At 36.3% G+C, this 72,089-nt stretch overlaps 3 protein-coding genes across 3 annotated transcripts; all 3 read right to left on the reverse strand.

The window, feature by feature from the left end:
* Nucleotides 1–4,328: 4,328 nt before the first annotated feature.
* LOC121419142 lies at nt 4,329–12,036 on the reverse strand. Its single transcript, XM_041613472.1, has 5 exons — nt 11,917–12,036; nt 8,303–8,577; nt 6,225–7,067; nt 5,387–5,540; nt 4,329–4,740 (listed from the first exon to the last, which is right to left on the reverse strand). Exons 2-5 carry the CDS (start codon nt 8,569–8,571, stop codon nt 4,624–4,626), a joined length of 1,383 nt encoding a protein of 460 aa, XP_041469406.1. The 5' UTR covers nt 8,572–8,577; nt 11,917–12,036; the 3' UTR covers nt 4,329–4,623.
* Nucleotides 12,037–20,488: 8,452 nt separating this feature from the next.
* On the reverse strand, nt 20,489–35,490 carry LOC121419143 (NADP-dependent oxidoreductase domain-containing protein 1-like). Its single transcript, XM_041613473.1, has 5 exons — nt 35,281–35,490; nt 31,451–31,650; nt 30,011–30,358; nt 29,612–29,798; nt 20,489–21,394 (listed from the first exon to the last, which is right to left on the reverse strand). Exons 1-5 carry the CDS (start codon nt 35,475–35,477, stop codon nt 21,214–21,216), a joined length of 1,113 nt encoding a protein of 370 aa, XP_041469407.1. The 5' UTR covers nt 35,478–35,490; the 3' UTR covers nt 20,489–21,213.
* A 9,015-nt stretch (nt 35,491–44,505) lies between these two features.
* On the reverse strand, nt 44,506–48,305 carry LOC121419144 (dual specificity protein phosphatase 10-like). Its single transcript, XM_041613474.1, is given in 4 exon segments — nt 44,506–45,548; nt 45,930–45,960; nt 45,962–46,341; nt 47,090–48,305. Coding segments are annotated over 4 exon segments (1,611 nt in total). The 5' UTR covers nt 47,955–48,305; the 3' UTR covers nt 44,506–45,213.
* Between the last annotated feature and the right edge of the window lie 23,784 nt (nt 48,306–72,089).

A 72,089-nucleotide genomic window follows, 5' to 3' on the forward strand; every position in this document is an offset into this window, starting at 1 on the left:
AGAATTTACGTTTTACCTCTGGGTGTCGAATCGATGCTCGACTAAGGGGCGCGCCGAATTGATGTTCAATCTAGGGGGCGTGGAATAAATGTTTTACCTCGTGGTGCCGAATTGATGTTTAATCAAGAGGGCGCCCAATTGATTCCCGACCTAGAACTGGCCATTGAATGGATGATCAACCTAGGGGAGCCAATGTGATGTTAAACATAGAGGGGGTGCCAAACAGCTGTTCAACATAGGGGCGCCAAATTCATTTTAAATCTAGGGGGCATCGAATTGATGCTCCACCTAGAAGGGCGAACCGAATGGATGATCATTCTAGGGGCGCCAAAGTGAAGTTCAACATGGGGGTGTGTCAGAAAGATGTTGAACCTCGGGGAACCAAAGTGATGTTCAATTTTGGAAGCGCCAAATTGATGTTTAGCCTAGAGGGGTTAAATTGATCCTAGACCTAGGACGTCGAATGGGGGGAGTGTCAAATAGACAACAGAGTAAAAGGGGAAGCAGAATTGATGTTAAACTTAAGAGGGAGGGAGAATCGAATTTTTGTTTGACCTATGGGCGCCGAATTGAAGTTCGACGTAGAGGCGCCGAGTTGTAGTTCGACGTAGAGGCGCCGAGTCGATGTTCGACACAGGGGGTGCCGAATGAACTTTCAACCTAGGGGTACCTAGGTGATGTTCAAGATGGGGATGGGGGGTGACAAACAGCTGTTCAAAATAGGGGGGCCAAATTGATGTTCAATCTAGGGGGAGCTGACTTGATGTTAAACCTAGAGGGGCGAAATTGATCCTTAACGTAGGTGGGGGCACCAAATTGATGTTTGACCTAGGGGTGTCGAAGGGGGGGGGGTGGAATAGACAATGGAGAATAGGGGGCGCAGAGTTGATGTTAAACCCTAGAGGGGTCGAAATTGATATTAAATCTAGGGGGAGGGCACACTGAATTGTTGTTAGACCTAGGGGCCTAATTCCTGTTCGACGTAGAGGCGACGAGTTGATGTTCGACATAGGGGGTGCCGAATGAACGTCCGACCTTGGGGCGTAAAATTATGGTCAACGTGGGGAGAGGGGCGCCAAATTGATGCTCGACCTAGAAGGGGGTAAATAATGGATGCTCTACCTAGGGGCTCCAAATTGATGTTCAACAGAGGGGGGGGGGTTGCCGAGTCGATGTTCGACATAGTGGAGAGGGGGATGCTGAATGGACGTTCAACCTAGGGGAGCCGAACTGATGTTTATTACAGGGGGAGGGTTAGAATGTACATTTACTTAGGGGTGTCGAATCAATGCTCGACTTAGGGAAGCCAAATTGATGTTCAATCTAGGGGCGTGGAATGTTTTACCTGGTGGTGCCGAATTGATGTTTAATCAAGAGGGCGCCCAATTGATGCCCGACCTAGAACGGGGCATTGAATGGATGATCAACCTAGGGGCGCCAATGTGATGTTCAATCTAGGGCGCCGATTTGATGTTAAACTAAGTTGGGCGAAATTGATACTTAACCTAGGAGGGGGCACCCAATTAATGTTTGACCTTGGTGCGCCGAATGGGGGGTTGGAATAGACAATTGAGAATAAGGAGCGCACAATTGATGTTAAACCTAGAGGGTTGGAGTTGATGCTAAACCTAGGGGGAAGGGTGCACCGATTCGATGTTGACCAAGAGGCGCCGAATTCATGTTTGATGGAGAGGTGCAGAGTCGATGTTCGACATAGGACGATGCTGAATGGATGTTCGACCTAGGGGAGCCAAAATGATGTTCAATCTAGGGGGCGTGTAATAAATGTTTTACCTATAGGTGGTGCCAAATTGATGTTCAATCAAGAGGGCGCCGAATTGGTGCCCGACCTAGAACGGGGCATTGAATGGATGATCAACCTAGGGGCGCCAATGTGATGTTCAACATAGAGGGGGGTGCCAAACAGATCGTCAACCTGGGGACGCCAAATTGATTTCAATCTAGGGGGCATCGAAATGATACTCGACCTAGAAGGGCGTGGTTCGAAATAGGCAGTGAACGATTATCAATTATCAATAATGGCAAAGAGGAGATCAGAGATTTTGTATGATTTTGAAGGTTTTGAAGCTCTCATTGTTACTGATTTGCCATACCTTCTCTAAAGGTAGCTGACAATTAATTGCAGTATTCCGTTGTTTATCTTATACTTTTTCACAACCAATAGCGATGTTAAATACTGCTGGGATCGGGGGCCGGAGAGAAATGTCTCTATTATGATTCATTCTAATTATGTAAGGCGCTAACTCTAATGTTATCCGCAAGACATTGCTGCATTGGGAAGACAATATCGGCATAAAATTTGTTCCATACACTTTGTAACCAGCTTGGACACCACCAACATATTTCATTATTTAAAGAAGCATGGTTAGTATATCAGGCAGGTATAAGTCTCTGTTAAATTTGAGTTGGTATAAAAAAGCAAGTTTTAAAATGTCATAACTATCTAATTTTACAACCGATTATGATGAAATATTCAGTGTTATGCTTGTTGGATTTTTCTCTTTTTATTCGAATAAACTTTGTTTGGGTGGACTTGTCCTTTAATAAGGCTGATCATTACGCACGTCGAGTGCAGGATATACTACATTGGAGCCCAGTGAATTCTTGGTGACTTTCACTGGTAGCTCTGGAATTCTGGAAACACCGAATTATTCCCGAAAGTACCCGAGGAACTACAAACGCACCTACACAATCACGGTTCATGCTTGGCAGCAGATCGTATTGCAATTCAAAGATTTTCAGATTGAAAGTGAACGGAGAATTTTCGGGGAGGGTATAACAGAGGCCGATGAGGTAGGAACCGTTTTGTCATCACCTATCACCATAATCACAGCACAGAATGTGATGTTTAAAAAGAATGACAAAGAAAATATGGAAAGGAAAGTTTGCAAATACCAAAGTGAATTTATGCAACCTCTCTTTTTTAACATCTAAACTAGATACTTATTCTTCCTCTTCCATTCAACATTCTCGACTCATTCTATCAACGAATTCCGCTGCAATTAGGTGAAGGCAGAAAGATTTTTTTTTAAATAGCTTGGAGTCGTAGGACATGCGTGCACCCAGCACATATATTTTTAAAAGGCGTATGCTAACTATTCTTATTGATAAAGTTTTCTAGAATAGGTACTCCGAATTATCGAATGTTCCTTCACAGACTCTGGGGCAACAAGGAACCAGAAGGTTCTCTTGAATCCTTCGCAAACACTATGACACTGGAATTCGTCAGTGACGGTTTTGTCGAAAAACGTGGCTTCTCTGTCTCTAATCGCACAATCAACTACCTCTGCCAGGAGCCGATATCCTACATGTAGATGCCGGGCACCACATCAATTTCGATAATTGGCCTAAGGTTTGTCCCTGGCGGCTCCCAGAGACATGCCTCTACACCATAAAGGTGCCGGATGACTATCGGATAGAGCTGACCTACCTGTCCATTGATTTTCTGAAGTCTGACTTCTGCAAGACGAACTCTCGTTCTTGATCTCGGTGACAGTATCGCGGTTCCAACGTTTTAAGTACTACTATAACCCTAAAAGGACCCCCCCCCCTCAACGTTTCGCGCGATTTTGACAAAACCTGGGGTTATTGATTGACAATATTGGCCTCATAAAGAAAAGCGGTGTTGTTATTCTAAAATTTTCAGATTTTATTATGCTGTTATGCATGCTTACTACCTTGCAGTTATAACTTTTTATCATTAAGATCTAGTCATTCTAGTATACAGATCTTGATCCCTTGATAAATTCGATCAGTAAAAAGAGAAAAAATAGAAGGAAAAAATAAGACGAGGGTGAAGAAAAAGACGACCCCAACTTCACCACCAATATCCAACATTCCACGAAGATTCATAATATATTGATGTTAATGTTGAATAAAATGGGTAATGTATTTGCATTCTACAAAACTACTAATCAATTAATTTTAGTTACTGGTTCTATTATTAAATACAAACGTAACACTTTCGAATTCACATCTCATTGTGCAATGATATTCACTTTCATTCCTTTAAAACTCATCGGGATTTTTCAAGGAAAATGATCAGTTGAAACTCCTCTAATATAATTGTAGTTCTTCAGAATCACGAATAGTTCGGTTTGTAAAGAAGTTTATTCTATCGCTTGAAATTTTGTTTCACGCTTTTCATTCAGCGCATCCGAGATTAGCTTACAACCCAAAATCACCCTTTAGTTATTTTGAATAAAAAGTAGCCATTCAAAACAAATTGCAATCTTATAGAGAATTGGGTCAATGATGATATTTAAAAAGGTATTTTATGTGACACTTATGTCATTTAATTTCCGTTGTCATTATTAAAGCCTCGTCGTAAAGTAGGCAGATGCAGACATTTAGGAAGATCACGGCTTATTTACATGATTTAAGACTGGCAATAATTGAGAAGTATATCTCATGAATATATACGCTTGTAACACTATAGTTTGGGGAAAATGGATTTTCATCTGGAGATTTTGTATGTAAAATAATGCTATGTAATTGGCTAACTTGACAATATGACACACTTCTGACCTATCACGATGTGTTGCTATAATACTAGTCTCAAATCGATCAATTTCTTGCTTGGTGTTTGACCATTCAGTCCTATTATGTTTTAATATCTTCTGGTTGGCTGACAAGCGACCTCTGCGTAATTTTCAAGAGTTTCTGCGAAGTCCGAAGTCTTTGTTGTAAATTTTGTTTCTCATCCAAAAGATCCCGTAACTGTATAACATAATCCATGAAAATTGGAAATAGAAAGCAAATTCATTCGTGTGACCTGCCTGATTTTATACATATATTCATGTTGCAACTTTATCAAAAGCATTTATTCGCATAGTATTTCACTTTAAGTCGGTAGTACTAGCAGCTCTCCGTTATCATTTAGGTTGAGCGTTACTCCCCAGATGAGAAGACCAGCTTTTTATAAGTTTTCAGGTTAAAATGACTTAGACATCTAGTTGGTTTTATAAAAACATTTTTTTATTTTTTCTTAAATTTTGTCAAGCCACAGAGAGCAGATCCCCACAAGACATGTAAACTAAATGAAATAAACTGTGTTCACGATGAATGAATGTGTTTTTTTAAAGTGGATCGATAAAGATGTGGTATATTATGTATACAAGCTTCTGAATGCAAAACATTTTTTTACTATTAATGGCATTTATTGTAAGACGTCACAAATTTGAAACTTGAAAAATGCATTAACTTTATCAATAGGTTTCACCGAGCCTTGATGTTTTTATACATTTTCTACTTTTATCAAATCCAAATTGACAGGGCAACCTAGATTGAGTTGAGGTAAACAAGGTAAACATATTCTGTCAGAAAAAAAAATCGTAAAATGTAGACAGAAAAAGAGAAGGCGTACCTGATCTTGGAGTTTAGCGGAGTTGGTTTCGGCAATGCCTAGTCTGCTCGTGAGGCGTTTATTCTGATCGTGGATTGTTCCACATTCAACCTTGAGCTCATGCAGGACTTCGTGATTCTTCTTTTGGTCATCGCTGAGATCGTAGAACGCTTTCCTGAGAAAAAAAATGAAATTACTGAAATATCGATGCCAGATCATAGACTACGTATACATTACAGCGCATGGATGCAATCTGCGGCGATTAAAATAATGCAGTCAAACCCATTATTCCCCCCATCCCCCCCCCAAAAAAAAAAAGAACTCCGATTTGAACCGATCATGAGCATGCATCTTTCCCCCTTTTTTAGAGTTGAATTTGAAGATTTCGGTTCAAAATTTGGACAGAAATCTTTTTGTAACGGCATTAAAATCCCAACACTTTCCTCATGTTTGTGATCGCATTGAGCTGAGACCCTATTGTGATATTTTGTGGTCATTTTAGTTTCATAAGTTATTAGTTTATCTATATTCATCAGCGTAATGAGCCAAAAATTTAAAGGGCCACACATGGCGTAAAGGGTGTAATTCTAAAAAGCTCCGAGCGACCTAAAGCAAGCGAGCAAATCTTTTAATCTTTTAATACAACAACTTGTTTTGTGATAGATTTTAACATAATTTTCAAAAAATGCTATCATATTTCATCCTGTCACCTTTCCTATTTTTTTCTCTCACTTTAGTCTTGGTCGTGGAACTCTTTTTTTTTTGGGGGGTCATGGGTTCCAAACGTGCTCCCCAATTAATATATATGCCAGTGATATTTTTCTAATGAGATGAAACTTACGTTCACTGCGATACTCACCAGTTCTGTTTGTGAGCTTGGAGTGCTTTGGACCAGCCTGCCGCAGGGTCGTTTTCATAGTTACCGACCATTACTTCTTCGTCATCACTGATAGAGTCGGCAGACATTGAAGACTCTTCAATTCCTCTTTTCGGCTCTGGTGAACACGAACATACCGACTGATCGACTTGGAGCGCTCCAGTAGAGCACATCTCTTCAACCTTATCCGCAAGCTCTTGTAGCCTGTCCACCAAGTTTCTATCTGTAGTCATTTCTGCTATTTGACTTTCAAGCTCTTCCACCCGCCAAGTCAATCTTTGATTGTCATCTTTCAGTTTGGCACATTCCAATTCCCTCTCCTTTCTCTTCCTCTGTAACCAAAGAAGAGTTCCAACAAGATTGTAATACTTTGTCAAAACATAGGCCTCTTCATTCTCTAACGATAAAGTGCCCGTGCAGAAGGTTTCCGTCGTCTTCACCAGGGCCCAGTTGCTCGCCTGGGCATCGCGAATTGTCTTTTGCATGGTGTTGTAACTCTTGGACAGTTTGTGGCTCAAGTGTTCCAAATCCTTAATGACCAACTGAGTGTCTCGCATCGCTCGGAGAATAAAGTCGAAGTGGTCATCCTTGCTGATGGCCTGTTCGTTTTCCAGGAGAGAACCAGCGCGATTATGATGACGAAGAGTACTGATGCGGGAATTGATGCAGTCGCAAATGGAGGACGTTGTGGATCGTCGAGGTGGCTCTGATGGCTTCAACGTTGCGGTTTGCATCGAAGCATCCACAACTGATTTTAGATTAGCCATCTTTGATGAGAGGCGATTTATCAGGTGCTTCATATCCTTGGGAAGACGTCGTTTCTCTCTGTGGAAACGTATAGATTTGGAAATTCAGAGCAATATGTGCATTCCAGGGAGATAATGTATTAGACAAGCACAGAGTAGACATGGAGCAAGACCATGAAGACATCCTCCCAAGATTTCTGAGATGATTGAAGACCTTCCCCTTTCCACCGTCATGGAATTATTACAACCATTATCGAAAGGAAAATCATGATGTTTTATATTTGATATTAGCCTTATAAAGATTTTGAAAACTTAAAAACACCAACATATTCAACCAAATCGATGGTCAGTAATAACCTTTTATGGATGAAATCATCATCCATCAATATTGATAATTTCATCAAAGCAGAAGCTTAAATAGTGGCGACGTATAAACATAAGCTGGATAACCTGATTATGGAGAAAAGAGCAAAAGAAATGTCCACTTAAAGGCATGTTCCAGGCTGGAGATATTTGTATCTCAATAGAGTAAAATTCCCGGAGCAAAATGCTGAAAATTTGATTCTGCTCTGTGAACTTTACTCTATTTATTTAGATATAAATATAATGACCATCCCTTTAAAAAGAATCAAATCAATACAGTGGTGTTTATAAGTTAGTGAAACCCAATAGGAAAATGCACTTCTATACATTCTGAATTTTGATTGTAGACACACAATATCCGTCGAGCCGAAAGAAATAATCTTTATTGAATGTAATCTTTTATCACCTGACTCGGGGGGGGGGGCACTTACATTCGCTAGGAAAATTACGTGTTTTGGGTCGAATATGCGGGGACGATAAGACAAAATTAAAATGTTTTATAAAGGATGTCCTTTTTGCCCCCAAACTTCGTGTTTAGAGTCCGATTTGCCCGAGGTGTAGAAGGTGGGGTCGTACTAAACCAAATAAGGTAAAGCCGACGACAGAAGGACCCGTAACAATAAAACATTCCTGTACTTGTTTAGGGGTTCATTTCAGGGAATATTTGCCAAGAGTATCGTTTTGTTTCCAATACTTGTTAAGGGTAGGGTTTCACACACCAATACTTAAGGGGTGCATTTTCAGAAAATGGAAATTTCGTGTTTAGGGTGCTTTTCGACCCCCATGGTCGCGCATGGTATGCACTCGTGAATGGAAGTGGCCCCCCGGGACCTGACTTCAGAATGAAATATCTAAAAAAAAAAAAAAAGGCAGATTTTGAATACTTGATTCATTTTCTGGTGGGGTTCACTAACTTTTTAGCACCACTGTTTATTGCTTGGCATATTATACCGAGGGAGCTTGAAATGAGGAATTAATCCGATCTCTGGACCAGGAACCCAATTTTTCGACTGACGAGGTGGCTTTTCATTTTGTATACAGACATCCTTCGTTTGGGCCAACTCGGTCAATATCCTGTCGATTCTCTCCACCGAAGCCCGGCGATAGAAATCCTGGTACTTGATGGGCAAGAGAGATCCGTCGCGACCGACGACAAAGCCTTTGTCATCGACGGCAACGGGGACGCCGTTGATGGATATGTGTCCGTTTCTGACCACCATGGTTATCTGTTTTAGGGTGAAAATAAAATATCAATTATACATGTAATAGGTGCGTGCGAGTGCTGATAGTGTGTGTGCTTGTGTATGTTTGATAGAAAGAGTGGGAATGTAAAGACTTAAGTTGTACGTACAGAAAATGGGGGGGGGGTGAATATAATATATTGTCACATTGGAACAAGCAAATAAACACAATACTCACATCAGCCATGCCTTTAAATCATATTCTTTATTTCTGAAGTATACTATGCTTTTATCTCTCTCCAAATAACACTGTTCTTCAAACAATTTCCACGCTGCAAAACCGTAACTGTCACTAAGACTCAAATAACAATATTCTTCCAACAATTTCCACACTGCATTACTGTCCTGTATTGACCTCATCATAACCTCTCTAAATCTACTCCTAATCCAATACCATTACATTTACTTAATATCCAAATACCTTTGACATTATTAAATACATCATTCCGAACCACTTCCTTATGTGCTAACAGGCGCGGATCCAGGAGGGGGCCGAGCCGGCCCCGCCCCCCCCCCTATTTTTGACAACCTGCAGAAAAAATCTTAATAGAAACTACGGAAAACAGAAAGAAAACTAAGAAAAAGGTATTATACCCATGATGTGTAATTTACAGCCTCGTAACAGCCGGCCCGACCCCGAAAGGAAAGAAGAAAAATGTGACGGGAAGAATTGGTAAATAGACTTAATATAAAATTTTCGCTCGCGCTTCGCGCTCGCATTGCCTGTGTAATGAATCTCATTCAAGAGGATTAGTGACACCTCATACATCCAGTTCTGAAATCAATTTGCACACAATAATTTAGCTCGCACATCAAGCTTTCGTTATTTCGTTTGATTTACACTGTTGTATTAAAATTTTCAGCTCGCGTTGTTTAGTTGGAAACTTATCCTTGTTCATGATTATAAAAACTGCTCATAATCTTCAGTTCTAAGGCCATAAAATATCAAAGAATTTTAGCTCGCGCTTCGCGCTCTTATTATATCTTAAGACCACATGAGATACCTTATCTTGTTTATAACAATAAAAACTAACATATACTTAAGACTTCAGTCTTTAGTTACCACCCCCTGAAAAACCAACCAAAAAAAAATTAGATTATAGCGCCCAAACGAGAAAAATGTTGATGAAAATATTTTTCGCCCCCCCCCCTATTGGCGAAAGCTGGATCCGCCCCTGGCTAAAGTATACGCACTCGCTCTACAATAATGAACAGAAAATACTATGCGCTGATAATTGTTCTCAAAATCCAATCACGCTCATTGTCTCAATTCCATACGTCACCAGTTTTTGATGAATAGTTCATACTCCAAGAAGAATCAATGCTTTAAAGTTTTAATCAACAAATTCAGAGTCCTGCTGTCGCCCACCTCGCTAAACAGCACTCCATCGGCGTCTAAGTCATGTACGTCGAAGTTAAGGATGGGAAGGGTAGTCTTGAGGACTCCATGATGATGTATTTAAAAAAAAACCTTTGACATATACTTCTTCACCATTGGATGAAGAAGTATATGTCATTTTTTTTAAAGACATCATCATGGAGTCCTCAAGACTAGGAAGGGGGTGCATCCTGTCCCAGACTAAGTGCCATCTAAAATTGAATAACGGCCAGTAAACACTCTACTATACATATGGTTCGTATCAAAAAAAACGGGACAGATTTGAAAAGTCTATAAAATTTTAGTTTCAAATTATTATTTCTATATTTTGGTGTTAATAGGTGCTCTAAGGTCTGGTCTTTCAAATGCTATTAAAAAAATTAGTTTTGTTCATGCTTGAGTGAACACGGGACGTTTTTGTTGGGGGTTTAAAAAGAGGCTTGCGCCAGAATTGCAGAATGTGAGTGATATGATGATCGGACTTCTTGCATATTAGCAGACTTCCTCTTAACCTTTTCATTATCTTTGCCATAATTTTCAAATAATGCAGTCAAAATTCAATTTCAGATCTATTTATTTGCTTGAATTATTCTGTTATTTCTTTTTAATATGCTCTCTGTTAGCTTTGAATATTCCTTCTTCAAGCTAAAATTATTTTTTTTCAACCGAATTATGGGAGAGCATGGATTTTTTTATTCAAATCCTTTCATTATGTGCTACAAAGATTATGGTGCCTTTTGAACAAAGCCACACAGATGGGTGGGCGCTCGGGTTGCTCCCCCCCCAATTAAAAAAATCATGACCCCAAAAAAGTGGACAGGAAATAAAAGGACAGATAGAAAGTAAAATATATTATTTTCTGAATACCATGTCAAAATCTATCACAAAATTTGATATTGCAATTAAAAAAGTGGGAATATTTGCGTGCTCACTTCGCTCGCTCACAACTTTTTAATGCATTTTACCCGATCTGCCATATCTAGCTCCTTCAAAATTGACTCAATACACCATTGTCATTGAAAGACATGAATCCCTTCCTGTGTTTCCTGTCAAGCAATTAAACTTGGTCAAGGAATTAATGACCCATTGAAAACTAGATTCATGTCTTTTAAAGGTACATAACATTATTTGTTTCACATAATAAAACGATTTTAATAATCACAAGTTTTCCCAATTAATCATTCAAATCTTCTTGCTTGGGTTGACAAAAAAAATCTTCTTTTCTCAGTTACTTATGAAGGAAAATTAAAAGGTAAGAGAAGATTAAATGAAAAACGAAATAATTCAATTAATTAAATAACTTTGTAAATGAAATTTGAGAGCATAATTCGAAAATTGTGGCACAGATAATGAAAAGGTCAAGAGGAAGTCTCCTGATTAGCAAGAAGTCTGATCATTGTATTACACATATTCTGCAATTCTGGCGCAAGCCTCTTTTTGAACCCCCAACAAAAATGTCCCGTGTTCGCTCAAGCATGAATAAAATTTATTTTTTTTAATTGCATTTCAAAGATAAGACCTTAGAGCATCTATTAACACCAAAATATAGACATCATTATTTGAAACAAAAATTTTATAGACTTTTCAAATCTGTCCCGTTTTTTTTGATACGCACTGTATATATGGTTCGGATTCTATGAATAGTTATTCATAAATAAAGCACTAAAGCATCTTAATAAATAATTACTAAATAATTCAAAATCTATGACATCCTTCCATCTTGAAATGCTTACATAAATTAGTGTTTTAAACTTCAAACAATAATAAGGATAAAATTCAAAGAATTCTATTAAAGGGTTTACTCAAATACTTTATAAATAGATCATACAAAGAATCATCCATTTCTATATTAAAGTATCCTTTATCATAAGTCAGTATTGTTTCTTTCACATATATTGTAATTTCTGTTACTTTCAAAACATACCAAAGCTCAAAAGTCAACTCACCTGTGGTGCTGAATTTAATATGTGTATACAGAATTGATGAAATACCCTGTCAAAACAGGTTCTTCTCCTGCTCTATAAAACTTTGAGAATTATAAGACTAAACCAGAAAATATTACATTAACTGAAATCTCCCGAGTATCCATACCCAGGCTTGGCATGTCCTTCTCTAACTGGCAGGGTGTGTCTGCCCCAAGTGTATCTTTCTACATGCTCACTACAAGGAGCATGTCCAAAGGTAATTTGCATATTTGCACCTGAAAATTCCTAAACACAAAACCTATCCTGGGCTGAATAAAATCAGGCATGCAGCTCAATTAACTATTGCATTAAAGTTTCTATAGACTAGACAACTTTACACTAAGAACTTAAACCTCTTTATCCAGCACTGATTAACATACATTTCAACTACCTCAGGCACAAGATAAACTTAATATAAGACCCTTTCACACTAGAAAGTTAATCTTCAAGTTTCACACTAATCCCATTTCACTATCATTCACCACCAATGGCACAAAAAGCACGTTACATTACATTCTTACATTCTCTATTTTACGTCTCTCTGATCTGTATCATTTTAAGATACGCACAAGTAAATGCAATTCTAAATCCACTGTGACACATATACTCCTTTAATTTCCACACAGGCGATTTGGGTTTTTCATCTCAAAAAGTTCAATGATAAGCAACCTTTCAATAGGTGAAACGAATTCAATTTCCTAAGTTTGGTCTAAAGGAACTGAACTTAATTATTTTGAAGTGGGGTATACAACAATCCCATCGATAATGTGAGTATCAAGGGTCTGCAATAAGGCGCCTTTAATTCATCTATAGTGTCAAAGTTGCACGCTGTTTCAGATGTCTCAGTTTGTGACGCTAATGACTGAGAAGCAATATCCATAAAACACGTAGGCATTGTATTGAAGTGAAAAGTGTGCTACATCAGGAGGCTATTTATAAAACATCTTTCAAAATCAACAGAAAAATGACATTAGATAAAAGCAGAATAATTATCGACAAGCATAGATACCCGAGAGCCGTCATCTGCTGTACATCTTGTAACATCAATGCTTCCTGACCCGGAAAGACCCATTTTGAATTCACTTGGGATTTCATTCAACTTTTCCATATCTGTTATCTGAAGCGTAGTCACATTAAAAAAATTATATCTTTTGCAACATTTCTCAATCTGTCTGTTGTGAAATCTTTGTGGGGATTGATCTTCACTCTGTTTTAGTTCTGATGAGACGACCGGCTCCTAAGATATGTGCATAACGATTGTTGTGTTTGCAAATGCTATCTTGATTTTGTGTCGTCAAGGCCTGTATTATTCGCGCATGCGCAAAACTTTATTCAACGCGCTTGGGTTCAACAAATAATTATGACGCAATAGTAACATTTTGTTTTCGAGAATGACGGCAAGGTTAAACGGTAATATAAGAAGAAATATGTCAATTTATAGAATCGGATGAGTTGCATTAGAACTGATGTATCTGCGCAGTTTCTTATGTCACGTTTTGGGTGAACAATCTATAAATGCTGCCCTTTTCCATGCTTTCTATGGATATGTGTGATTTCGCCCCAAAAGTCTGTATAGATTTTTCGTCAGTGTAATTTTTTTTGGCATTCAAAAAACAAAGAATACAAACAGATCAAAGACAAGATCAATCAAACTTGTACATGATAGAGAAAATAAGACCTGGATGAGAGTTGGAGAGGCTGCCTGGGTATGGAAAAAGGCTAACTTAATAGCAATAACCCACAGGTCTTCCCCCACAAACCTCACAACCCCATCCAGGTCATAACACTAATGGTGAAAATAAAAATAAAATGAAGATATTTAGAATCGGCAAAATACAATGGTCATACATGTGACTTGGTCACCTCAAGCCAACCCCCACAATACCTCCCCAATCACATCATTATGTATCTATACAAGCATTAGAATGATAAGCATCAAACATTAAAGCAATCGTAAATTTAAAATAATAAAATAATACTGCATCTACCATAAATAATGGGAAATAAGACAATAAGAACATACAAAACCATGTAAGAGTGATCAAATGACATAATGTGAGGCTTAAATAGGCCGGATTAGATTTAGTATATAAATTATGAATAAACTTGCTCTTTAGTTGAAATTGGTCATTGGGGAAAATAATAAATTAAACATTATAGAAGGAAATATCATTATAAATCAGACATCTAATTATTAAAAAAAACACATTTTCATTTCAATCAGGCAATGTTATCCTATCCTTGATACTAGACATTTCGAAAGGGGGCGATCGGGTATTTTTCACAACGCAGCAAAAACAAGTCTCTAAATAATGCTCCAAAGGGTCATCAAACATGTCAAATGGGGTGCCATCTCCTTTTTCTTTTGTTCTTAGTGTTCGATGAATTTTAGGTTAAATTTATGGTTTCTTTTCAGCTGCTCGGAAAAACAATGGTGATAACTTAAGGTTATCGTGGCAACAGGAATGTTTTATTGATAATTATCATTTTCATACTCGCCATTATCACCATCATCACCATAATTGTTATCATAACACATGCACACTATTAACAATAACTGTTGCCCGTACTGTGATGACATTAATCATTTGAATTATTATTACTATAATCGTCATCATTGTCATAATTCTTTCGATAACCAGATAACACAATTTCCTCAAAGTAAATTTATGGCAATAAAGCACATAAGCATACAAACACGGCCCAAGTAAACGAGATGTTTTGATGATGCATGGAAAAGAACGAAAGAGGTCAGGCTCACGCGTGAAAGTTTTAAGGTACTTTAATCGAATTCAAAAGAGGTCCAACCAACTTTATCATACTAAATCGACACGATTGACAATATCAAATGTCAAACAACCAATTATACCAGTAATATGAGTAGGGAAGGCCTTTAAGTAATCCTCAGGTATGAGTTGTTTATGTCATTATGTATATCTATCAAGAATGTCTTATCATGTGTTATATTTTTCTGGAAATCAAATAAACATAAGCAATCTTTTTTTAAGCAGAAGCATTATCGCGTCAAACAAAACAAAATAAACTAGAAATTTGACGTGTCCAAAGGACACAGATGCTCCCGCCTTGAGTTATTAACAGTTAAAAAGGAGATTGTTGTGAATAAAATTATGCTCATTAATATGCTCTGCTCATTGTACTTTGACTCATTGATTGAAAGACAGACCAATTTGTGTTAATAGACTTTGAAAAGAACATCTGTTATACACAACCAAATGAAGAACTTCACTTTGTTTAAAAAGTAAATTGAAGAACATCTTCAGAAACTACATGAAAAAGCTATTACAATTTGTAACAACATGCTGTAGAAAACAATGTGATCCCTCTGCCAACTTGATCTCACTGGATAGAATAATTGTGTGAGAGAGAAATGTGTTATTATGTGGGTGCAACATGTTACCCGGCACCACGACTAGGACGCGGATCACAGTACTCACAACCAGGCCTTAATATGTGTGTATCTACATGTATATAAGCAATATTGATAAGGGGTAATCCCCTTAAAATATTCATATGCTGTAACCAGCATTTTGCAATTATGTTCAAGCAAAAAGATTGTTTAACAAGTGGAATGCCTATAGCGGTCTCACCTGCATCACGCGATTCAATATGGCAGCAGTGCTGACTTTTAACAAGTGGAATGCCTCTGGCCGTCTCACCTGTATCACGCGGTTCAATATAGCAGCAGTGCTGACTTTGAAAACTACTCTAACTCGCACAAGATGTTCAGTGATCCATGGTTACTCTTATGTCCACTTTTTATGAACTAGACCAATAAACTTACAGAGATATTATGGTTATTTAACAAAAAAACCCAACATGGCCAAAGTTCATTGACCTTACATGACCTTTGACCTTGATCATGTGACCTGAAACTCAGAATGTTCAGTGATACTTGATTACTCTAATGTCCAAGTTTAACGAACTAGACCAATAAACTTTCAAAGATATTTGTTTGCTTGAAATTTATTTCTGCGTTCAACATGTTCAACATAATACAACATAATCAATAATTACATAGATTTTACATATATATACATTTTAGACACACGTATCATTTACAATCTCTTTCTGAATATAAAAAAAAACATATGAAAAATATTATTCAACTCAATTTCAGAACGCAGGAGATATGATGGTAAACCAACAAATACCCCCAATTTGGCCAAAGTTCATTGACCCTAAATGACCTTTGACCTTAATCATGAGACCTGAAACTTGCACAAAATGTTCAGTGATGCTTGATTACTATTATGTCCAAGTTTCATGAATCAGATCCATAAAATTTCAAAGTTATGATAGGAATTCTACAGATACCCCCATTCGGCCAAAGTTCATTGACCCTGAATGACCTTTGACCTTGGTCATTTGACGTGAAACTCATGCAGGATGTTCAGTGATACTTGATTAACCTTATGTCCAAGTTTCATGAACTAGGTCCATATATTTTCTAAGTTATGATGACATTTCAAAAACTTAACCTCAGGTTAAGATTTTGATGTTGATTCCTCCAACATGGTCTAAGTTCATTGACCCTAAATGACCTTTGACCTTGGTCATGTGACATGAAACTCTAAAAGGATGTTCAGTAATACTTGATTGACCTTATGGCCAAGTTTCATGAACTAGGTCCATATACTTTCTAAGTTATGATGTCATTTCAAAAAATTAACCTCAGGTTAAGATTTGATGTTGACGCCGCCGCCGTCGGAAAAGCGGCGCATAGTCTCACTCTGCTATGCAGGTGAGACAAAATACAAAATAAAACTATAAAATAATTATTCACAAAACACCATTCATATGATACAATACTACGTTCATTGATATTTGACCTTGATCATGTGACCTAAAACTTGTCAGTGATACTTGATTACCACCCCTATATCATCATTATTTTTATACACTATATCTATATACTTTGATAGTTATGACAGCAATCTAATAATTACCTCTAAAATGGCCAAAGTTCAATGACTTTAAATGACCTTTGACTTTGGTCATGTGACCTGAAACTTGCATGAGATGTTCAGTGATACTTAATAACTCTTGTGTACACGTTTTATGAACTAGACCAATACACTTACACGGATATGATGGTAATTCAATAAATACCCCTAACATGGCCGAAGTTCATTGACCTTATATGACCTTTGACCTTGGTCATGTGAACTGAAACTCGGACGGAAAATGTTCAAATATACTTGATTACTCTTATGTCCAAGTTTCATGAATCAGATCCATATACTTTCAAAGTTATGATGGTAATTCAACAGATACACCCATATTACGGCCAAAGTTCATTGACCTTTGACGTTGGTCATGTGACCTGAAATTCGCACAGGATGTTCAGTGATACTTGATTACTCTTATGTCCAAGTTTTATGAACTAGACCAATAAACTTCCAAATTTATGACGGTAATTCAACAAATACGCCCAACTTGGCCAAAGTTCATTGTCCCTAAGTGACATTTAACCTGAATCTTGCACAGGTCGGTGTACAGTGATACTTGATTAACCTTATGTCCAAGTTTCATGAACTAGGTCCATATATTTAAGTTACGCCGCCGCCGTCGAAAAAGCGGCGCCTATAGTCTCACTCTGCTTCGCAGGTGAGACAAAAATGCCTACAAGTATCAATGTGAGAAAGGTAAATGGTGCAATAAAAAGTATTTAACAATGACTGGGTGATCTTTGAATTGCATACATCAAATTCGCAGTTGGCCTGGATTTCAGTGTCATCTACCTACACACACCAATAACTTTTTTAATTTTGTTATTCCCAAAGTTACTATTCAGAAACCAACTTGCATGAGTTATGACGTTTGACTTGCGGACTTCGCAATCGAACTTAGCCTGTATTTTGCTTTGAAATCTGTTAATTATTCAAATTCTCCTAAATTACTATGCAGAAACCAACTTGCATATCTACAATGAGCTGTTACCTTTGACCTGTGGGCTCCGATTTCAAACTTAGCCTGTAAGTTGGTGTCCGTACCCAGACACCAAATTTTTAATATCTGGTGAATATTTCCAAAATTATGCGGAAACCAACTCGCATAATGTGAGCTTTGACCTATGGACTCCGATTTCAAATTTAACCTGTATTTTGGTGTCTTCTACTCAGACAGGAAATATTTATAATATCTGGTCTTTCTGGTGAATATTTCCAGTTATCATGCGGAAACCAACGTGCATATTTAATGAGTTGTGATCTTTGACCTGCGGAATCCGAATTTGAAGCCTGTATTTTGGTGTCATCTACCTACACACCAATTTGCAAAGCCATTAAACATTTTTAATGGCTTTAATGGCTTTGTTAATGCGCGGAAACCAGGTGGGGGGGGGGCGGACGGACAGACAGGGGCAACTCTCAATGCCCCCTCCGGACTTCGTCTACTAATTATAGAGCTATCTTTCCTTTAAAGGGGAAGTTCACCCTGAAGAAAACTTTCTTGTAAAAATAGCAGAAAAAATAGTAAAAAATATTGGTGAAGGTTTGAGGAAAATCCGTTAAAGAGTAAGAAAGTTATTAGAGTTCAAAGTTTTGGATTTGTGACGTCATAAACGAGCAGCTGTCCCATGTGTTATGTAATATAAAATGCATAAATTTCAAATTTTGTATGGTTCCTGATGACTTAATTTTGTTTTCTTTTCATGATCGGGTGTGAATCGATTTGTCTATTGATATACAAAACGTACAGTGAAAACCATTTTCAATTTTCTGAGAAAATGACATTTCATTGATTTTTTACCATTCGCTATGTAGGAATGCTGCTCGCATATGACGTCACAAATCAAATAATTGAAATTCTAATAACTTTTTAATTATTTGATGAATTTTTCTCAAACCTTCGGCAATATTTTTCATTAATTTTTTTGCTATTTTTACTATAAACTTTTTGTCAGGGTGAACTTCCCCTTTAAACCCTTCATGTTACCTTCTTTTTCAAAAACATGTAGCTTCGTATACCTCCCCCGTTTTTTTTATCACGTGTGTATGAGCATAATGATTGTGTTGCATATACCTCTTTGATCTCATCTGTGTCCAACCATGGACCTAGTAGGTCCATGGTCCAACCATGGAGCTAACAGCTCTATGGTCCAACACGTAGATTGTAATATCGTATTACCACCGAAACTGAGTATTATACGGTAGAAGTTATGCAATAGGGCATTACAGTGAAGGGGGCACTTGTGTGCAAGGGAGAGCAGGGACCAGGAGGAAAAGTGATTTTATCAAAAGTGAAAATTTAGATCGCTTCAAAGCCACAGGTTTTCCATTTCACAGGGTGTAGTAGTTGCAGTAATGTGAAGTCGCCGGACTCAATGAATTTATTTTGTTCTCTCTCTCTTTTGATTTGCTTGCTGATCAACCGGTAAGGGGGGGGGGGGCTGGCCCCATATATAGGGAAGCGTTTCTTTCCGAATATTTGATCTAATTCTATGTTCCTTTCTATTTTGTTCACCTTCCCCTCTCCATTCTGACTTTTATTTTTTGCACTCTGCATTATTTTAACCCCAAGTCCTTGCAATTAAATACTCATGCTACGTACAAAATTAACAACAAAACAAAAACAAAAGAAAGAAAGAAAATTTACTTTAACCGTAATAATTTTTTTATTAACAAAAAAACAAAGAAAGAATAGTGGTCAGAATAATTTTTGATATTGATATAAATATTTGCACATTAATTTCAACAACAAAAGTGTACGTTCCTTCACATAAATTTAAAACTGTTTGAATACTCTTATTGATTCATTGTATATTTATTCACATCATATCAAAATCACTTATCAAAAATATTTAGAATGGCCTCTTACTATCATTTGCGAGGCAATAGCCTATAAACAAAAGATGATGTGTTTGAGAGAAATAATAAATAAGGCAAGAAAGAGCATTAAATGAATTAAAGTTTACAAAATACGATCAGATAAATGTCCATCGTCTTCTTTAAATCGAGTAACAGATGGATGAAACAAAAGAAAATCGAAAACTGGAAAACCCCTTTATACAAAAGTAAAACGACCGACTAAACAACATCTTTGTTTCATTCACATTTATGGATATCATGCATCATCATGTCACATTATCAATTTACTTTTTAGAATGATGAAATTACATTAAATTTCAATGATGCCAATTCTTGCATGATTGCACACTTGTATTTTACACAATCACTGCCTGCTCCCTTATAAAAAAAGGGAATTGTATACTGTAACAAAACTGCAAATGACACAAATTTGATCCCATTTGGGTACCCCCCCCCCCTTCCCGGTAAATTGTCATCTTCCGTCTGTATCTTGGATAAATCTCGTAGCGGTCTGAAATCACCTCCATTTTGGGGCATGTTGTGACAGCTAAAACTGCACTATACCAGTTCACTTCATTAGCATTAAGCCTATACGTCACTTCAAGTTCGCATGGATATCTGCTGCAGAAAAGCACATCATGAAATATGTCATCCGTCGGAAACTCGTGAAAGCTTACATAATCACCTCAATTGGGTGTATATCACATTGATTTTTTAAAATGTAGAACCACGTCTGTATTGACCATTCAAGTAACTTGTAATGTAGCATAATAAAATGGAAGCTTTGTGTAGATTTGTTTGTAGCCATTATGTAAACGTGTACACATTCAGGTATATGTAATAATATTTTTATATATTTCCTACATGTATGGTATTTTACTCGACGCTCTGAAGGAAGCTAATTTCTGATTTTGGATGAAAATTACTAAATTTGAACCAGAATTATGTCCCTGTTTTTTTTTATATATATAAATATAATGGAAGACTTGGAGAGAATAAAATCTTTGATATATTTCACACTAAAAGGCACTCAAGCCCTAATGGTGTGAGGTTGTTCGTGAAACTAAATCCAAATTAACTTTTCATAAAGATCCTACATGTCTATTTTTAATTGATCGTAAATGTGATCTCTCTGATAATTTACAACAGCGCCACCTTTTGTCACATTAAGAAAGGTAGACTACTGCCCTTCTTTACTCTGACTATGTTATACCATTTACTTCCATTAAATAAATAATACTATTCATATTATTCTCAATATTTTAGTACAGACATTCTTTTAAGGGAATGTGAGCACAAATAAAATGCGACATATAAAAACAACAATTTGTAAATTTCTTATTAAACAATCAGGAAGGTCAATAACGATGGAAAGTTATTGTGATATAAAAATAGATCTATTACGATGCATATCAGTTTATGATTCTAAAATCTCATGATTGGTATTTGGTCACGTGATTTCCTGAGTTTTTGGTTTAATCTGTTTGATGCCCTTCCAGTAGTAGAACTTATCGAATACGTTCTTGTACTTCTTGACAAAGAGCGCCCTCAGTTGTTGGTTTTCAGTGATGGTTTGTGTCAAAGGTGTCTGGTTGGCTGCCACAGCAGACATATCGAACACTGGAAATAAGCTGTGAGGAGCAAAAGGGAGGGGAGGGATAACGTATAAACAGAGAATGGGAGAGAGTTAGGTAAGAGAAAAGGAAAGTGAGAAAGAGCGAGGGGGTGGTAGCCAAGGGAAGGGATGAAATTTAGAAGTTGGGGAAGACGAGAGAGGAAAGGGAGGGAAAGTAATTAAAGAAATGGGACAAAGGATAGGAAAGGGCAGGGGAGTGGAGTAGAGAGAAGAGGGGATATGGAGAAGGAGCGGAAAATGGGTAGTAAGGAGTGGAAGATGGTAAAAAGTGTATGGACGAAGGAACAGACGATAAAAATTAGTTAAAAATAATTTAAAAGGAAGTGATGGAGAATAGATATGAGACACGGGATAACAAAAAAGTTAGAAGGATGGAATGCGGTAGATAAGGGAGGAAACAGATGAAAATGGTAATAAAATAATATGATCACAATGAAAAAATACTAAAAGACCATTAAATGGGAAGGGGAAATGAGCTATTGTCTCGGTTTTAATCCATTACCCTCCCCCTTAAAAGAAACAGAGATATTGTGACGCAGATAACATAATCAAATCCATCATGTGAACATAAAAACGTCTTTACTGTGCGATTTATTAAAAAAAAAGAGTAAAACGTAATGAAAGGTCGTCTTGAATATCATTGTGAAATAAAATAATACATGTACCTGTATATCCAATTTCGAGAATTGGCTTGGTCATGTATGTTCATTTTCTTCTCAATGAATGATATTCAAACGCCTTCTTCTAGCTGTTGGCTTAGTTTATGTTTTTCAATCTTCACAAGAATATAGTATTACCAAGGGAAATGGATGGGGAGAAGACTTAAGAACTCTATATTTGGAACACACAATGACAAGCAACATTAAGGCGAAAATCAGTATGTTGATTTACCGCTTTATCATTCCAAATGAGGAATGTGCTGAAAATGTCAGGAAAATAAACTATACTTCCAGTTTATTTGGGGAAGAGAAAAACTTATTTCCTTGAATGTCACGGTAGTAGTGAAAATTCGAGAAAACTTTTCTGTTCTGAAGCAAAGAGCAGCTTTGTACATGTACTAAGCTTAGTATCAATAGCGCGTATAATGTATGAACAATAATTTTAACATTTGCAATAATTACCACAATATTCAAGATAAAAAGGGAACATACATGTAATTAGTATTGTTTGGATACAGATGAAGAGACAATGAGTACAACTTTGAGAAATAATGCATTCACTTCCAACAAAGTTGTCTTACTGCCCCCCCCCCCCTTCTCTCTATAAATATACATGTATGTTACTTCTTATATCTTTCTTATCTTCCGCGCATTGCCTAGTAATTATGATACTTATGGTTTAATAAGTGAACTATTCAAGCTTTTGAAGCTAACTTAATTTAGATTTTATTTAAAATTGTGTTGAGAGTACGATATAACTATGACATCAAAATGGGTATGGATTGCTTCATGTTTACTAATAACCCCTAAAACCACTGTAGAAATGAACGAACAGAGATTTACTATCATGAGAAAAGTTCAGAAGATATAACTCCCACTTGATCCACGAGACGAGTCTAGTACGACATAGGTTACATGCAAACCCATTTGGTCTACAATTTGAACTTTTTGTAATTTGGTCTACTACCCACCTCGTCTAATCATTTAGTCTAATTTTCAGATGGTATTATTTTCTATTCGTTTAAAGATTATTTTGCACTTTATCAAATAAAAAAAAGGTTCATCTATACATAGCCTAAGTGGTGTCGGACGAAGAGCACATTAGATGAAATGGGAATAGCCTTACTGGAAATTAGACAGCATGGTAATGTGCTAAATGGCAATTCAACCAATGGCTAGTAGACGAATTGGTGGTAGGTGAACTACATGTAGGTTAAAACAATGTGAGATGAAACTAGATGGAGAGTAGACGAAGCGGATACATGTAGACCAAGTGGCAATATACCGTTCAAAACGTCCAAAACCGATCGTTTGATTTTGAACATTGATCGAAAATAATACAAGTACAAATTCGAAACATCTTGTTAAGTCTAATTAACTAGAATATAGATAAAATTTGATAAACTATAAGTGTAATCACACTGGCCCGTATTCTGAAGTCAGGTTTAACTTAGGCTATGGTCTAACTCTGTGTAAAAAATTATGGGAAGCCAAAAGTGTCGTTTTTTTTAAATTAATTTGTATGTTTCTTATGTTTACTGTGCTCTTTCCTGATTCCTCGATGGTGGAGACAATCATCTATTTACACTTCCTAGACAATTATGAATGATTTCAGAGCCAAATGAGCTGAAATATAAATCTCTACTGTTAGTCATTTAGCTATCCATACTTAAACCACAACTTTAAACTTGAGTTTAAGTTAAACCCGACTTCAGAATATGGGCTACTGATGTTAGATTTAAGAATATCTATAACGTGGGAAACTGAAAGACCATTATAAAAGTCACTTTGAAAAAAGAATCACATCGTAATCGTTCTTCGAATAAACTTTGTAGACTCATTTGTTTCATTTAAAAATCATTTTCTTCGACATAAAATACTTTCAGATTGGTATTGAAAAAATAACATATTTACATCACTTTTAGTAACAAGATCAAAATATGTTTACATTACGTCATCCACAAAGCCATAAAACCTGAATTCCACCTTTAAGTAATAACCATCGCATCCTTGATTAAAGTGGGTACTCATACCATTATGGTAAGAGTGCTAGAAAAAATAAACCCTGGACAAAACTCCAATTTGAGCTTAAGACGATTCAACCTTTAGACGAGAAACATATTCTCTTATTTAAAAAAAAACAAAATTTGGCATATATCAATGATGAATAAGGATGACACAATCTAGATCAGAGAAACATACATAATTTAGTCACCAAACTAAAAAATAAGTCAAAAGTAAACAGAAAAGAAAACCAAGGTATAACATTTTTTCTCGTTTGTTCCAAATTGAATCATTCTGAAAGGGCACTTGGACATGAGGAAAACGTAAAAACTTACAGATTGACCAAGTCAAATGATTCGCTCATTTCATCATACCTACCCTTTAGATAATAAGCATCTAAAATCGTTAATATCACGATCAGTAGCTATCCTGAAGCTGAATTTAGAAAATTACACCTGAATATCATTGTCATTTGAGAGCCTAGCATGTAATTGATAGGTGTAAAGGGAATGTCACTGTCTATAATTAGAAGTAGATTAGATGACGATTGATCTCTACTTTTCTTTTATAACAATATGACTCATACCATGAGAGTAGCATGGGTTTGCAGGTTATGAAATAAAAATGGGGTTGTGTTTGCAGACATGGGCAAACCCGGGGAGTCATTGGGGGTTTCCGACCCATCCCTCTTTTTTTTATGCGAAAGTCCCAATTAAATGTTATTTGACCGCATTTTTACAGTGTTAAAACTGGGAAGTGATGTAGTTGTATTACTGTAGAACAGTTGGAGTCTGTTGTTTTCATGAACGATGTTCCTCAATGATGATTTTACAGACAACTCTTGCAAGCTACTGAAATCTTTGCATAATGAATGGCTGAGCGCAAATTTCTCAGCAAAAATCAATGACGAGATGCTTCGTAAAATGCTTCCATTGAATATGGGTTTGCAACTCATGTAGATAGAAGATGCATAACTCCTAAAATCAGCACCTGGATCTGTATTCATAACTGAATCTACTTTTATTCAATGGCACAAAAAACACAAGAGAAATTCAATATGACTTTGTCAATATAAAGTAGAACGACTATGGACCCACGGCTGTCTAAAATATGGAGCGCCGAAATGTCCCTAGTTGTCATGGACTCACATGTTCAAATCATTCTGCTTCAAAACAGATTCTAACTTCACTGCATCCTCAATCAAATGTATTTAACCTTTCATTTTTTATTACAACAGGTAAATATATCATTTTTTAAAAACAAACACTCTCAAATGAATAACCATGTGCTTGACTGAAACAAACAAGGATGGAAAGTATGAGAAACACATTAGTGTATTAAGATCATTTTAACACGAATCATGGTAGAATCGATTCAAACAAGCAGCAAAGTATCATTGATCAGGGTCATACATGAAACTCTATTGGCAAGTAGTGGTTGAAAAACAATCACTAATGACTAATGGAACCAAACCAGGTAGTCTAAGAAGAAAAAAAAACATTGAAATCAAGATATAATTGGTTTGAACAAAATTCCAAAAATATTTCCACAAAAAAGACTAATCATGTAAAAACAAAACTCAGTGGGAGGAGTATAAGGTATTAGGTAGAAAAATGTGGGAATAGATTATGATTTCTCTGATGTTTTTTTCACTTTCCCTACCCCACCCCTCTCTTTCTCGTTTCTCTTCATACATTTCAACAGGGGGGGGTGTCAATCAGATAAAACTGCATTTCTATTTCATATCACACAAAATGAGGAACATGATGTGGATTTAAACCATGCTAAAAGACTCAAGAGTGTGATCACATAAGATACTAACAAAATAAGGAAATTAAATGCTGATACACTGTACAGATGAGAAATTGTCCAAATATATAAGAAATCAGTACTATTGAGAAAGTACAAATACATCACAAAATTCTTGAACTTGAATCAAATAAAATGCCCTCTAAATCCAAAAATAAAACAAGGGGGAAATGAATCATGAAAAGTTCATATTGGGGTTTCCCACATTTAGTGTTTTAACTATATGCAGCTTTTGTTTCGTTTTTTTTTTTGGCTACAAAAATACATGTACGGAAACATGTCGGGATGTCAGCTAAGAGATGAAAATGAGTGGTCATACATGTATTACTAACGAAGTCTATACATGTAGATCTCATGTTTATAATTATATCGATATTAATGAAGATTCAGATTCCTGTACATGTACATTCTTGTCTCCAATAGTAATAAAAACATTTTATTTTCTAAGTTGTTCACACTGTCATGTTTGCTCATAAATCATATCGAAGTGACTCCATATAGCTTGCATTAAGTTTTTGACTATTAAGAAATCACACAAGTTCTAAAATCTATCATAATAAAACCTGTATTTCATCTTCATGTGATAAAAAGTTGATTTAGAAATCATATTGACTTGCCATGGTCCAATTATAGTATGCATTACTTTTAAAATAGTTTAATGAATCACCCCCCCCCCCCCCCCTCCCATGGGTCATCCAATTACCACTTCATTGCTTGTATTCTTTCTTATGATAACTCCTTGAAAATTCAAAAACTTCTAGAGCAAGAATTTAAAGAGTGGATTAATGCTAAAGTTTACCCCCTGCAACATAGAAATCGATGAGAGAAATGATAAAGGAATGTGTCCTAACTATTCCTCAATCCTACAAAAATGGGGTTTTACTTAAAAAAAAAGAAATCTTATCAATGAGGCAGAGCTTGATGAATCAATTAATTTATTTGAAGAAGTGTATCACACAGAATTAGGTATGATCATTCATTTATTGAACAATATTTTTTTCATTTTCTTTACTTACCTAATACCACTAACTTCTTAAATGTTACTTCATATTCAGCCAGGTTACATGTATATGACTTCACCATTATGTAGAAAACCAAGTCAATTCTTTCCTCAACCTTTATTCTGAATTACGAAAGGCGACCTTCTGAGCAAAGGTCATTCTCATGATCAGGTCATTGAGAATTGATCAGGAAAGTAGGATATTGAGAACGGAAGTATTCAGCCAATACATTATCCTGACTTCCTGCCCATAATGCATCAGTTCAGAGTCACATAACCACCAGTCAAAGCACAGCTGGCATGAGAACTGATGTTATTGCACAATCAGACATGACATCACTTTCTAGCCATGTGATTGGTTGATTGGGTACTGTGGGCATTGTGGGAAGGTGTCCCAAAGGAAATAACGGTTCAAAAGATAACAACCTGGAGGTACATGTATTATCACATGCAAGAGGTGCACTCCTTTGAAAATATCAAGTGATGTATGGAAATACTTGTGCATATGTTACTGAAAACTTCATAGGATAAAAATTAATTATAACATGCCTTGCCATATAATATGTCAAGGTGTTTCATCATTTCATCCTATTTCCTGACTTTAAGATACATGTAGTTCATTTAGATAAGTACCGTAATTGAGATTAGTTAGTAATTAGGTTTCGTTATGTCAAGTGCTTCGAGAAATTATACAACTGTTATTTTTCGAAAATTCAATCCCTGCCATCTAGAAAATAGTAGAAATACTATCTGATAAAGCTTGATATCAATAATTTGATGTGATGATATTACGATCAAGAAAGGATTAAATGATAAAACAGCTACAAACTGTACATATGTCAACATACATGTATCCTGGCCTAACCATCCAGGTTAGTCTTTTGCCCTTTTACTATTTATAACCTTCTTTTCCTGCCATTATGTCATCCCACAATGGCACTTTTAATGAGGGTGGGAGCTATCTAAACACACGAATCCATTTCCAGACCAGATACAAATGCAGCTATTAAAATAATGTTTTTGCCAAAACTAGCAATTGTTGGACACGAACAGTATTGCTCTCTGCCAGGTAAAAAAAATTCAGAAACACAAACCAAACATGGGATGGAATTTCTAGTGAATGTGATGCCAAATTAAAGGACCAAATAATAGGCAATGGTAATGTTCTTCTTTTGCTTTTGATACATGTATTGTGTCATGTTGAAGGAGGTGCCTAATGGGAGAATTATGAGCACCAAGAGTTATATGAATATATGTTTTCAAACAATCTCATAACTTACCAGGCATGCCAGGAGGAGAGGTAAGAGGGGAAAGATCTTGCAGACTATTTTTCAAACCAGGAAAAAACAACTTTCCCTACAGAGTGTGGTGTAAATTTATCATGAAAACAAAATATGCAGATTGTATCAAAGCAAGAGTTTGGAATAATAACCCAGATTATTTCCCCAAATTTCAATTTAGCTGAAAACTATTGGCTTTTTATTCCAATCTTGGGGAAACAAGGTAACAAACATATTGAAATTGATTCATAAGGAAGAGCTACATGCACAGTATATTTATATCATAAGCCTACTTTAGTTTCCTTAAAGATTCATTACCTTTTTCCATTGGTATTCTTACTTATCTTGCTCTTAAAACACCATAGAAAATTGTACATGCTAAATCCTTTTCAAATATAATAATAATAATAGGTCCATTTATATAGTGCAGATACTATGTGCATATACTCTACTGCGCTTTGATAATTGGTATCATATTATTACCCCGGCTGTAGCTGAGCCGCCATATTAATAGGCGCTAAAGCGTTCAAGGAAAAATCCTACCGGGTACCCATTCACCTCACCTGGGTCGAGTGCAGCACAATGTGGATAAATTTCTTGCTGAAGGAAATTACACCATGGCTGGGATTCGAACCCACGACCCTCTGTTTCAAAGTCCGAATAGATATAGCTTGAATCACACTCTCATGGCTACCTTGGGACAAATCCTAGGCTCCAACTTATATTCTATTTAATCTAGGGCTCTACAACATAAAGTTTGGTGATTGATTGTTGGGCTGAATGTTACCTTTCTTTGCAATGATTATTATGTGCAATTAATTTTACAAATCAGATGCAAGATTAATTGTGTAGCTTTGTATTATAGGGCCCAGACATGCGGTACTGGATTAGATTCGAATCAACAAATACACAACTATCTATCTTTGTGTGGATTGATATAGGCTGTGATGGAGGTATGAGAGAGCAGTTTGGGAGATGGGCAACAGCCCCGGAGGGGTCACTCACATATATTGGTGGTACGGGGACATGCCGCTTTGATGACCTTCTTTTTCAGACCAAATTTTCAATTCTCTAGATACTCCGAATGACAAAAGTTCAGTTCAGAAGCCGCCCAGCCCCAGCGGCCCCGCACGCCCTCATCAAAAAATAATTTGAGTGCTCCCCCCCCCCTCCCGGGGCAACAGCCCCTCACAGACGAGTCTCAAACCAAAGACATTTTACGTAATGTAGCATTATATATACTGTATCTTGCAATTCTTGTCAAATTCATGATAAGTGAGGAGGGATATGCCAAGTTTAAAGACAACCACTCAGTGAGGTTTTGGCAAGGAACCCATGACTCACCAGCTGTGTCTAATGGGCGGATACACTGAGATGAAAGTATGAGAAATAGATTTTGAAAGCCGAGCAAAAGCCCCTGATGCGGGGGTCTCACAACTAATGCATAGAACTGTACTTACGTTGGGCGTCGCGTGAAATCCATTGCCCTAAATTCTGTGGGGTATTCCTGACTGGACGACTGCCCCAGGATAACTTCGTTGGTGACCGCAATGGTCTGTTGTTTCTCTAGACCTTCCCTGGTACACATGTTGACAAATGAGTAGAGTACCATCTCCGCCCACTTCTCTTTTGTCTGGACAATAGAACCTGTAAATGAAATCAAAAGAAAAACCACCCAAAACATAAAGTCTACGAGTAAAGATTTTAAATAAATTCTGTATAAGTATGGAAACCATTATTTTTACAGAGGCTGAATAACCTCAAGTTACAGATAGTCTGCAAAAAATGATTTTTCTTGGCATAGAATGCCTGCATTAATTTAGAATCTTAAGTATTCAGGGTACAAACATCAAACTTACGCCTCTGCTCAGCAAGTGGACATGTCATCTCAACCTGTTCTTGGTTCTCCAGAGTGATACAGACATCCTTGGTGCAGTCCCATACCATCCCCTCTCCTCCTTCCCCTGATCGCTCCCAGGTAAACTCTGGCCTAATGATGGCCTGAGCGTCCAACATGCGTCTCAACCGCGGAATGGGCACTGAGCTCAGGAAGGTGTAGATGGTGCAATGTGGTGGGATGACGGTGCAGATATCATCAGCTACTGTGGCCATCTGTGATGGAAGCACGCAGAGGAAGAGCAGATGCACCGAGGATGCCACCTTTACATTGTCATAGAAGCATTCTATCCCCTTCTTCTTCAACTGGGCTGAGGATATAAAAAGGACGATGTTGCTTGTATGAAACAATGTTGATGACACTGAAAAAAAAATAACTCACATGTATGCTCTTTTAAAAAGAGCGAAACTAGAAGACAATCACATGATTCTATTTATTATGTAGGCCTACATATAAAGGCGGGGTCCAACATTTGGTTGTCAGATGTTTTTACAAAGCATTTGGTCAATTATGTAACCCGACCAATTATAGATTAAGGGTCAGATTTCCCACATGTTGCAACAGTTGCACCAGTCCTTTTGCAAGTAACACAAGATTCTTTTGAAAGGTCAGGTACTCAAGCACCTGATAGTTCGTAAAAAGCTCGTCAGAAGTTATATCTTAGCCAAATGGAGACTTAATGATTTTGTTATAATATATTCCAGCCTGTATATATGTATATATATATTTATATATATATATGTGTGTGTGTGTGTGTTTGGGGGGCTCAGTTTCCAACTGGTTAACAGACGAATTTTTTTCAAATTTTAATGACAAATCATCATTGTTAATGAATTATATCCTAATCGGTTTGATTAAATTTCATGAAAGTAAATCGTACTATGGACTAGCTCATTCTACTATTTTTTTTACTATATTTCAAAAAATCTTTTTGGGGAATTATATGTACTTCACAACATGAAATTCCAGTCATAATGCATCCGGTCTGTAGAACCATAACCAACAAGGTACTTGTGAATTCCTCATGTGAAGCTCTGTATGAGAATTAAATGTCATGAGAATAAGACGCTAACTGTTCTGCGCAATGCATTATGAACAGCATTATGGTGAATACTTAACTCCTGAATTGTTCACACAGGTTATTGGGAAAGATAACTTTGATATACTAGGAATCTCAAAAAGGGGTGGTGTTGTAAAAGTGTAGGCTACTTGAAATGCTAAAAAAGAGAGGGTTCTTTTTAAATTTTAATTGGTATCTGTATTCATGTAAAAAAAAGGGGGTCAAAATTGCCAAGAATGTACTTGAAACTACAAATAAAAAGTGATTATTGTTTGACATGGGGAATGATTACATGCATGTGTTATGCCTTTGAAAAGGAAGTGCTACCACCAGGCTACTTACCCAGTGTTTCTGGTCGCCGTGTAGATATTACCAGCTCTTGTGGCAAAACATCTGCATATGTGAGAAGACAATTAGCCAAATGGTTCCCTATTCGTCCGCATCCAATGATCCCTATCTTCACAGGATCTCTGGGGGGCGCTTTCTGCAAAAATTTGGATGACTTTGATTGTTGTGGAGTTTTCAAGTGAAGGATCTTCTGTCTGTAATTGCAGGAGAAACATAAGAAAAATATATATATTTGTAAACATGATTATGTAAGATATAAGATGATCTTTTAATTTAATGTCCATTGTATAATTATTAAATCATATTTTATGTTTATATTAACCATTTTATACTCATATTTTCTGTGCATATTGAAATTGGTTCTACATGTATATATTCTAGCTGCGGGGAGCTTTGGCAGCCCACCACTATGCCAATCGAGCTTGCCACTCTAACCGGCGGAATAGTTCATGATGGGCGTGCACTGGAATGAAAAATCACAAATATGAGGGTCTCCGGAATGGAAAAAAACAGGAATTTCTATGGCCTTCTGAAGTGGTGATGCTCTGGAGCGGAAATTTAGGCTGAAATGGGGTCTCAATAACCGCGGAATATACATATGTATCATACATTTATACCAAGTACATAACCACCCCCCCCCCCCCCCGAAAGGGGTCCTAAACTAAGCTATGCACTCAATTTAGCATACAGTCATTACAGAGAAATAGTATTTCCTGTGGTTCAATTTCTAAATTTAATATGTCCGTATTATTACAGGAAAATATATAATTAAAGTGAATATCACTCCCAAATTCAAAAATTTGCTGTTTTTCTCTGCAACTTTGCAAGGATTTTGATATTGCAGCCTCTGTCTCTGAGACTGACACTCTCTGACTCTTGTAGTCTTGTAGAAAAATTGAAGCTAGGGATCGTTCGTCACTCTCTGCATGCAGTCACAGCTTCACACACAGAGCTAGAGAGCACATAATTTATTTTGCCATTGAAATTGCATGCGCAATGGAGTGGTGCGTAGCTTTAAAGTTTAGGTCCCCCTACCACTCATTATATGAACAAGGTTATGATATAACCTTGTTCTTGGTTTTACTCCATGTGTGGCAAAATAAGGGTGGCAATATTAGACTTATTTTCTCTTTTTCTTTGGGAAAATGCCTGTTTTTTTTTTCAACACTGACAGTTTCCATTACACCTATTCATCATACAACTTGGCTCTTATGTAAATTTGATTCTTTAAATTATTTTTTTTCTTCATTTTCATAAAAATAGAGATTGAAAAATGAAAATTTTCTTGCCATATTACTTTCCACCAATAGAGGGCTACACAAAAATATGCACAAAATTCAAGCTTTCAAGCGCTCTGGTGAATTCAAAAATTACCCCCAAGTTACTAATGAAAATAAATTGCAACTGTATGGAAATAAGTGTTTTCAGTCACAAAAGTGATATTCTAATGATTTTTTTAAAATGTGTGTTGTGTACAGCATTGGCCTATATAAGCTACCATAGTCCTACCTGTTGATTCCCCACAGGCAGAATAGAAATGAACCCTTGAGTGCCCCTACCATACCTCCCTCCCAGGGGGGGGGCACTCGACCAAAAAATGGAAGGGGTGTCCCGCAGACGAGACAAAAAATTGGGGCCTTGGAGCGGGCTTATTGTAAAAGGGAGGGTCCTCGGAACGGGCTTCAGAACTACAAATGTTTGTGAAAACGGGGGTCCTTGGAACGGATCGCCAGCGTGTGAGTGCATATGCATCCCTATAGACCTTATCGCAAATAGCGTTTGTCGCGTGAGGGCGTCTGTCATCGCAGAGGATCACGGGATGCGAAAGGGGGCAAACGCGGAATCGGCTTTGGGGAAGCCATACAACGTCATATGTTTTGTGTAGTGTCACTCAAAATCCAGGCTTTTTTAAAAGTCTGATTTCTTCGTATTTAAATTATTTTGGATACTTGAATTTGAATTAATAGAACAATCTTTGTATCACGATTGCCCAGTGAAAATATGAACTCAATACTCATCGTATTTTCGAAGTTTTCTGGGGCTAAACTTGGGAAGATTTTGAGGGAAAAGTGAGACGGTGATTGCGGGTCAATGCCGATTGAAAAAAAGAAAAGAAAAGAGCACGTTGGCGATCCGAAATATTTTTCCATTAAAGAATATTCATGATAATCATGATGTAGACCATATTATCTCCACATAAATTTAGCTAGTTTTTGTTATTTTGGGGGAAATATATAGTCCTTTTTTGCAAGCCGGCGGCTTTTGAGTTTGATCATACAACTGTTACAGGGGGGGTGGGGGTGAGACAAATATAAAGTATATTATAAACCAGCAGGAAAAAGATTGAATAAATCACTGAATTTAAAACATTTTATGACCCCGTATATGCCCTATATCCCTCCAACCTCTCTGTAATTTTATTTTGTCTGAAACTTAGCAGATGATGGATATTTAATTCATATAAATTATATATATTTCATTCTTTTGATTAAAATATCTTATTTCAACATTTATATCTTCGAATTTCATCGCATTCAGTCACTTCTATTACAGATCACCTTGCTCATTTTTTTCTTTTCTTTTTTTAAACTTATTTTTCTCTCAACATACTTTCATCTATTCTCATTTTTGTTCTATTTAAATTCATTATTTTGTCTAAGCATGCCACTAATTAAACTTCAGAATGTCCGACCATAATCCTGAATTATATCTATCCAGGTTTATAGGCCTACTCTGAATAAAATCGTGATTGAGATATTTATTTATAAAATATGTATTCTTGACTATCGAATGATATTACAAAAATATATAACTAGAATAAAGTAATCTACTGCAGATTTTGTATTGATTATCATTTTATTATTGCTTGGAATTCCGGGACCAGTTTCCTCCACTGCCTCGCCGACGTACACTATTCCTGGGCCGAGAGTGCCCGCTTTCCGTGCATACAAGCACACTTTGCACAGTCACAGCTGCACAGCTCAAAATACGCAAAGACAGTGCGCGAAAATAAACAAAATTGCACTTGTTTTCGTAAAGTCTGTGGTGATTCTTGCAGATATAGACAGCACATCTATCTCTGCCACCCATGATTAAGAAGAAAAGTGGTGTTAGACTCTGGAACAAATATGACGAGTTGTTTACTGGAAGTTAGCAAAATGTTGGCGGCGGGCATCGATCGTATTTTGATTCACTATGGAAATCGTACACTTTATTGTCGGCTGCTTGCGGTCGCATCCGGACAATAGCGGCGCTATTGCCCCCTTTGCGATCCCATGATCCTTTGCGTGAATCTATTTGCGATAAGGTCTATGGAAGGGGCATGCATAGATCTATGCGTGCATGATGCAGCTAGCACGGCCTCTGCCGGGTGCGCTCACGCAGAGGCGATGGTCGGACAGCAATCTGCGGCCGCTTTTCACCAAAATTGCAGCTCATTGTAGCAGATCAATGCGACTGGAACGGCGTAACGAAAAATATGCGAAGCTTTGGAGAGGATTTCCTTCTTCCTTTTTTCTCGATAAGAACCATGAGAACTGAAGAAAATGCTATTGCTATGCTTTGGTCTTTTGCAAAGTTTTGGAGCGGCTTTCTTTAGTTTGTTCTTTTTCTTAATAAGACAAAAAATGCAATGCCTTGAAATGGAAATTTGAGTGTAGAAATGGGGGTCCCCTCCGCGGCACATACCCACTATGCATTATATACTGAGTGCCCCCCCCCCCCCGGCCTCCCTCATTCAATGAACAACAATAAATGAATATAACTTCATGCAATATTGAACACACATAGAAATCTACATATGGGACCGCTGATGCTGTACTCACCGAGCTTCATTTAATACTGCCACAAAATAAGCCGCTTGAGCACATGCTGATACGGTGATTGCATGAGATCTCTTTCTAAGGGCGAGATAAGGTCCCTTCTCATCTTCTGACAAAGCATTTTCAAACTGTAAAGAAGGTAAATCCTTGGTAATGTCACTCAAATTTCCAAGAGAATTTGCGGCCACAACAGACGCCATTTCGGTTTCCAAGGTTAATGCGCATGCGTGAAAAAAAAATTCATTCACTTTTATCAGATTTGTCATGTATGGGGTTAGGATATCTGACAAAGAGGATCCTCTAAAAAAAAGATACAAGCGAACAGCAATGTCACCCAATCCCCTTGAATAATTAATAAATGAAAATAAAAAAGATGAATGTCTTCTGTTGAAGTTTCTATGCAAAAAGAAAATCAACTTCTCTCGTATCTTGCAACGTTGGTTTGAATTGCCAATCAACCCTTATCTATCAACAAAATATGACAAAGAAATGAGAGGCTATTCACCTTGAAAAAAAAATAGCAAAAATAATATTGGTGAATGAAAATATATAAATGAAAGTTCGATTTGTGACGTAACGTAACATACGAGCAGCTTCCACATATGTTCAATAAAATGCATAAAAATGCATAAAATCAATTTTTAATGGTTCACGATGATTGACAATTTTGTTTTCTTTCAGAAGCGAGTGTGAATCTCTGCTTATTAAACACATTTATTTTGTTCATTGATTTTTTTCTCCTTATATGATTTTTTGTGTAACTATAGGTTTGAATATTCATGTTTAGTTCTCTTTCGTAAGTTGTTTCTTTGTCAGTGGCATAGCTAGGATTTTTTTCCGGGGGGGGGGGGGCACCGGGGGGTCCTTGCTTTTCAGGGGCTTTTTCCTGTGTGTGTGTATGTGTCAAAAGGGCGGATCCGACTTTCGCCAATAGGGGACGGGGCCAAAAATAATCTTTCTCCGATCAGTCACTACTTAGTTTTATTCTTATAAAACAACATAAACATGAAATAATCTCATAAGCCTTATAAAAAGTGCGAGTGCGAAGCGCGCGCGATTTTTTTTTACTTTAATGTATTTTGTCCTGAAAATTGAATATTCTGGGCAATGCTATGTGTGATCTTGAACGATTCGTAGGAACTAGATGGGTAATGCGAACGCTAAGCACGAGCAGAATTTTGTATTAACTGTTCAAGCATTATCGGAAAGGGACCTGTTAAGGACTGCTTACAGTTACCATGAAAACGGTATAGATTTCATTAATGCGAGCGCGAAGCGCGAGCAAATTTTTTGACATTCCGACCTAAGAAATTGTCATTCTAAGCACTTTTTTGTATTAAGAAATGGTATAGATATGTAACTAAACAATTGATGCGAGCGCGAAGCGCGAGAGGAAGAAAATTGAGATTTTGGACCTAAAAGCAGGACACTCTTGCATCATCATTAATGCGATCGTGAAGCGTGAGCAAACAATTATTGATATTCTGATGTAAAACTGGATGATTTGAGTACATTTTAAATAAAGAACATGCAGGATATCGCTCATGTTTTCGATTTAGACCTAGAATTTGGGCATTCTGAATACACTTGTTTAGTGGAACATTATGGAATATACGTAGACAATATGAACTTAGCAAATCAAATAATGTGACCACGCAGCGTGAGCTTAAAATGCTGATTATGTAGATCATAAAACGGACATGTTACAGAGCACTTCAATTTGTAAATGAAAAAAAAACTCATGAAAGCTCGATGTCCGAGCTAAAATATGTTTTGTATATTGACTTCAAAAGTTGCTCCATATTAGATTAATGAGCAAGATATGAATTTCATCGAACAGGCAATTCTGGCGCGAAGCCAAGCAAAATATTTGTATAGTAACATGAAAGATTTTTTTTTTGCAAGTCTTCCCCTCACATTATTTCATTCACTCGTCTTCCTCCTCTTATTTTCTTTTCTTCTGTCTTTCTTCTTCTTTTCATTTTTTTCTTTTCTTCTTTCTCCTTTTTTTTGCTCTACCAATTTTTTTCTGGGGGGCACCTGGGGGGAACACCAAATCTCAGGGGGGGGCACGTGCCCCCTGCCCCCCCCCCGTAGCTACGCCACTGCATCTCACTATAAAATTTTCGTTTGCGCTTGGCGCTAGCATTGCCTGATCGATTAATCATATCTTGCTCAATCATGCATGTCAATAGGCTGATATAGAACTAAAAACGTCTAGTTTCCAGACCTTGTCAACACATTTCGCGCTCTCATTAGGCTTATTAGACTAATAAAAAGATAATACTTTTTTTAATTGATTCCTATTTAATTTGGTGTCCCCTTTTTCAGAATGAAATATCGACAAGTTTCATCTCAAGCTTAGGAACATGAGGAAGCGGACCACGAAGATAGTCATCATTTTTATATGATGACGAATGTTCTTAGAATGTCTCGGTCCCAAGCCAAAGTAAAAATGAAAAAAATATCAGCTCGCACTTTATTAAGTGCAAACCATATCCACTTCATAATTTTCCCCTCACAGTACTATAAATAGTGCCTAAACCAACCCTTTTCAGATTGGAATATAAAATATTTCAGCCCTTGCTTCGCGAGGATGTAAATGATTACAAAAAGTGCTTAGAATTCCATTTTATAGTAAAAAACCTTTCAGCTCGCGCTTAACGCTCGCATTTTTTTTAATTTTTAAAATGAGTATTATTTTCATGGCTAACTGCAAAGAGTCCTTAACAGGTTCCTTTCCTATCAGGCGAGAATGTACTTTCTGCTCGCGCTTCGCGCTCGCAGTGATTATTTAGAGAGCGGTGTTGGCTCAGTCGGTAACGCGTCTGCCCGTCGAACCAAAGATCGTGGGTTCGAGTCCACCCCGGGCGGATGACTGAAGCCAGTGCGTTGTGTGTAAACGTCTCTCCCATGTTTCATAGATGCAGGCTATGTTACAATGGAAAACACTCCGTCCCTCGGATAGGACGTTAAATGGAGGCCCCGTGTAGAGGAGAGTCACCACCTTTGCACGTTAAGAACCCATTGCACTATTCGTATAAGAGTAGGGGGAAACCCCGGTGTAGTGGTCCACCTGCATTCCCCCCAATCAGTTATATCGGGAGGAGAGACCTGCGGGTCACAGTGATTCAGTTCGCTTTTCGCCTCCCAGGCACAGGTGACGCCAAAACAAATAATAATAATAATAATAACATACGCATATGGTCAGAATCACAAACATTGCCCAGAATATTCAATTTTCTGTACAAAATACATCAAATTTCCACCCCAAAAAATTGGCTCGCGCTTCGCGGTCGCACTATTTAAATAGGGCTTATGAAATTATATTAATGCTGTATTAAAAGAGTAAAGCTATACTGACTTTAGTACTATCCCTTCAAATAAACAAACAAAAATCAATTTTCAGCAGCTGATCGGGGAAAATATGAATGACAAATATTCGCCCGCCATTTTCTTGCCTTCAGAAAGTTAGCGGTTCAAACAATAGCGACGTTACGAAAAGGCAGGACTCGAACGCAAAGGCAGTGCAATTTGCCGCTTCTTTCCTATAACCATGCATAACATATATTTCTCAGACGTGGTGTCAAACTAAATTGTTTCTTTTTGATAAATTCATATATTTGGCATTTGGTTTACACTTATTAGAAAGAAAACATTTACACACTAAGAAATAAAGGTTCAAAATTGAACCCCGAAAGGTTGATGCAAAATCAACACCCTATGTGTTCAAAAATTGAACCCTGCGGTTGGGGTTCATTTTTGTACCCTGCGGGTTCAAAACTGCACCCCTAGGGATTCGATTTAAAATTTAGGGGTGCAGTTTTGAACCCGCAGGGTGTAAAAATGAACCCCAACCGCAGGGTTCAATTTTTGAACCCAAATTCAGGGGTTCAATTTTTGAACCCATAGAGTGCTGATTTTGCATCAACCTTTCGGGGTTCAATTTTGAACCTTTATTTCTTAGTGTGTAGGCTACTATACACCTTGGGGTTCTCAGCAAGCAAACGCTCAAGCTGCTCTGGCAGAGCTTGCAAAAAAAAAACCCCAAGCAAGTGCTTAAACTTACAAGCGGAATGTTTGCTTTATGCATACGCTTTTTCAGCAATAGCTTAATCGTCAAGGACATGCTAGCAGTCAGTTAGCGATTGCTTGAACTTACTTTTAGCAAAAGCATTTCTCGCTTATTTTTATGCATACGGAATCAAGCAGAAGCCTAGCAAAAGCATGACAAGCAATTATTGCTACTTTTTATGCATCTGACCCAATGCTAATGCTAACGTCATTCTCCCTTTTCAGTTTTATAATCGAGTATTGGGCCCTATAGAGAAGACATCTTTTTGTTATACTCTTCCTTCTCTTTTTCTTCATTCCAGTTTTCTCAAGACATTTTCTTTTTTACCCCTGACTTGACATTGGACGATCTCCCTTGTCTCCCATTTGTGACACCGCCCCTACTCGAAATAAAAAATAGATTATATTAACAAAGAGACATAAAAAAGTGAACATTTAACAAAAAGTCTCCCATGTGCTTTTACATTCTTAGTTCTGTTTAGGAGGCTTATATCACGAACCGGACAAAACAAAAATGATAAGTTTACAAAATGAACAAAATAAATCCTATAGACCTGGCGAAGCCTTCAAAAGAATTGCCCCGCTCCCAAGAATTCATCCAGACACCTAAACTTTCAATGCTGTACACTGACCGGGAAATGCAACGATTCAAATGATGCTAGCCCGCCCTTCTTTTAATTTGAATATTTTTTTAATGAGTGATGATATAATGCATGCACGTCCAGATAGTAGTCCATGGGCGTATCTATAGGATCATGAACGACCCGTCTATTAATAATTACCCCCGGAGCGTAAGGGGAAACACCCTGCTAAGGACTGTGATATCCTTGGGGTTAATTAAGGGGCATCACCCCTATATTGACCGTTTCCGCCAAAACCTATATAGTCTGGTATGTGTCCTCACATCTTTATTCTACTTTTATCGGACTGACTTTAAAGGGAATAAAAGAGGGGCGTTATAGACATAATGAAATCCTCCTCTCTATATATGTTTGAAAACTTTATTAATATGATAATTATGTCGATAAGTTCAGCCTTGTAACAAAAATATATACGTATTCTATGTTATGTTTTGAATTAGATATAGGATTTTGAAGTGAAGACAATGAAAATTTACATTTCTACACTGCAAAAAATGGTGCTATTTAAAGTAAATCAGTCGATGTTGTGAAAGGACAGCACTAAGCATTCTTACAGCAGTGCACAGTTGTTGAAAATCCATTTGTTTTATTACCTTATTCTTTGGCATCGACACTGTACTGGTGTACCGTGGTTTTGACGTCAGTAATCTCTGAATACAATATTTCATGTAAACCTGATATTATCGAAGGAAATTTTCAATATATTAAGTATTTTCTTCATTGAAAAAAATATCCAGTTATAATATAAATGCTATAGTCTCCCCGATAATTACGATCGATGTTAACAGGAATTTGACAAGATCGGGGATGATTTAACTCATTTGACACCTCACTGTAAAATACGGATGTTCACTTGCGTATACAAGACCAAGAAAAATGAGGAGAAAGGGGAAAAAGGGAAGGAAAATTGTGATATTATTTTCCGGGCGGGGGGGGCAGTCAAATATATTGCTGTACACACGCGTGACCAAGAAATTTCTTAACACCCTCTAAACGAGTTTTTTCCCGGTGTGAAATTTCTTAACACCCCCTAAAAAGTTTTTCGCGGGCTTTATTCACACATTTTGGCCCATTGGTCACGCGTGCGTACAAGAATATATTTGACTGCCCCATGGGATTTTTTTTAGCGACCGATCGGGGAAAATCTGGATGAAAATAATTGCCCCCCCCCCCATCGGTGAAAATATGGATCCGCTTTTGCTCTGGAACTAATTTCATATTAACATTGGCCCTGTAAAAGAACACGGTGTTGTTATATTCACCGAGTTATTTTTTTTTATACATTTTAAATTTCATATGATTCAGATTTCATATACATGGAGAGAACATTTTCCACCACAGAGGTAGAGGTAGGCCCATCAAAATGCATCGTTTTTATCAAAGCGATTTATTTATTTATTTTTTTTTTTGTTATTGTATCGTTTGTAAAAAAATAGAGAATAACAATTCCGTACAGTAACAAAATGAGTGTTTAATTATAATCAACTTTGAAAGGTGTGCAACTATGACAAATTGGCAATCGAGTTGATATCTTGGGCGTGTTATAAGCCAAAATTGGCTTATAGCGATAAGCCACATTCGTGTCAAAAGCAATCTGCAAAGCCCAACACTAATCCCCGATTTCATAAATGCATTTAAGATACGGCTCACACCCAAGGCGTGCCTTTAATTCTATTTGACACCCAGTCAAGTTTTTTTTTGGCCATGCCCTAGCTGACTGGAAAATTAGTCTTCACCAGGCATTTTAGGCTTGGTTAATTCAAACTTCTTTTATAAACTTGGTGTTTTATATAGGCCGAGCAATTTTCACTCCAACGTCTTGTTTTCAAAACATGAAAGATAACCATTATCACCATAATTTATTTTTGAAGCAAACTCTGATGACTTGCGAAACTAATTGGATGAAGTATATTCAATGAACTAGTTTTACATCCTGCCCTGTCTAAAATGTCCACCACATGGGGAACTTTCACATGGCATTTCAGATAATACCATCATTACACAATGATCATCATGATCATAATCATGACGATGTCGGAGCAAGGGCAGAGGTATCTAATTATTGTGATTAAATGGTTCAAACCTTCTCTCTCTCTCTCTCTCCACCACTTTCTCTTTTCTTCTATCTCTCTCGCTCATGTTACCAACTGACTATTAATTTTTGTAGAAAAGAAGAAGAAGAATAGAAGGAGAATTATAAAAGGAGAAGAGGAGGAGGAATGAGAAGTAGAAGAAGAAGAAAAAAAGAAGAAAAAGAAGTAGAAGAAATAAAGAAAGAAAGGAAGAAATAAATAATGAAAGAGAGAAATGGATAAAGAAAGAAATTAGGATACATAACGTACAATACTTAGAAAAAAAATCAAAATTTTCACTAAATTGATGTAATTATCTCGGACAAAATAATGTTGTATTCATTCATCATTTTAAATTTTCTTGTAAGTTAAATTGCGCCCACATAATTGCGTCATACCACTTTCAACTTGATCGTCTACTCCCCTTCTATTGTTTCATATCATAAAATACTTGTAGACATCACATTATGAATGATCATTTTCTTTTTGCCCTTTGCCTTCAATCGTTTCTCTAAATTGCTTTTTACCATAATTTTACAAATCATAGACTTGACAGACATATACAGACAAAGCCCCATAATATATAAGAAGTTCAACAAACAAACTGAAAAATTTGACCTGAACTACTGGTAAAATGTGCAAGCGCCATCTTGCGTCAGCTGGTCAAAGCTATATTTAACCCATGATGCGGATAATACACATACGAGATCACTACATGTATCATGCTGACTTCATGCTGACGAAGAGCTAAATTTCTCGCCTGACTAAGACACTGAAGAGTCATCGGCGAAATGTACAATTAAGCAATGTCCTATTTTAATGACTAGACAACCCCATCCCAATTATTTTATTAGTGATAATTTGGATTTCTGATTAACCAACCAACCCACTTAGTGCTGCATCACATCACTTATGACAATGGAGTCTAAACGCGTTAAACATGTAATATTCTATTTTGGGCAGGGCGTGTACAAAATATGAATATACACTATATAATATTAATAATATCAAAATTGATTTGATCGTATCCCATCTAAAATTATTTCATTTCCCTTTTCGTTATGATATTCATTTAATCCTCTCCATGATAACAATAAAGTTTTTAGAACCACCTGATATATTTTGTTTTTATTTATTTATATTGTGTATTTATTTTGGACAACATGTGTATGAACCCGACCGTGATGTCATGATTCTCATGCGAGCCTTCACCCATGTTTATTGTTTTAAGTTTTGTAGTTCGTTATCATCCTTTCCCGCATCTTCCTCCAATATCTCTTTCTCTCCCTCTTCTTCCTCTACCCTGCTTTCTCCTCCTCATTTCTCTCTCCCGCTCTTATCTCTCTCATCCCTCTCCCTCTTCCTTCTCCCTCCCTCATCCTTTCCCTCTCTCCCCTTCCCTTCTATCGGTTCGGTTCTTCTTTTTCATCACTTACTCTCTTAATAGGCGTGATATGCCTACATGTATATACACACGTCTCACTTTCACTGTTCCCTGAATGCAGTCTTCCTCTCATCGGAAATTTTGTGACGTCACAAACATATTAATGTATTTTTCATTTTTATTCCATCTTTTAAAACGTGTATACAGATTCAAAGTGTGAAATACGTGAAAAGCGGCAAGAATAACGTTTTCCCCTAGGTTGAATATAAAACTACACAACCTACATGTAATGGGGAAAATTTACCAGAAAATTAAATTTATATAATTTTGGAGGATAATTCTCAAATATTCCAGGGACTCACACATTAATAAAATTAAAGCAAAGATCACTGAAAATTCAAATCACATCGACATAGTTTACTACAGCAACATACCAAATCTATTAATCTGGGAACGATTATCATCACGACCCACGAAAATTACCCTGCCAAAATTATGGATCGTAATATGGATAAATCATTATTGCCATTATGAATTTTAGTATTCCAAACCGTATAGAAAAATAGAGGAGAAAAGAGTGAAAAAGGGGGAGGTAATTAATCACTGATCAATCGAGCATGGCAAACGAATTGAAAGTGTTTAACGCTAAAGAAAGATGAGGACTTTATCACGTTTATGAACGGTAGAATATTGATTAAAACATACATGTATGTCACACAAAACGGCACAACACTATTCCAGGAAAAAAAAGAACAGAAGAGAAATAAAATAAGCATTAAAGCCCCATGCTGCACTAACACCAATTTTCTGAACACCACGAAAAATAATGAGAGCACCAACAAGAAAATATTACCAATCATCTTTTCATTGAAAATCAATGCGAAATTTCAGTTAATGAGCTGTATACCGATTTCCTCACGTATTTAATTAGGTGACCGAATTTACTTTAAAAAGAGCAAACTCAAGCACAAATTCCCGCAAAGACATCAATTTCCTAATAAACTACAAGCACATTCAAGAAACCTTTTAACAGCTACGTCGAAATTTGTTTTGTAAAAAATCCATATCATTTTTTTAATATCATAGTCTATCTCAGATTGCACATTCATAGTTATAAAAGAAAAGTGAAGGTAATCTTTAATGAAGATTTGGAAAAAAAAGTGATGCCATAGTTTACATGTACTTTACCAGATTAGAAAATTATCAAAAAATTGTAGTTATTACATGTATCTTTAATGTGATGTCAGTCATGTCATGAATAAATATATTACCAGTAAATAAAACGCATGTAGTACTTCTTCAACATTAGTGACAAAATAGCGCCCAGCGCATTTTAGTCAATATTATGAGAAAATGGAAGCCGATTTAGTTTAGTCGTAATCCTAAAGCCACTTCTTCTAGAAAATCGTTTGGACTGCGGAAATCTATTGATATTGCTTTATTTGCTTACGTTACACGTACCTGAACATTTTCAGTATCCTGCACCTATATTAAAATCTTACCTTTAAAATATATTAAAGAGAGAAAGATATAACGGAGTGAAAATGGAAGTTGACTTGTCTAATCTAGTGTGCATTCTGAAAGGGTGATTATTAGAAGGTAACACGAGGAAGTCATTTGGTGGTGATAGTGATATTCGGCAAGAATCAATAGTTCTGATATTTGACTGTCTGTTGTCTTCATATCATCAGTGACATGGGCCTACTCTCATCGAGCCAGACACAAAAACAAAATGTTCACGCGAAAGTCTGGTTTAGATTTGATCCTATGCCTCCATAACGGCTGTATCTAAGTCCATACTAGGAGTACTCGGTCTGCTGTGGTGTAATTGCTTGGCGCAAGTCACGGGCGAGTCGGTGAGCCGGCAACTGGCTGAACGCGGAGTGTTCACCTTGCTCAAGAACTGTTCAAATTCCATAAGCTGACCGACGAATCCAAGGTTGGGAGCGATGATAGGTCGCTTGCTCTTGACGAATTGATAAGCTTGGGTCATTGGCTGGTTCATGTGTTTCATTACGTAAGCGATGACCACGGTGGAAGACCGGGAGATTCCAGCGTGGCAGTGAACGAGAACACGGGCGTTGCGACGTCGAGCCTCTTCTGTTTGGAGAACAATGTGGTATGAATAACTCGTCAATTTTAATTCAAGGTATATGCATTATGACTGACGATAATAACAAAAGTGACAAACTGTAGATATAGTATTGAGATAAAAAATAAACCTAGAAATCATGGAGTTTTCGGTTATCAGTAGACAGCTACCACAATTTCTGCTTCTGCTTCTCTAGTTCCCGCTCTAATTGGGTTGGCACGGGGATGACACTTCGTGTACATGCAATTAACTGCTAATGGCAACTGCCTTTTTTTAGTTTAGGATCGATACAGATGTTTTCCTTTTTTGTCTGATATAAATTATTTCCGAGTGTTGAATCTTACTTGAAATAACATCATGATGATAATGTATACTTTTTGCCAACTCACCGATAAATTCCAAAGCGGCTTGGAAGTGGACCCCGGAGGTTGATTAGTCCGTTGTCGCGTACTGGTATCCTCATGTATCGCATGGCGCTCTCGCCTTCGTGGAAACAAGGCACTGAGTTGGTGACATTGAGGACGTGGCTGATGCCGTGCAGCCGAAGCAAGTCGAGGTTCGCAGCGTCAACTTCGTTGCCGACGTAGAGATGAGGCAAAATCTGGGTCATGGGGATGCCTTCAGAGGGGCAGATGCCGGAGCCGCCGCGGAGGATGTGCTCGCTATCGGTAGTTGGGCTGGGGGGGTCTTCGCCATCATGGATCACAGTCGATGAGGTAGATGAGGATGACGATGATGAGGTGTTCGAAAGTTCGCTGACAAAGAGGTCACCGCCGTGGTTCGCAAATTCTTTAATCCCACCTGAACAGAGGAAAGTAAAATAATTTGGTCAGATACAAATGAAAAAATTCGCAATATTAAGAAAATGTCATTCTAAAAGAATGATTTACACGTTTATATTGATAATCAAGTTTGGAACAGAAAGTTCAGTATTTTGCTGTGTACTGATTGCATCCCTTCAAAAAAAATCATTCATTTTAATTTTTAACCCCTCCTCGATAATTAGACAGTGTTGGAACAGTACCAGATTCTGCAGGTCATCATTAAAGTCAACCGGCTAACGGTATAGACGTTTTGGCTCACCACTGCCGAAAAGGAGACCCATTGGCCAAGCCTGCATACTTGCAAGAATCGGGAGGCCCAAGATGGATCTCTGATATTCGGGCGGCATTGGTCAGCCAAGCGTGTCCAGAGCTGAGGAGGTGGATGATGAGGACGAGCCGCGAGATGGCGATGACTTGCGGTAAACCCAGTCATCTGCAAAGAGCATTGCAACATAGTGTAATGACTCGCAATTGTAACTCGCCACAATATCTGGTCTTGTGGTCGACTCCCACGCTCCCAGTCATGTAATTAAGTATTTCGCAATCGTTCCAAGAAAATGGCATCGTTCCCTTTTTCTGAATTCGAATTCATTCCATTTGATTTTTATCTCTTAATCATACTTTGGTTTAATTGGCTTTTAAGTATTTTTTTTAATTGATTAAGAGTTTAATTTGTTTTTACCAGATCCCAATAACAAGAGAACAAAAAAATATGACCATCTTACCTTTTAGAAGTCTGACTTTAACGCCTTCCTTTTTCAGAGCACTAACGACAAGGGAAGTTGGATGGTTGACTGGTAGGTTATCAATTCCTTGGGACTCCTCATCGTATACCACAACCTCTTTATCTTGGTCTAATCTCCTCTGAAACTCCTTCTTGCCTTCCTCCGAGGTGACCAGGTCCGCAAGCGCTACCTTGCCATCACGAAGTCGTCTACATGAGAATCGAGTGGTACAGTTGACGTTGAGAGCCCCTGAGATGTGCCTCCTGCTAAATGCCAGAAATGGTCGAAGGTCTACGAGGATGACAGAGCTAGATCGAGGACGGCAAAGACGGGATTGGCTGCATTTTGACAGCAATGAATGGTTATCCAGGCGCTGACTGAGTTCTTGTGGGAGCACGATGGGTGAGGTAGTGCTAGAGGGAGAATTGGAACAGTTCATTGACATTGGGGTGACATCTTGGCTGTTCTGAGGACAGTCTGATTTTCCAAACTTACGTAGAAGTCTCGGTGAGCACTGCTGCAACTGCTCGCAAGCACGGTTCAGCAAACATCGGTTGGCCACTCTAATGTTTGAATTCAGCTCCGGAGTCCGACTCCCGCTGCTCGACGTTGATTTGAGTGCACTGGTGCAGAGTGATGATTTGCCTGAGAGCGCGAATGTGAATGGGGAGGCCGCCATATTGCACTGATCCGATTTTACGTTGTGTGTGTGGCACTGCCAGTAAGGGTTTAGTGATGTAGACAGGTCCGAATTGGAGTCACAAAAATCGGGTAAAATGGTGTTCTCCTCACTGCTAGTTGCAGGGAAAGAAAAGGGGCATTTCTGGATATTAGCTGCTGAAGTTGGCGTTGCGGCTGGAGACATGGACAGAATACTCCAGTAATAAAACACAAAACAAGATATTCCAATACGGTGGTAGTGGTATAACAAAATAATGTACCAATCCTTTTGAAATATATTCAGGACAAGGTGACAATAATATCCACAAAATGACGTTCGATAAGACAAATTTATCGATCAACGATGACAGAACTCGTTCCTCTGTTTCAATGTATAAAAAATATAGATATTCCCCTGCTATTTCAGACGTTATATGTACAGCAAAATAGTGAATCCCCAAAATATAATGGCGAAGAATATATACACAACACAGGAGAAACGTACGCTACGTGGGGAGGACAGGGAACGAGTGAGAGAATAGACGCTGCCCAGCAGAAGGAGAATATATCCTCAGAACGAATTCTCATTCGCTGAACTAAAATGACGTAACCCGCTTGGATGCTATTTTGGGACCGCTCTGTGTGCGATAACCTTTTCGCCCAGACGGACTGCGCATGGGCGTGTAAACAAGAGATAATGGGGTAAACAGGCGAACTGGGGTGTGCATTTATTATTCACATGTTGACAAATACTCACGGTGCATGAATATGTATTAGCTTTACGAAATGAGTTCAACTCATTATGACATCACGTTGTTTTCATGCCAGAGAGAATATGAATAATCATTATGACTTTCTTCTGCCAATATTTCAACATACCTGTTATTTGTTGCGTATATAAGCAATTGTATACCTAATATTTTACAAGCAATGACTCGCTTATTCCAATAAGAAAAGATCAACGAATTGATTAGCATGCATATTTTTAAAGACATCTCATAAGCGTTATTACATTTACGACTAAAAAAACACACACACACACAATAAATACATGCACAGACTTGATTTATTTGTGTGCACTTGTTGTGTAATGAGAGTTACACCACCAAGAATAAGTACATTATCGTGTCAGTAAAAATAGCTTGTAACGACATAAACACGATTGTTTATTTCGATGAAAAGATGACAGATTGGTCATGAAAATATTTATGGGAATAAGCCTCTATGATTATAGGATTTTACAGGATATGATATAGGTACATGTAAAAAAATATTAATTATAGGCCTTATATTGTTATCATAATCATCACATCAACATAAGCCAACAACTACCACCACCCCTCACATTTTCGTTTGTATTTATTATAAGAATTATCATTAACATCATAGTCGTCGTGGACATCATTAGTATTATAGCTGTTATTGTTATTAGCCTCATATAAATTCATTCACTCAAGATACTTTTTTTTTTAAGTTTGTATAAATGGAATATGCGCCATCATTACTCTCCTTATTTATCCACTAAAAGAAAATATGATTCTATCAAACGAAATCGCAAAAGAGTTTAAAAACATCTTCCTTATTGCAACCTTGAGAAAATAATGACGTAAATCCGAACACGCCTTTTTGGACTCAACTTCAAACTTTTCTTGAGGAATCATAGAGATCGTTTTTTAATTCATTATTTTGTTTTGCTTTTTATTATTGTTTTGTATAGTAATCATAACAATGTTGTCCAGGGATCACCCAGATCTCCATGACAGCCAAGTACCGATTACTTTCAGTTCAAAATCAAAACCATGATACCCGGATAAGAACTAGTAACGGGTTTATTTTTTATTATTTTCACCATGGAAACTGTTTTAGAATGCACCAACAGAGTATTGTCGCTGTTCATATTTACATAGTTCTTTTTGCATCAGCGGTGTCCTATTGAAAGGTCGGATAATTGGGGCACTGAATGATAATAGTCTTAGTACACTTGGGTAAAAGGGTTTTTACCCTCCTTTTCACTACAAAGTAGTACAATATCATTCCTATAAATTACGTTTTCCTTCTTTCATTTTCAGATTTGGGAATTTCATAAACACATGACATCTTTTGACGTAATTGGTCTCATAAGAAATCAAACTATACGAGTCTATTTGTGAAAAGTGATTTTTTAAATAAAATCAGTATTATATCACTCTCTATTATGACAAAATACAGTCATAGGAAGGTTAATTTCATGGTATATTATAAAACTGCAGATATAATGATGAACCATGTATTGTCTAGCAAAAAGCTACAAAGAAATTAAGCAATATTTTTTACGGTGACTCCGACTATACATGTATAGTTCACCAATATAAACCTTCCCCTAAATGAATTAATTTTACATTTAATAGCACTTCCAGACTTCCCCTTTTATCACAACCATGCAGTTACCATGGAATCGATTTGAAATCATCCATACCTGTTTGATGACCAAAAAAATTCTCTCGAGAATCTCGTTTGTGAGAGAACTATGAGAGAACGATTTGAGTCACGGACCGAGACTACAAGCGCAAGGTTGTATAGTGACGTCATCAATGGTTGAGAACAGTGTCGAAATTTCGAGCAGATAGTCAATAAGCTGGCCTCGCTGATCTTAAGCACGTAGACGTTCTGACCTTGCCCAACCTATCTCCAATCTTTATACTCAGACCGAATGGAAGTATGTTGTTTGGTGAAACAAACGAACGCGACAACCAGATGCTGGTGGTTGTATGTAACGGACAGACACAGAAATACATTACGTGTTTTTATTCTTTTCATTCTTTTGTATGCCAGAATTGTCCAGAATGATTTGGGTTTATATTTCCTAACCGCACGACCAATGTACTTCATGTACGGAAACCAGTGGAGGCTAGCAAAGACGTGTGGGAACCTACTCCCTACGTTGGATACGATACAAATAATTATTTGACGCAAAAATATTACTTCCTTGATTTCCTTCTCAAGTAATATTTTGATTCCTTTTGAAAAGGATATTGATCAATGTGACAGAGCTATTGTGAATCAGATGAAATAATAAAGGGTGATTGCTTTGTTCTTCATTTTCTATTAACATGTTATTTCAAAAGAAATCTACCTTTTTTTGCCTTTTCTCTGACAGACGCCGCCCTATCTGAATGTTTTAAAGTTTATTGGTCAAACAACAATACTACTTATATTTCATTATTAATTATAAATCACCAATGAACTATAATAGTATATACCCAATGATCAACCTAAACGAAAGTACAGGCTGCAGGTAGCCAACCCTAAAACAAACAATAACAAATGCCGAAAGTAATGGCTTTTGGAAAAAATCTCAACCGAAAATTCAGGATGCTATATACCGCTTTTATTACAGCCAGTATCAACAAGGTTTGTCGACCTAGAGTAATCAGATTGATTCCGATCGTGAGGTCAAGTTTATATCACAGTCACACGCGAAAAAAAAGCGGATTCCAAATCGACCGATTCCAGGTCATGAAAAATTAAGTTTTTTTTGTTTAAGAGGGTTTTATTCGATAATAACTTCAATTCTTAACAAATACAAAAGAAAGTATGAATAGCGCATTAATATCATCTTTTTAATTAATAGACACATTGACAACTCGTAAACTTAGCTTTATATATTTTCTGTTCTTTCCTTTTAGAAGCACTAACATATTTATATCAAATTGTTTTTTCCCCCGTAAACTTAGTTTTTGAGAAAAAAAAATGTATGTAGGCTATCTATGAACACATCTTATATCAAATCATTGAGTGTCACATTGAAATCCATATCACACTACCTTTAAATACATAATGATACATATTATGGAGCGTTGTGGCCCATAGTGGATTAGTCTTCGGACTTTGAAACAGAGGGTCCGAATCCCAGCCACGGCGCAATTTCGTTCGGCAAGAAATTTATCCACATTGTGCTGCACTCGACCCAGGTGAGTTGAATGGGTACCAGGTAGGATTTATTCCTTGAATGCTCTAGCGCCTATACAGCCGGGGTAATAATAATATACCAAGTATCTTTCAGCGCATAATCAATGTGGATTTGGCGCTTTAGAAAACTCTATATCATTATTAAACCTAATGTAATTGTTCTGGGGTTCGTTGCAGAAAGAGTTGCGTTTAAACGCAAGTCAAAAAATCAATCGCAAGTCCCAAATGCGCGCTGTTGATTGGTTGAAAATCAAGTTGCGCATGATTTTTAGAGTTGCGATTGATTGCAACTCTTCGTGCAACGGGCCCCTGATCGATCTGTAGAGGTTTCGTCGATGTGACCAGTTGCCTTCGATATGACAGTCCAATGAATGTACTTTCAAGATCAATCTTAATTGGATTATCAAGTTTTTATTGTCAATTTCTGTGAAAATGGATCACTGAGTGAAATAGAAAGGAGTGATTAAAGACCTGGCGTTTGAAGTTTTGCTTTGTTTCACCAATCAGCATGAGTACCGATAACTTCATAACACAATTAGGATGTCAGGATTTTCTTTAGCGCACATGAATACAGATTTTTTGTTATTTTTTTTTATAAATGAATATATCAAGTCTTTGTTTTACGGACTTGTACTTCAAAAGTTAAATGATTCCTTGTTATAAGCCCTGATATAAGTACTTTCAATATGAAAATGATTTATGATATCAGCCTTTATTGTTTTATCAAGTGTTACAGTTTGACTTGAATACGATTTATGGACGGGCTTTAGTATGATGAGCAAAGGAAAAAAAATAAATTATCATCCGATACCATCACAGTTACCAACCAGGTGCATTTTAATGCAGTACTTGATATACTGTTACAAATGACGTACTGACTAGTAGATGAAATATCCATATACTAATAAAAAAAGACAATTTGTTTAAACATTCAGAAAAAAGTTCCAAGGACTTCAATAATAAAGAAATAAGTAATAAAAGTAAATAGTTTTTGTGAAATTGAAATGATTAGATTGGTGGTAGTGTTGGCTAGAATAAACACGAAAACCCCCTAAAAATATCGCTCTTAATCAAACAAGCAAGCAAGTAAACAAACAAACAAACGAATACACACACAATTAACATAATTATACACTTCCCCAATAGAATATATCCCGCTCCCTTTCCCCTTTCTTGTTATACGTTTCACGACTAACAAATTCTTCGGCGAGATCATGGTATTGGCAATCAGAAGATAGAAAAAAAGTCACTTCTCTTACACTGTAAAAACTGTGGTGTTAATAGAGGACCACACCCTGAGGTGTTAAAACTACACCCTAGAGATTAAACATAACACCAAAGAGTGTAAATGTAACAACAAAAGATGTTGTAATAACACCTATAGGTGTAAAACTAACACCACCAATTTAACACCGGTGTAAAATAGCTGGTGTGGTCATCTTTGTACACCGGTTAACACCACAGTTTTTGCTGTCTATGAACGGTCAGAATTGAGTTGAATAATTTTCATCATTGTCAGTTGATTGATCTTTGTAAATGAAACATTCTTTCAAGAGTATACTTTCCTTGAAAAGAACAAGGATATTGACAGATGGAGTATCAACTTCGTTTTCAACGAACCGTCACATGCAAACAATTGAAACTGTTGGGTAATGTATAGGATACTCTCCTTGCGCAATACAGGGATACATAAGAACGGAAAATTGTGACACTGAAGGCTTTTGTAATATTTAGATGTAAAGCAGTATACTCATTCCTTTGCATAATGATTAAAAATAGGTAATAATATATAGCAATATTCCTAAGGCTAACGTCGAATGAATTATACAATGTTCTACAAAAGTCTTATTATACAGAAAAATAAAAATCTCAACGGAAAGGCCTCTGTCATATGTGATTAGCAAACATAATTAAGATCACCTGTAATAACTTGTGATTATATAACCTTCAAGTTTATCTACGATAACATTATGATATGAAGATCATTGAAAGAGTAGGTGCCAAGATGACATATTGGAAAGTTAGAAGTAAAAACAAAAAAAAATTGAAAAGTGAAGTTTGATCAATCAACTAATCCCGGCAACTAATCTTACGTTCAACCTACCGGGTTGGTTAAGAAAAATAATTCATTCCTTAACATGCAATTTTGTTTTAACCAATTCTTGGTAGTAGCGCTTGCGATTGATACATCATCTTAAAAAAACGACCATCCTGTGGCTATGTTTATGTATTCATATGTAAATGTATATTAACTAAATTGCCACACCCTTTCCTTCATTCATTTTAATTTTAAATCAATTTTAACGCAAATGTTAAGAGAAGGGTGTAGTTGTTGCAATGCCTGATGCGCGGAAGGGGTTCTCAAGCGTAAACTCGCTCAATTGCCCACTCTTTTGAGGGGGCTTTTAGCAGTTCAATAGATACAACCCATAAATTGTCATGTCTGAGGCCTGAGGGATTCTCTTGGATTGAATACAAGGATTGATCCCCCGCAAAGAATTTCGGACGAACTCTGAAAAGACGACGGCTATGATTGCGTAACAACGGGAGTGACCAATATTTGCTTCATGGAAAAAGCGATTCATTGGCTCAAAATGCATCATTACACAGTAAAAACACTGTTTCACATTTTATAAATGCTGCATGAACCTGCCAGTAGTTGTTAAACAGTTTAAACAATCATGCTTAATATTTCAAGAATTAGATATATAAAATCCAAACACCAGTTTAAACTGTTTAAACAACAACTGTAACTTGCAAGGTTCAAAAAGTAAACATCGTTGTTTAAAAAATTCAAACAGCGTTTTGTATAACCATATCGAAGTTGCATTTCTCTTTTCTTTATAAGATATCTCTTTGTTAAATTCATATGGATTAAACAAACAATCAAAAAATTGAAATATCATTTTTTTTATCATCCGGCAATACTTGTATATATTGAAACGTGAAATTCAAAACATGAGTAATTCTCCCTCAAAGTAACCATTCCCTTCAACTGTGCAATGTAATGATATACTGGGCGTTAATGAACAGACTATTAACTGATTCAGTCTTGATCCAAGGGCGTTGACCTGTATTTCGGGAGTGGCAGCGAACATGCCCAAGCAACTCCGCAGTGATCATGATGATAGTTAATAACTGACAGATGAATTGATTGATTAATCATTATTTATTTATTAGGTGGTCTGTCTTTGACAGATCACCTATTGTTTTCGTCAGAATTTTCTTTCTTTATTTCTTTATTTCTTTCTTTCTTTATTCTTGGCACCTATGTTTGTCGCCAACTTTTCTCGAAATTGGCTGAATCAATTTTGCTGATTTTTTCGTCATATATAGAATCTATCATAGAGACGGCAAACTAAGCTTTTCAAGGTCATATGGTCATGATGACGTCATCTACGCGCCATTTTGTAAAATTCTTCATTTGATCATATCTTCATTATCAATTATAAAAAATTAACAATATTTACATGACATTAACTTCATGTCAAGGGTCAACTGTCAATGTCATCAAAGGTCATGTAAAGGTCATGACGCGCGCGTACGCGCGCGTCAAAGGTAAAAAAATCTTCCAAATGACCTATAAATTTTTTTGGGTACGTTTCAGGTCATTTTAAGCATTTCAAAAATTTGCGCGCGCGCACATATGCGCGCGCGTTTCCGTGCGTTACATCATAACGCAACGCAGAAAAACCGTTTCTTTTAATATCATTGCATTGCTAATAAAATTTTGAGCAATTTGATACCTTGATCAACCTTCTACAACCATTAATATAGAAATTAACACCCGTTAAAGTTTGCAGCACGTGTGCGCGCGAGCTCTCACTATAGGCCATATATGGGCAAAAACATGCCTATTGTAAATTCACTGTAGCTCTTTAAAAAGTCCATTGACCCCCAATTTTTTTTTCATATATCGATAGAGTATGAGTTGTAGATTTGATTTCATGTCACCATCGTCCCTAAATTATATCGTGACGTCATCAAATAGGCGCCCAAACTAAAAATTTCATTTTTTTCAAAAATGACGTCATTAAATTTATGCAAATTTGGCTGTAACTTCTCGAATATAGATCATTTTTCGCCCAGATTTCAACATGTTGTAGTTTATAATGTACTCTTTCTCCTCAGTTAACATGAATATTCGTTTTGAGAAACGCATCATTGCGTAAAACAGCGATGAAAAGAGGCCTGTCATTTTTCCTCATTTTGCGTGTAATCTCTATGGGACATGATTTTTTCTCAAAACTAGATTCGACATTCCTCTATTTCGTGAGCCATATCTCCATTTTTTCTTGTCAGCTTTCCTTGAGCTTTTAACATGATGTAGCTGAGATTCTGGGCTATCGGAAGTGTGCCCTTCATTTTTTGATCAGATGCTGGGATCATGCCCGTATTTCACTTGCAAAATTGGAATTGTAATTCTCAAAATTGCTTACGTGTAATCTATATGGGGAATATCGTGGCTCAATGGATAACGCATTTGACTTGCTTTCTCGAGGGCGGAGGTTCGATTCCTGGGGTAGAAAAGATGATTTTTTTTTCATTTTTTTTTCTTTTTGCCACCTCTTACATGATCCTTTATGATAATTAAAAGGTATGAAAGTTAAAATTTAGCAAGATAAAACAGATTATAATTGTTTTTTTTCATATCACATGTATTTTGTGTGTAATCTCTATGGGACATGACTTTTTCTCAAAACTAGATTCGACATTCCTCTATTTCGTGAGCCATATCTCCATTTCTTCTTGTCAGTTTTGCCGGAGCTTTTAACATGTTATAGCTGAGATTCTGGGCTTTCGGAAATGTGCCCTTCACTTTTTGATCAGATGCCGGGATCATGCCCGTTTTTCACTTGCAATATTGGAATTGTAATTCTCAAAATTGCTTACGTGCAAAGTCTATGGGAAACATTAATAATCACATTGAGCAATGGTCAAAATTTATTCTTAGGATGTCTAGAATCAAGATTATCAATCATATCTAAATTATTCATTTTATACATTAGCCGACTCTCAATGAAAAATCATGACAGACCACCTAATTCGTCCGCATGACGAATTAAATTCTAGTTTATTTATTCATGTTTTATTTAACAAAAATCGATAAAAACAACTGTTATACAACGGAGCCCTCCACGAATAAAAGAAACATAAACATGATAAGAAAAGCAGAACACATATATAGTAAATGAATAAATAACAGAAAATGAGTATAATGAAATCGTTAACATAACACAAATCGTAATCAAATTAAAAGTTTGAAAACATAGACAAAAATACAAATATATAGAAAAAAAATCATAACTAGGTGTGGCTGAACGCGGTATATCCAACCCCCCCCCCCCTACCTCCCTCCCACACTAGGCCAGGTTGTAAAGTTAAAGCATGTTAATGAAAGTTTTGCAAAGTTTTTTGAAGTTATTTAGGGACTTAGAGTTTTGTACGGACAATGGTAATTTATTGAAAATAGAATTTGCAGTGAATGAAAATGAGCTTTTTTTTGTATTCAGATTTAGGGTATGGTATTTGTAGGCGATTTTGGGCGGAATGTCTAGTATTATAAACAATGGGTCGTATAACAGATAATGGTTTCAAGTATTTTGGTGCAGAATCATTCCAAATTTTGTAAATTAGAATACATTGTTGGTATTTAATCCTCTATCGATCTATCGATTTATTCATTTGACCATTCGTTGATCGATAGACAGTCTTCTAACTTATTCGTTTATCAATCACATTGCATTTCAATATTTCATAGCAGGATAAAGGATAACAATCTCAAAGTATGCCATGAAAGGGAAACGTGATACCAAAAACATGAGGAAATATAAAAAGCGAAATCAATGGGAAGTTATGAATCATTATGTGGAAGAGGCCCACTTCCTTTCTTTTATTTTATCTTTCTTTTTTTTGGCCAGAAAAGGAGGAGGGGGGTTTGTTACACCCACAAATGTAATAATCGCCCACAAATGTAATAACGCCCACAAATGTAATAACACTTTACCCACAAATGTAATAACGCCCACAAATGTAATAACACTTTACCCACAAATGTAATAATTTTTGATCGCCCACAAATGTAATAACACTTTACCCACAAATGTAATAACGCCCACAAATGTAATAACACTTTACCCACAAATGTAATAATGACTTTACCTACAAATGTAATAAATTTGAAGTGATTTTTGGCGAATTCGTTCTAAACTAACATTAATGCGTTCATATAGCACAAAAGTTCAGTCTTTTTTCCAGACCCGGTTAATGAAATATTACAGTACAAGTCCAAGTCTTTTTCCAGACCCGGTTTTTCAAAATTATAATATACGTCCAGTCTTTTTTTACCAGACCCGGTTGTTTCAAAATTATAATATACGTCCAAAGTCTTTTTTTCCAGACCCAGTTAATTAAAAAATTATAATGCAAGTCCAAAGTCTTTTTTTCAGACCCGGTCGTTTCAAAAGTTATAATATACGTCGGTGAGGGGTAAAGACAACACTCTAAGCCCAAGCATTCTAAGTGGGTTTAATTTTGAAGATTGGTCTCAGCTGTCATTTTTTTTCAATATTTCTTTATCTTTTAAATAACCGGGTCCAGACGAAAGACTAAGCATAATACTCGTGTTATTCCACAAGAATAAGAATATGAGTCTTTTGTTTTTAGGATTGTTTAAATCATTTTTAAATCACCGGGTCTGGAATAAAGACAACGCTCTAAACGTGTGCTTTTCTACATGCATGGTCTTAATTTGGAGGATTGTTGGTTCTTAGATTCGTTGTTGGGGGTTGAGTTTTATTGATTTTTTATTCCTGAAATAATTGTGTCTGGAGGAAAGTCGATCTTCGACAATCGGTCTTCATGTTGTTCCACAGTAATTAGATTATTGGGTATTCGTTTTAGAATATTTGTAAAAACTATTTTATGTTTCAAATAGTAACCAAGTCTGGAGAAAGGATGTCTGCTTTACCCACGCGTTATTACAATGTTTTGTAGGGGTAGTAGTATTATTTTAAAAAAGACATATTTTTACTGGGTGAAACTTTGGAAATTTGGTCTTAGATTCGAACTTTTTCAGTTACTTTTTTTTAATAGCCGGGTCTGGAGGAAAGAGTACGTTTAAAACTCGTGTTATTCCACGAGAATAAGAATATAAGGTCTTATGTTAGAAGATTTTTTTTCGTAACTGTTTAGGTCTGGAATAAAGACAACACTCTAAACCTCTTTTAAAACAGGTTCTTAGGTTGAAGGTTTGTTTGGTCTTAAACTTTGATTTTTTTTAATTCTTACTATTAGCGTTTTCTTTTTAGAAAAAAAATGGTCGGGCTGAGAGACTACGCTATATATCCAGCATTGATAAGATTATGGGGTCTTTATACTGTTTTTAAACTGTTATTCATAATGTTTAAATAACAGGTAACCGGGTCTGGAGAAAAGACTACGCTTGATTCTCAATTTACCCTTAGTGCATATATTCACAATATACACCGTATAAGTTGAAACAACAACAAAGACATTAATTCCACCAGTTTTAATTAACTGGGTCTGGAGAAAAGACTAAGCTCGATTCCCATTTTTTCCACAGGAATATCATTATCGTATCTTAGTTTGGACTTATATTATAAATTTTAAAATAACTGGGTCTGGAAAAAGACTTTGGACTTATTAAAATTCTTGAAACAACCGGGTCTGGAAAAAAGACTTTGGATTTATATTATAATTTTTGAAACAACCGGGTCTGGAAAAAAAGACTTTGGATTTATATTATAATTTTTGAAACAACCGGGTCTGGAAAAAAGACTTTGGACTTATATTATATTTTTTAAACAACCGGGTCTGGAAAAAAGACTTTGGATCTATATTATAATTTTTGAAACAACCGGGTCTGGAAGAAAGACTTTGGACTTGTACTTTGATGTTTTATTAACCCGGTCTGAAAAAAGACTTTGCACTTTTGTGCTATATGGACGCATTACTATAGGATTTTAGTTTAGAACGGATTCGCCAAAAATCCCTTTAAATTTATTACATTTGTGGGTAAAGTCATTATTACATTTGTGGGCGATCAAAAATTATTACATTTGTGGGTAAAGTGTTATTACATTTGTGGGCGTTATTACATTTGTGGGTAAAGTGTTATTACATTTGTGGGCGTTATTACATTTGTGGGCGTTATTACATTTGTGGGTGCAACAGGGTTATCAACACAAACTTAATGAATGAAGAAGAATACATTCAGTCAACCAATCAATCAATCAATCAAATAATCAATCAATCAATCAAGAATGTACCACCTGGGCAAATCATATCGTTTTTTTTATTTATAAAAGGTAAATGTAATTACAATTTAAAAACTTGAATGAATAAATGAGAGGAGAGTTTGTGATACCACCCACTCTTTAATTTGCATATCACCCATGGTTAAACAGCTTATGCACATAACTAACTTATATAAAACTGTTCAATGTCGTAGTTTTCCTGTTTTAAATCTGATACACTCTTAAAACACTGAGTAAAATTTTACCCAATATTGGGTAGAAAGGGAACATGCATGTTGCTCGTACATTTCCTTTTACCCCATATTGGGCTAAATGCATATTTAAGGGTAAACTTCAACGCATCATTGCGTAAAATTTACAAAATATTTGGTATCTTTCTACCCAACCAATATCATGTTCCCACTTAACCTGATATTGGGTAAAAAAATTGAGAGTGTATCAATTTAAAAATGTCAGTACTTGATTTTTTTTCAACAAATTGAATCAACTAGATAGTCATAATATACATGTAGATATTTATATAGAAACAAGTTTTAATGGTAATTTGTAGTTACACAACTTTGTGTGAAATTTACACTGCATTTGGTATTGCAAACATGTTCTCTCCTTGGGTAAACCTTTTTGTATCTTCTCATCCCATGTAATAGGAAGCGTTGCGGTGTCAAGCCCGGATGTTCATGAAATTTGAGAATGATGCACCTGGCATCCTTTAAAAAAAGAAAACTATTGATTATTCTATGACGGTCCCTGTTTCACGAGACAAATGGGTGGTGAAAAACGACCCCTCAAACCAAGAATTGTGATCTTACGGACGGTTTGTGAAACCGTCACAACGTACCGCCTTTCCGTTTATTTTGTTCACCGATTCATAACATATTTCATTGGCAAACTGCCAAGTGGGGAAATAACCATTCAATGCCATGACAACATCATTGAATTACAGCACAGACTATTGACCTGTAAGGCCTGATATAATTATGCGTGGTTTCATGGGAGTATACGGCAAACAGACAGAATTTTCTACCTGAACTTCCTCTTTGACTTTTGACACTAAGGATTATACCATGGCAACACCCAAAAACATTTATTTTTTTCTTGCAAAATAGTTTAAATGTGACGTAATATTTCCAAGGTTTGGGTGGGTCATAGTCAGGTTACCGTGGTTACAAATTTTAACTTTCAGACTATGATTATTTATCAGTGGAAACGTGTTTCGGATCCGGAACATGCAGTTCATAACTAAATAACGGGCTGTTAATGTTATCGATACTGAATTAAATCATGAAAATGATAAAATTGGGTTTTATCGTTTTCGAGAAATGCAAGTCTACGTGAACTAAAAGTAATGCAATGTAACCCATTGGCACTGCAGTGGCGTAATTAGCCAAAATTTGAAAGAGGGCGAGGTTTGCGAATCGGGCAAAATTTATAACAAAATAATTGCGCGCGAGAGAAGAAGCGAGCGTTTTGTAATAGATTTTGACACAATACTCAGAAAATTCACCCCTCTCTCTTTCCTTTCCTCTCTTTTCTTTTCTTGGTCGTGAAATATTTGGAGCCGGGGCATGGCCCCCATTTGAACGCCACTGCACTGCCACTGACGGCGATCCGGTGGAGGGGGCGCGCTCCCCCATTAATCTCGAATTTTGTTCAGCAGCATAAGCGAGAGGGTCGTTTGTTAACAAATTTTCGGCATTACTCCTATTAGTTTATTACTCCTATTAGTTTATGATCAGTATGATCATAAACTAATAGGAGTAATGCCGAAAATTTGTTAACAAATTATAATTTCCTCCTATAAAAGCCTCTTAATTTACGAGAGGGTCGTCTTATCCCTCCCCTTAGATGGACCAAAAATCCAATCACCAAACATATTCTCGTACAAATTATAAAATCTCAATCCAAATTATATTTTGATAGAGAGGATTCTCGGCCATTATAATGCTTAAAAAAGAAAATTAAGGATGTTACGATTACAATGGAGAACTTTCGTGTCTTTTTTATTTTAAAAGTGCATCTAAAGGCATGCAAAAGGAAAGGAAAATTTGTAACGAGACTCCTCATTTCTCTGAAGTACTCAATTAATATGATAACTAGTGCTTATGAATCTATATATATGACCATGATGAATTTTTCGCGGAGAAGTGAGTTTTCAGATATTTCCTCTGACTTCTGTTAAAAGCTGCTAAAATTCTTTTCATCTGATTGGTCGAGAGGAAATTATCAGTGAAAATCAATTCATCCGAAGAAAGGCTCCCCATGTATCACTCATAAAACAACAATATCCAACAGAGTAAACAAGTGCATCCATTGATAGACATATTACACACAGTTTACACAAAAAGCGGTAAGGTGACAAACTAAACATGAATTGGAGTGGGCGCCAAAGGGAGGGTTGCGCCCTTCTGCTCCTACGCCAGTCATTGTATTTTTTTTTTCGAAAATACATGAAGGCTATGATCATAGGTTTCTGACCTTTCTCTAAACAAACACATAAAACTAATTCATAAAACCCTAAATATCAAAGAAATTTGATTTTTCACAAAACAGTAATGCACAACAGATGACCAGATATATCCTTTTCTTTTCTGTACAGTGAAAGTATGTTTTGATTCCTACTTGAACATGTGGAATTTCTATTATTGTAACTTGGTATGATTCAATCATACTTCTTTATCAACAAAAAAAATCTACAAAACTTAAAATGTTATATATACTTTAAGATATTTTTTTTAATTTGTGAGTGTGTAGAATATTCGGTTCTTTTTCCCTCGTCGTGAAGCGAAACTTAAATCTTTCAAACTTACCGGAATTATATCGCATTTTGATGTAATTTTCGGTGTGTTCTTGTTTGAATTTTTTCTCATTGATTAAACCAGCTTACAAAATGTCACGGTAAAATACGGTGTTTATTTTTTTTTCATACAATGCTGTTAACTATCATTGCATTGTTTTTAGTCAGTCATCATTGACAAGGAACAGGTTTAAAAGAGCAAACGACATTATAGTTACATTCCAAATCTTCTTCCCAAATGCTTGAAAATTGTTAAACATGTTTTTTTATAGATTGCATCGAGTTGCAGAACAAAACTGAAGGTAAATCAAACATGTAACATGCATAGGCAAATAGGAAACATTATAGCTCTTTTAATCGATGCAAAAGTGTACCAGTACCTTTGTTTAGTCGGTGAATGATATGATGGTATCATTTTATACTCACTAAACTTTAATGTGTCTGCAGTTTAAGGAGGAATCAATCAGAAAAAAAAAAAAAATTGCTGGATATTCGTAATAATTGCATTGTGGCTGCAAATGCGCAACGAATCCATGATTCAACAATGAGAAATTGTCTCTTTTCTGTCTATTAATAGTGAGTAAAATTCCCCATTTTTGTTTCGTTGCCATGGTTGTGCTGTTAGTGTTTCATAAAACACATTTTCACAGAGAGAATTATTTTAGTCACGTAAAATCAACTCAACAATACACACACATAGCTTATATACTTCACTCTTTAATCACCATTACTTATCATGTTTTTATAGTTAAGAAACATTCTGAATTTATGTTCAGTATATCCATAAATCTTCATAGTTCTATCTTTACATTCAACCCAAATATTAAAAATCAAAAAAATAATGAGTAAGAAAAGAAGATAAGGAGGGAGAAGAAGAATAAAAAGGAGAAAAAAAGAAAGAAAAGGGAAAAGGACGAAGAGAAAAAGAAAGAAAGTAAAAGAGGGAAAGACAGGAAGGAAGAAAGAAAGAAAAAAAAGAAAGAAAGAAAGAAAGAAAAAAAAAGAAAGGAGAGGGAGGGAGGGAGGGAAAAAGATGAAAAGAGACAGTTTTGGAAGACATGTGAGTGACACTCATACTACCCTTTTCTGAAATAAAAAGTTATTGTGATCAATTCCATAATTATTTTTTCCTTTTTTCTTTTCTTGTATACTGGTGCAGGTATTTTCTGCTTGATTTTACAATATGTAAGCAATTTGTTTTAAACGTATAATTTGAATGAAGGTAAAGTTTGTTTCTTACAATCATAATCCCCTAGAGAATTGGTCATGTTTTTGTTGAGAATTGATACTTTTTATGGGTAGCAAACAAGCATAAACGCCATAAAAGTCACCACATTCAAATTTCGCATGCACATTTCTGTACTTACACAATACGAAAAGGACTCTTGACTTTCGAAAATGGTCATTTTTACTTTAATCATTGATTACTCATGCATGACTCAAGTGATCAATCTCATTATTTCACAGGAGTTATCGACGAGTGTAGAAAACTACTTACAAAATTACGATTTTCAAAATTATTCTGTTCAAGAGTTACAGCATTTTTATTAAGGGGGACTTACTTTTTTGTTGAGTATATACTACTTTCTTGAAGAAAAGTTTTCCATATGCCCTTTTCAGACCCACAGATCGACACACCACTTCTAGATATATATCACATCTCAAAATAGTTTCTTTCCGAAGTTCAGAAAATAACCATGACCGTGATATCAAGCACAAAGTCCGAACCAACCTGAATGAGGAACAAAATTATATCCAAATCTGGCAGACAGATCTACTAAAATAGAACCCCAAACCCCTTCCAGATAAAACAAAAAAAATGTTTATCAAATCATTTCTCAGACATGACGGCGGCAAACTTTCTATTCATGTCACTTTCTATTTTAGAAGTTTTCCCCTGTTTTAATCTTTTCCCCATCTACTGTTATTAATTTCCAAGTTATTCTAACACGGAAACAGTCACTTTTTCGAGCTGAACTTTTAAACGTGAAATGCTCTTCAAGGAGAGGATGACGTTTATGAGCAGCTATACCCAAATTGGACCCCGCCATCAATTAAAAACCCATCCAGCATTACTTCTATCATTATAATTGAAATCTTTATCATCACGATCATCATGATCATTATTTATCATTATTATTGCGAGTATCATATCATCATCATAAAACACGAAGATTTGAAATCATATGAATGCGGCAATTGACTAATCGAACACTTGATATGAATCTTAAAGATTTTTATTTTTAATTTCAAAAGACCAGGATATAGATAATCTTAATCCAGTGTTCGGCTGATTTCATTCCACGAAATTTTAATGTTTACTTATGGAAATAATATTGTGTGAGAAGGCCAAAACTGTTTTAAAATTGTACTCATGTAATTTGTATTGGTGCTGTTGACTTGATTTGTAGCATCAACAAAATGTGTGCATGGGAATCGTCACAGTCCCTCGAAAACGCTAATTCACGTCAAACTTGCTAATACAAAAAAAAAACCCACTCTTCATCATTATAACTGTAATGAAAACTTGTGTAAACGAGGAATTACATATCCATTGGTATTTGTACACTGGTTTAAATAATTCAAATAAATTTATAAAGTATACTAGTCCGTCACAGCCCCTGAATATCACAAAGTCACGTCTGAGGGAGAAATGATCTTGATCAAATATTCAAATAACATATCTTTGCCAATTGTCACTGTATCAAACGCCCTTCAGATCGACGATGTCATTCATTCATCATGTTTATGTAAGCCATCGTCATTACTTATAAATTTTGAAATCATGGATCTGACGTGATGTGGGTGCATAATAGGGGCGTGTCCAGCATTTCAGATTTGGAGTGGGAGGGGCATTATCTTTTTGACATAGAAGATAAACAAGAAGAAATATGTCACTCCGAAACATCAGTCAGATAAAGTATTTCCAAAAAAATGACAAGTCAACAAAATATTTTGAAAATAATAAAAAAAAGCCCCATCCCAAAATGTAACCGTGGGTTGACCTCATCCATCCTCACTTTCAAAGGGGCATGCCAAAAAAAGATGGGGTACTACATCTACAGGGTGCCATTTTGCACACGTTTGGGTCAAGGGGGGCACATGCCACCTGTGCCTCTACCTGGATCTGCGCCTACATGCATAGGTGAAGTGCCAAGTTAAAAGGACCTAGAACATCGTCATATCACTGCTACTAGGTCTATAGGTTCTTATCAAGTCATAAGTAAATATGTATTCGTGTACTCTCAGGGCACTCTAATAGGTTTAAGCAAGCATTAAGTTTGCTTTGATCAAAGTGGTACGATGTTTAAGCTTTTAAAAATAGATATAACGTATGGTCAACACCCACGGAGTGTAGGTCATACCTCCTCCTGCTACTGTCTTCCAAAAATGATTACATGCATTTCTTCTAATTTAACTTAGACAATCCTTGCATTAATTAGTTATACATAATACACTCTTAAAAGGGTTGGGCAAAAAGGGCCCAATTTATCCATCACTGGGCAACATACTGTCCACACCACTTTTGGTTAAAATCTGTCCAAATGGGGTAATAAAAACTAACAGTTGGGTAATAGATTTGCTCAATTGGATAATAATTGCCCAGAATATAAATATTTTTATCAACATACATTACCCAACACAGCGGACATTATGTTGCCCAACATTTTATGTGTGTAGGAGGACTTTGATTTAGAATAATTCTTATAGCTTATGTATGCTTCTAATTCTATACGATTATACATAAATCCACGCTTACGATTAGACATACCCTTATTTCAGACTGTACTTGGACTAATTTCCTCAGACATTATACTTAGAGTTGCTCTACAACATCAGCTTCTGTTGCTATGTTGGAACAACTGTGAAGATTGCTTAATTGCCCTATCAAACAAAACTTAATGGCATGCACGATACCACATTGTCAGCATAATAAACCCTTTTATCCCAGTAAAAAAAGGTGAAAAGATCACGTACCCCCCCCCCCAATTATTCTCAGCTTTGACATCTGTCAAAGATCTATTGGGCAAAGGACGTCGGACATTATTGACAACAAGATGTCGCGCACAACTAGTAGCAAACGTTATCACTAAACCTTAATTCGTTTGCAAATAAAGAAGAAAATAGGTAAACTATCAGAGAAACTACTTATTATTCTATCGTACCATCTTGATTTATTTCTTGTTTTATTTGAATACCATTTTGAATACTGTAAACTCCAAAATGCTAATTTTTTAAATTAGAGCAGGGGTCATGCCCATCATTTCTCCGACACCACTTCCTTTTGTCACAGACTAACATAACGACGGAGATTAATTTTCTATATTTTACTAAATGGATCATAGACAAATAGGAGGGATTCGAGTGGGAAACCAGTGATCCTAATGATAATGAATTTCAATTCAGGATCTATCTGATTTTTTTCAGGCCAAATGACGCGTCAAACCAAAAAAAAGTCCCTTCTGATATTGATATAGAAGTATTGTCCTGCCAAGTCCACTATTGATTGATGATAGAATAGATCGATTTCCTTTTTGTTAAAATGAACAGGAAGAGGGATGAAAAGCATAGTCCGGATTCTCAGTGACACAATAAAGTAAATGAAAAGTCATGCAAATTCGTGACATAATCTAATTAAAGAAAATGTGCTACTAGTATTGTTAATCTCACTACTAAAAGTATACAAAATGTTACTCGATTTCATCTTTGTATAATAATTAGTAATATTGCTGTAATTTGGCTTATGGCAGATCACGTCGGGTGAGTGTTTCATAAAGCTGTTCGTAAGAATTGAGCAAATTTAATAACTACTGGTGATCCTTTCTTTTAGTAAATGGTGCACCATTGGCGATGGTTTAAGTTTATCAGTCGTTCTTTAAGTTGTTTACGGCGGCCGTACGGCGAGTCGAAAACAGCCGTTTTAACATTTTTTTTACCAAATAAATATAGTTGGTTTGAATAAAAAAATGAAGATACCTGATAATGTAGATTTGGAGATCTTGTGCTAACAAAAAAGGGCGGGAAAATAAAAATAAATAATAAATAAAAAAGTAAATTCGCATGAAATTAATAGTTGATCTGCCGATTGACATATCACCTAATACCTGATATTACATCGTTGCAGGCCCCTGGGAACGATTATTTTAAGTGGGGGTGCAGATGTAAATTTGAAAAGCGACATAAAAAGTTTTCACTGCAAAATAGAAGTCAAAAGAAAATCAAGCAAAAAAAAGGGGTTTCACTTCAAAATGAAGGTCATTTTGGTAACATGTTTTTAAATTTTCACCTCTTTCTGAATACCTGGGGATGCTATGCACGCAGCACCCCCATCATCCCGCTTCACAAGGCCACGCCTCGTTGCCCGTTTCCACAATGGAATCACCCTGAATTTATAAAATTTTAAAATTCATTAAAAATCTATTTCATATTATTGTTACACTAGGCGCCTGACCATCTGACCATGAAGAAATACTGTACTTTTCTGCATGAAGTAACAGATTTCAAATTCGTGCTGTTCGAAGTTGCTCACGTTGCGATTGGCCCATTTGAATTCCGGTCATTTAATAATGCCAGTTTAGTTTTATAAAGGTCACAGGAAAAGTTATTCAAGTTTATACCCTTGATCTGATTAGAAAATTGCCCGTGGTTAACTCACTAATTGAGATGATTTGTGTTTGAATGGGTTATACGGTATAAAGTAAACTGTAATGACATATATAAAAAAGATTCTTTCATTAATGGCATGCGCTGATCGAATATTCATGACCTATACATTGCGCTACGAGCAGAATGGTACAGAATGATGATGAAGGGGGACCCTGCATTTTCTTGATGATTTAATGAGGGGCGGCATCACGAATTCTTTTTGATATATTTGCAAATTAGGTAACCAATTGATGTTAAACGGAAGAAAATAAAGGTGTTGATTTGAAACGAAATGGATATATGGATAAAAAATGCCCTATGGATATAAAAAAAAATGAAAGATGTTATCTCAATATCGCGTGATTACGGTACCGCGATACCATTTTACAAACCAACCGCATAAAAATGATCGTTTCAAGTGTTTCATAGAATTCATTGGGGTATCAGGATCGATATTTCATATGAATTATAGATATCTATTACACTGTAATAAGATGCATCAATATCTCACATCCTTTATTATGTTTAGAAAGTCCGTGTTCAGTCCTTTCCGTGGTCAGTCTGGGGTTAAATTGTTTTGATATATAGGATGCTGTAAAAGAACTTTACTTTCAGTACTCGAAATTTATTGAAATCATGTGTTATGATTCTTATAATGACCGCTGACAACCAAAATGCTTGATAAATTCGAGTAGTTGTGGATTCAATGACTTAGTGTCGGCCATCGATATACAAGCAAATCCGCTCAGGCATGTTGTCAGTCTACTGCGTCTTAAAGTATAATTTGACAGAAAGTTGTTTCAATATGATTTCTTCAATGCGTGTTTAAATGTAATATTATTTTGTTTTGTACAAGATGCAAAATTATTATAATGGTCCATAAAATGCATGCTTTGAACGAAATTAAGCTTCCCCTTGCTATCAACATGTTTACATTGTACGGCTTATGTCGAAAGGGTGGGTGCTGTCGCGTTAGGGTGCGTCAACGCGAACGCGAAGATTCGTCCAAAGCCCCCCCCCCAGTTTGGCCGAAAGGGTGCGCGTTGGGAGCGCCACGTCGCGTCGCGTTCATGAATAAATAAATAAATACAAATATTTATAAGAAAGCTGAATATAAGGTATTTTGTCAAACATTGCCAATTTGCACGTAAAATAGTGGATTTTCAATCATTTAAAGCATTGACAATTTGAGGAAAAGAAAGAAAAGTTCAACTAAGAATAATAATGATAATAAAATCAGATACCCACCCTTGCAATAAGCCACTTGGCGCCAATTTTTCACTCCAAATTCATTTCCATAAATTCACTCTTTGGGGTGAAAATTATTATTATTATCATTATTATAAGTATTATTATTATTGTTATTCGTTTTATTATACAAACAACACGCACATATTATTATTATTATACACACAACACGCACACATACACAACAGATACATATCACAAAATATACTGAGGCAGGGTCTCAAGTGTAAAATATAGTAAGGTAGGGTCTGAAGAGTTAAACGTTGTGAATGCTGACCCGACATCAATTTTGGCCTTGCCCTTCCAGGACACATCTGCCGTAAGTTTTATAATTTGGGGGACACCAAATATCACCAGGTATACGAATATTTTCCTTTGTAATAAATACACACCTGCAAAGTATAAAATTGAAGGTAAGTTACTTTTTTATTTGAAAGAACCTTGAAATCAGTCATAATTTTTACATGTATCAATATTACACCATAAAACATTTCCACCGAAAAATCCTCATGCAGCATGCCGTCATTGTTTTTTTTTTTTTACCTTAAAAAGAATGTTTGTGCCATATGATGATTTATGTTCCTATGCAAATTTCACATATCACTTGTCTGTTTTGTTTGTTCAGCTTTCTTATAAATATTTGTATTTATTGATTCATTATTATTAAACACACCCTTTCGTCCAAACCGGGGGGGGGGGGGGCTTTGGACGAAAGGGCGCGTTCCAGTGAACGCGACGCGACGTGGCGCTCCCAACGCACCCTTTCGGCCAAACCGGGGGGGGGGGGGCTTTGGACGAATCTTCGCGTTCGCGTTGACGCACCCTAACGCGACAGCACCCACCCTTTCGAAATAAGCCACATTGTACACACAAGATCGAGAGAAAAAGAAGAACATATTATTAAACGCAGAAATAAATTCAAATAAGCCATATGATCAAACTTTCCTAATAGTATAGAAGGTCTTTAAATCAAAATTTTGATATACTATAAAGTTGAAACTACCTATAAAAAAATATTTGAATGAATATAACTCATGTATGTTTATAATTCAAAACTTTAATCTCATCGATAATAGTGCAATGAAATGTGAATGAACTTATTATTATCACAATGTTTTCTCGTCATTTGAAATATAATTATTGTTTTCTGAAAAATTTCTTGTTTATATCACAGGATTACAGCGCGGTTTCGTGATATTTTCTAATACAAGTGAGCACTGTACTTTATATTCGTTCCAAGAATAATGTTCAAATTAGTATGTAACGCATGTTTATGATGTCTGAATGTGATAGCTGAAACAGATATGACGATTATAAAGAACAATATAGATTAACAATTCGTCATAGTCAAGAAGAACATTTATGCTATAATCATGCAGACGTACAGTGACGTAATTTCAGACTTATGAATTATCACAAGCAAATGAAATAATAATTCATGATAAGAATGAAAATGGTTTAGTTTTACTCACTGGAATCAACATTATTAAATGTATATATAGTTGTATTCCAATTGCTTTTTTAATTTAGTTTAATTGGTTTCTCTGATTTGATATCGAGATGATTGGAATAAATAAAGTCAAACAGGTACCATTTCATACAACAATGGTATGATAATATGCGAACAGGCAAGACTCTGTCAGCTGATGCTGTCATAAATAAATGCCTATTTTATTTTGTATTTCATGATATTTTGAAAAGCGTTTATATCAAAACTTAAACATCCGACAAGTCCTTTCATGAAACGCTCCCTGAAATATTCAATTCCTATAGAATTTCAAGAAGATATTCTCCTTCATATAAAAACACATTACAGTAAGGCTTATTGTATAAAACTATTTTTAAAGCAGGAAATCAGATACAATAAAATACAAGAGAGTGAGGGGGGGGGGAGAATTTAGAATAGATAAATGACATCATTACGCCAGCCTCGTTCACAGTATTGTATATATACATGAATAGGGGTAGAATATTTTGGCAAAACCGTCACAGGTTTATGATGAAGATTTTTATTTGTTTATGATAATTCTTAGTCATCGAAATTCTTGCCTGGAACTTAAAATTGCTGGTTGCGAATTCAGAATATAAGTGTGCTTTAGAATGAAACAGCGTCCTGTAGATCAACCCACGTACAATATACCAATCAAAACATTGAACCAATGGCGGACTGGTGGTGAAGGAGGGGGGATTACTGCCCCGAAAATCCCTTGATTAAGTTATATTTTTAATTAAAGTACTATATGATATTGTTTACTTCAAAATCTTCATTGAATTTATCACAACACCTCTCCGTTTTTTTTTTGTATGTGTATTATTTGACACGTATCATTTTGATTACAAATAATATACATATATATTTTATTTTTTTTGGGGGGGGGGTGTGGGCTCACTTTCTTCTCTAACGATAGATTTTTCCATCATCGCA

This window comes from Lytechinus variegatus, chromosome 7 (genome assembly GCF_018143015.1).
Source record: "Lytechinus variegatus isolate NC3 chromosome 7, Lvar_3.0, whole genome shotgun sequence".
Lineage (NCBI taxonomy): Eukaryota > Metazoa > Echinodermata > Echinoidea > Temnopleuroida > Toxopneustidae > Lytechinus > Lytechinus variegatus.

Bases quoted from the DNA above. Each gene is read 5' to 3' on its own strand.
- LOC121419142 (XM_041613472.1), bottom strand. From the start codon at position 8,571: ATGGTGGTCAGAAACGGACACATATCCATCAACGGCGTCCCCGTTGCC. The intron at 5,541-6,224 runs GTGAGTATCGCA...TTTTTTTCTCAG, and splicing joins CAAGCTCACAAACAGAACTG to GAAAGCGTTCTACGATCTCA. The intron at 4,741-5,386 runs GTACGCCTTCTC...TATGTTATACAG, and splicing joins CCGCTAAACTCCAAGATCAG to TTACGGGATCTTTTGGATGA.
- LOC121419143 (XM_041613473.1), bottom strand. From the start codon at position 35,477: ATGGCGTCTGTTGTGGCCGCAAATTCTCTTGGAAATTTGAGTGACATT. The intron at 31,651-35,280 runs GTGAGTACAGCA...CTGCAATTACAG, and splicing joins GCAGTATTAAATGAAGCTCG to ACAGAAGATCCTTCACTTGA. The intron at 30,359-31,450 runs GTAAGTAGCCTG...TTATATCCTCAG, and splicing joins ACGGCGACCAGAAACACTGG to CCCAGTTGAAGAAGAAGGGG.